This window comes from Zosterops lateralis (assembly GCF_965231275.1).
Source record: "Zosterops lateralis genome assembly, chromosome: 1".
In the NCBI taxonomy this organism is placed as follows: domain Eukaryota; kingdom Metazoa; phylum Chordata; class Aves; order Passeriformes; family Zosteropidae; genus Zosterops; species Zosterops lateralis.
The window spans coordinates 37431566-37503654 of NC_139762.1; the positions used below are offsets into that span (position 1 = coordinate 37431566).

General features: G+C 38.5%; 1 protein-coding gene and 2 long non-coding RNA genes across 6 annotated transcripts in view; 1 reads left to right on the forward strand and 2 right to left on the reverse strand.

Annotated features, from left to right (window-relative positions):
- TBC1D5 (TBC1 domain family member 5) overlaps positions 1–1376 on the reverse strand; it is a 315300-nt gene extending 313924 nt beyond the window's left edge. Inside the window, exon 1 of one of the 2 annotated variants that reach the window (XM_083858412.1) lies at positions 1223–1376. The gene's annotated coding sequence lies outside the window, so the exon portion shown is untranslated. The remainder of the gene's footprint in view (positions 1–1222) is intronic. The other variant, XM_083858415.1, reaches the window with a different exon arrangement.
- A 25736-nt stretch (positions 1377–27112) lies between these two features.
- Positions 27113–48470, reverse strand: LOC310910239. 3 transcript variants are annotated; one of them, XR_014590262.1, is made up of 5 exons: positions 47909–48470; positions 47717–47835; positions 46580–46641; positions 37268–37375; positions 27113–28022 (listed from the first exon to the last, which is right to left on the reverse strand). It is a non-coding gene; the product is annotated as an uncharacterized lncRNA (long non-coding RNA). The 3 variants fall into 3 exon arrangements; XR_014590261.1 differs by lacking the exon at positions 37268–37375; XR_014590263.1 differs by lacking the exons at positions 27113–28022; positions 37268–37375 and adding an exon at positions 42129–42220.
- Positions 46007–51429, forward strand: LOC310910233. The gene is made up of 4 exons (XR_014590258.1): positions 46007–46436; positions 48630–48732; positions 49583–49739; positions 50084–51429. It is a non-coding gene; the product is annotated as an uncharacterized lncRNA (long non-coding RNA).
- The last annotated feature ends 20660 nt before the right edge of the window (positions 51430–72089 follow it).

Genomic DNA, 72089 nt, shown 5'->3' on the forward strand with positions numbered 1-72089 from the left:
CATGAACTTCAAATTCTTAAAAACATTTTCGGTAACAACAATCAGCCCACATATAACTGGAATGTATTTTCGTATCTTTCATTTCCACAGAGTAAGTATTATCAGTAAATAGCCGAACTAATGTGTGACAAGTAACAGAACTGACATAACAACTTTAATGAAGTTTCTTTAGTCTGAAAAGAGACTTATGTGGTGCTTTTTAACCAAGTTTCAGAGCTTTGTAAGGGAAGGTAACCAGAATTACTGAGAGTCAAGTGGAGAATGAATACTGTGTAGCCGAGTTACAGAGCAAGAAGTGTATTCTTTTCTCCCAAGTGCCATCCCAGTACATTTTGTACATGATTCTTTCACATGTATACCTCTTTCATGAGTACACCACCAAAGCGATGCTATGCCAGCATGATGGAACAACTGTTTCTTAAAAGCAAACCATAAAGCCTCCAGGATGTGTAATACCACAGGGCATGTAGCTAGACTGAACTACTGATGGGTACAGTACATCAATCTCACTGTATGAAACTCTCAAACAGTGTCAATTGCAGCCCGTACACAGAAATGCAAACTTGTACACCACTTGAACTGCTGTATCCCAAAGAAAAACGTGTGATGGTCAAACATCTACCACTGATGGCAATGTACAGCTAGCACTGACTGAGCCAGGTAGGTGAGAACAGGGAGGCAGAGAGGCTCTGGGGCAGGAAAACTGAAGGGAAGGCAAGCTGCTTCTAAAATTTCTTTTTTGAAGGCCTGGAGGGAAAAGAAAAAAATAACCATGAAGACCTTCAACTTCCCTCTTCAGCCATCGGAATCACCAACAACATTAAAAAAAAAAAAAAAAAAAAAAAAAAAAAAAAAAAAAAGGCCAACCCAGAGGGGGAAACCTTGTGACAAATCTGCCTCCTCCTCCCTCCCTGCTCTCACCTCCCGGCAGCGAGGCTCTGGCTGCACAACTCCCAGCCGGGGAGCACCTGCCCCCGGCGCGCCCCGGGCCGGCGCCGCTCCCGGCGGGACCCCGCGGGGGAGGGCGGGAGAGGCCGAGGAGCGGCGGCGGCGCGGGGCGCGCAGGCCTCGGCGCCCCCCCGGCCCCGCTGCTGCCCCCGAGGGCCGGGGAAGGGGCTCGGCGGGCTCCGGGGCGAGGGGCGGCGCACTACGGCTGCGGGGCGGCCGGCGGGGAGGGGGGCAAGCGGGTGAAGGGGAGCAGATGCTCTGGGGCTGGTTTTACCTGCTGCTGCTGCTGCCTGCAGTGGCATGAAGATCTGGCTCAGCCTCTCTCTCTCTCTCTCTCCCTCCCCGCCTCCCTCCTTCCTCCCCTCCTTCCCTCCCTCCCTCCCTGCGGCTCGGCTCGGCTCGGCGCGGCGCACAGACCCCCGTGCCGGCCCGACGCCCTGGCAGGGACGCGGGGCAGGGGGAGGCGGCGGGGGAGGCCCGGGGAAGGCAGGGGAAGGCAGGGGAAGGGGAAGGGCTCCCTGCCCGCCCGCGGGGACGCGCCGGCACCGCCCCGCTCCCGCCGCGCAGGCGCCCAGCCCGCGGCCGCCCGGCGCCTGCTCCTTGCTCCTCTCCGGGCTCCCGGTGCCCGCTCCCGCTGCCCGAGCCGGCCGGGTGTGGGGCCCCGGGGGACGGAAAGGGCCGGCTTGGGGCTGCCCTCGCGGCTCGGCCGGCGCCCGCCTCTCGCCGCCCGCGCTGAGGGCGCCGGGGTTGTTTGAAATCGGGAGGGTTTGCGTCTCTCCGGGGCCTTTCGGCCTCTTGAGGAAGCCCGGTCTGTTTGTATTTACATGAAGCGCGCGTGGAGTGTAGATACCAGTCACGCAACGCGTGGTGAGGGGTGGGGAGAAGGGGTTTAAAATGAAGGTAATTCAAAGTGAGTCCGTAGCCCGGCCGGGTTGAGAGCCTGGTGGGAGGAGTGGAGTGCCCGGCTGGGAGCTCTGGGCGGCCCGAGGTGGTGCTGCCCCCGGGCCCCTCCAGCCCCAGCAGTGGGTCACAGTATGGCCCCGCAGCCCGGCTCAACTCCTTGGGACAAACGCGGCCGGCGGTGGGTGCTGCCCCCGGCCCTGCCAGCCCCAGCCGTGGGTCACAGCACGGCCCCGCAGCCCGGCTCAGCTCCCTGGGACAAACCCGGCCCGAGGTGGTGCTGCCCCCGGCCCCTCCAGCCCCAGCCGTGGGTCACAGCACGGCCCCGCAGCCCGGCTCAGCTCCCTGGGACAAACCCGGCCCTTCCCCAGGCACACTTGGATCGCTGACACGCGATTGAGATCTGTCGAAAAGAATTCTTACTGAAGTTTTGGAAAAGCCGGTAAAACTGCCGTTTGCTTGGCATCAGCCCTTCATTAAAATTCATGAAGGAATGCGATCAGAGGAGCCCCAAGTATTGAAGAGTTCGTTTTTCTTGCAGAAACAGCCTGCAAGGGGTGCATTTCTGCAGGCTTGGAAGGTGTCATGAAGCACCTTGTAACAGGTTGCTCCTTGTGACCATTTTACAGTTTCTCATTATGTGTGGCGATGCACTAGGCAGCCAAGCTTTGGAGACGCCAGTACAAGACAGAAAGGGGAAGCTAGAGACATACTACATTATAGATGGTAACTGAAAGCAGAAATATTTGATCCTGAGTCTTGGAAAAATAAGCCTAAAACTGGCATTGTAGAACATGCTTCAAGATAACATAGGATGAACGATGATCAATCTGAGGTACATCTAGAAATGAAACAGGAATAAAACTTTTTAAATTCAATAACAATTGCATGGTGAATGTGTGGTATCTAATCTCTGGGGCTATTTCGTGTAATTCCCTTGATTCCCAGAAAGGAATTTTTTTGCTTTTTGGGTGATTTCAGGGCAAGATAATCAGCCTATCTATGTGGTTTTACCAAAGACACTTAGAGAGGAAATCTTAACTCCATGTCAGTCTACAGATGTTTTTGATTCCCAGATGTTTGATTAAGAAAAGAGAGACCAAAGTAGGTTCCGGCCTGCTGATGATAGTGTTTTACAGCCATACATTTACATTTTTTGCTACATCAGATTGTTTGAAGTAGAAGGAGACGTTTAAAGTTAAATTGTTGGTAGATTTGAAATTATAAAACTCAGGACAAAAAACAAATGAAGACATGAGAATTTCCTTGCATGTCTGTATATTCATTAATTTCAATCACATAGTTTCATTGCAATAAGGATTTTCTGTTTGTCTCTCCTTAGATTCATTTTGTGTTAGAACAGATCTTGATATTAAAAAAGCCAAGCAGTCAAGCATATAGGTTTTTTTCTAGTAATACAGTGTTTTGAATACCTTGAACAGCTCAGTGATGAAAATACAATTTTGTTCGACACAGGGCATAGCATTTGATTTAGAAATAATACAGCCATCTACAGTCAGCCTTTATATATCACAGTGACCTGTCCACTATGAATACATGGAACTTCCTATTTTCTGCTTTTGCAATACAGTGCATTTTAGATAAGAACATAGGCAAAAGTAGCATATGTTTGGGAGATGAAATGGCAATGTGAAGAGTTATATATCACATTATGTGTTGAAGATACGGGTATATAAATGGGGCTCATTAGGTAAAATTTGTATTGAAAGCATCAAGACCTTTTCTTTATAAGCTTGCAGATTAGTGCTACTGTTTAAAAAAGGGGAAGTGTGCACCTGCCTTTGGCACATATTCCCACTGAGTCGTCAAGTCAGGCAATTGCGAGTTGTCTAAATAACTACGGGAATAATTATATGAGGATAGGATATCTAATTGTGTGTGCTCTTAGGGGATGTCTTAAAAGATTTGGCCCTCTCAGTATTCTCAATATGAAAATTTTCCCATGGAAAATAAAAGCTGGAACAAAAGCCAGCAGGAAAAACAACAGCAGAATCTGCCAAAAGTAGTTATTCTTGTTTCATTGGCAATCAATTGTTAGGCTAATCTAACATTTAGAATGCCATTTTAAGCAAGAACGGAGGTTCTAGCCCTAAATTAAAACATTGTAAAGAAATTAATCCCTTCTACTTATGCACCAATAAAGAGCAAAATAAATTCCAAATATTACTAACTTCTGTATTTTCAGTATTATGGAAGGTTAAGGTCAATCTGCTTAGTTTATGTCCACAATACATCCTACTGCAGAGTCACAAATAGAGGTGTGTAAGCTTCATATAGGTGTAGAAAATAATGTTTCTTCTATTAGGTGTTGACTGAAATATTCTTGAGGTTATAAATATTTTTAAAATTTTACTTGGCTGTGCATTACAATTACGAAAAATCTTTGTTTATATTTAGTTATGTTTTCAGTTCTTCATTAAATAGTCTGGTCTGTAATTGGCTATATTTTATATACACATCTCAGGTGTAAGAAATGGCAAAAAATGCATATGTTGCTTGCTAGTATTTTAGTTTCCAGTCCTTGGGAGGGAAGAAGGTAGCCCAGCTTCATCATCAGCTATAGAATAAAGTCATTACATAGATATGAACTAGTTAGGGGGATTTAATATAGTTTGAAAAAGTATAATGTAGGTTTGCCAATTGAATACAATACAAAGCAAAATTTCTTGACTTTTGCTCGTAGTTAACTCATGCAAACAAAATAAAATTTCCCACAGATTTTTAATATGTATTTATGTGAAGTATATACAAAGGATTTTATTGAATGTATGCATGCATGATTGTGTGCATATACAAACACATAAATATATATACACACATTACTTGTATTTCAAATTGTGATAGCATCTTGTTTGTATATCATATTTGATCTGTAATCCAGGAAATTTTGAAATCTCAGGAATCTTAAGAAAACCTCAAGGAAGTTTTTATGACTGCAGCTTCTCCCATGAGTCAAATAATATTACACTCCTCTATCAATTGAATTCCCATAGAGAAACTTGGAAATATTTGTGGAGCACTTCTGTCATTTCTAGACCCTACAATGAGATATATTCTATACACAGCTGATAAGAATAAAGTTGTATTGATGTGTATTGATGTTGTATTGATGAATTTTCTTCCAGTAGGATCTGCTTGCCATCATTGTCAGCTTGCAGTTTCCATTGTAACTATCACTTAATCACTCTCAAGTTCTACTTTTGTACATTGTGTAAAAATATTTACCAATCATAAGGAGAATAATTATTTACAAGTTTTAGTCTGTCCTTTTCATTCTCCACCTGAGCCTTCTTGTGCAAAGAAGCAACCTAATTTTTCCTCTGAATTGTAAAAAGATTTGGCCATAGACATTTACTCCATGACTTAAATGGGTCTTAAGTAATTTTAAAATACTTGGGTTTAGTTAAGCTCTCTGTGAACCCGTATGCCAAGTGATACGGTTTAATATAATTCTCCTATTATTAATTACACATCCCAAATACCTATTACAACATGCTGTGTCTTCTTCCAGTAGAGAACCAAACATCTCATGCTTTCTCAGTAAAATGCATAGCTTGACATACTGACAGTTATGTCAAACATGATGAAATGCATCATGTAAGTCTGACAAAGAGGCATGACTTAATGTGTTCTGAAAAAAAAAATAAAGGAATCAAGGAAAATTGAGTGAGCAAGAGCAAAAAAGACTGATAAACTACTGTTGGAAAAAATGAAAGGAATCATGTACTCCAGACTAGCTCAATTAAAATTTGACACATGGAAGACTTCCTCTGAAACATGTCAAGAAACTAACCTGATATTGTAACACACAGTGCACCAGCACAGAATCATATCAGCATAATGTGGTGTACCATGTAGCTGTTGGGCCAGCGCACCGAGAGGTGGAGAAACTGGATAGAGCAGAGCAAGCCTATATGCAGATTTAATGGGGAAGGGCAAAAAGAAAATAAACTGGATATCATAAAAAGTTCTTTGTAAGAACACCCCAAAATAAGCCACAATTCCTGTGAATATGAGTGACCAGGGCAACATTTTTGCATGTGGTGCCTTTGGTCCCAATTCAGGTAAAACCATCCATTGACACTTAAGTTCCATTGATTTCAGCTGAGCTTAAGTGCTTTCCTGAATCGAGGCTAATTAAGTGCATCACATACAAATACTTGTGTGCATAAATTGTTTACAGGATTGGGGCTTTAGGGCTTGTCTAAACAGAGACACTCAGGAAAATTAATCCAAATTAACTAAAGGTATGAATTTAAAGTGGATTAGTTAAACCACATTAAACCCCAGTGTGGACTGGGGTTTAATGTGGTTTAACTAATCCACTTTAAATTCACTGTTTTAATTATTTTGGATTAACTTTCCTGAGTGTCCCTGTTTAGGCAAACCCTTGGTGTATTGAATAAAGTCCCCAAATGAGTAAAAATTGAAGTAGACCCCCATCTATATAAATAACAATTCTTCATTGGCAAGGGATGAAATCTTCCATTTTTACAATTCCATTGACTCCGTACCACCAGTGTGCTGAGGAACAGCAGCAATGAGATCAAGTATCAGTCTGTGAACATGGCAGTGGAGCTAAGCCATGAAACTCCAAGCTGTGTAGGAAGGGCTGGTCTGAGAAAAAAATCATAATAAAAACCAAATTTTCAAATCAGTCTTGTGTATTTCAGCAATATTAAATTGCAATTTAAAAATAAAGATGAGATTTATTTCCACTTAAGTTGGCAAGACCAGTGAAGGTACTGTGGCTGCCAATACAGTCTGTGATGGCTAGCAGGGAACCCAAAGCTGGCAAAAAAATTAAGACAAGCCTTATTTATGTAAATAAGAAACCATTTGTATTTAATAATAAGCTATTACTTCTGATTAGCCACTTACATATGATATATAAATAAAGCACTCAAATAGCAGTTGATAGTATTATTTTGATAAATTAACATTTGTGTTCTTTTGAAAACTACAGACTGGTTCCCAGGATAGCATTTGTTTAGAGTTCTGCTGGAAGTGGTGAGACTTCATTAGACTTTGAATTGGGGGTCAGTAGAGCAACCATATTCTTCAGGTGCATTAAAAATTAAATGAGGAGGAAAACATGGAAGTGCAGCTATGCAAATTAACTGAGTGTGGAGAGAATTTTTTTTAGTAAGTAGGCAAATAAATAAATAATAAACCATTGATAACTACTCAATTTGGCATGAAATATCAGATATTCATGGCCAGACACCCAGCTGGTGTAAGTGGGCAGATGGTCCTATCTTTACTTGGAAATTATAAGTTTGGGGAAAATTTTGTTTGATTTTTTTTTTTAATTTAAGCAAAATCTGTTCCTCCGCTGAAAGTGACAATTCTTTAAATAAAAATATTGTTGAAAAAGGTTAGTCTTTTTGTATTCAAGTTGTGCAATTCAATTTTGATATTTAAAACTTGAAACTTGCTATGAGGCTAATACTATTTTACTTTGCCCTGATCCAGCCCTAAGATACACTTGCATGAGGCTGTCACAGCCACGCTTCCATAAAATAAAAAATTGCCTATGATCTAAAGAACCTTTACCCCTTATAGTAATATGTGTTCAGTGCTTGGTAACCAGTGATGCTCACTCAAAGAGCAATTTTTAAGAATTGTCTCTTTTGCCCGTTGATTTGAAAATGCTGCAAAGCAGTTTGATTGTGGCAGGGACCATGTGGTTCTGGTAGACATCTCCTGCTGCCCCCACTCCCTGCAGAGCTTCACGGCCCTCTCTGATCACAGCCTTCTGCAGTGGGACTGGTCTCCTCTCTAGCTGCTAACACTTGGTAAAGGGAAGGGGCTGAACCCAGTGAATTGGAGAAAGAAGCAGAGCAAGATGGGGGAGAAAGGAAACTGCACTGAAGGCTGAATGGGTGGATGAGAGTCAGTAGAGTGCCTACCTATCTCCAAAAACTGAGAAGAGTGGCAAATTGCAAGTTTGAGTTACTGTATATCAGTCAGCTTTTTTATTCTTGTTCTGCTGACCAAGTGCTTCTGTAATTTTTCCTTCTCTGCATCTAGCTTTTTCCTCAGTCGCTTCCCATGTATAACTTGTTAATATTTTTTTCCCTAAAATTAGCCCTGCACCTTAAAGCTGTTGTTCTTAAACAGTAATGTGCTGTGCCAAAAATTATTTTATACTCTCCTTTCGCTAGCCTAGAACATAATTAAGCATGTTCCCAGCTGTTCAGTTCTTGATGCAGAAGATTCCCTCAGCTTGCATTGATCAGAATAATGGGCTGTGAAACTGTTGCTTTTGTGCAGGTACAGTATAGGTAGAAATTAGAAGGAAGGTTACAGAAAAAAAAAAGAAGAGAGTGTTCATTTTCACTTTGATCTTTATATTTCCAGAATTTATTTAATAAAAGAATATCCCCATGGACAGGTGAAAAAACGCACATTGATTTTGTTTATGCTGGAAATGATTGCTCCCTTGGTAAGTAGAAAAGGTAGTTCTAATCCATGCCCTATTTTGGAGAACTCTAATTTAGTGCCTGAAGGAGTTTTAGGGCAGGAGCACCTCTTTCATTACACTGACTCCCACTTGTTTTTTGCAACAATTAAGTGTAAGCCCTACAGCAGCACAACTGTTAAGATTTTTATGGCTCTTAAAAGGGACACTAACAATATGAAATGAGTAAAATATCATACACTCAATAGTACCAATTGTTTATGGCATTCTTTTTCCCATCTTATAGCATTGAAAATGTGGTTTAAATTTTGGATTTTTCCTGATACAGTGTTTGTGTGGGCCCAACAGTAGAGTAATTCCCCCTAGCTCTGCAAAATGTACACAGGATCCTCTGTGCTTGAGCACATTCTCTTCTTCTCTGGTGATCTGATGTAGCAGCATGCTTCTTCACCAGAGGGGTGTCCTAGAAAAAGAAGGAACTCCCTCTCTGAGGTGTTTTCAAAATAATATTACTTTTTATTGCCACAGTTTTTATTCAAGGATTTCACTAAAGCTTTAAATGTGTCAATGAATATTCAGATTAGCCCTAAAAAATATTTGTCAATCATAGAGTAAAGTGTGGGAAGGATGAATTTAGGAGTTCACAGCCACAAAGTCAATCAAAAACAAAGAACGCTTCTGCTGAATTTATCATATCCGTTAACCTCATTATGATAGTGATTGTCTGGGGTGCACTTCAGTGTAATAACCAGTGAGAGATTGGGAGGGGATGAAGCAACTGTTTCCTCTAGAACACTTTATGCAATGCTGCCAAGGGAAGACTGTCTTATTTCTGTCCTCTCTGTAATTCTTCTTTTCCCTCAGAGTGAACCGAGGCAACTGGCCCTATTCCTCTCTGAGTAAACATTTGTAGTGTTTAAGTGAGCCAGAGAAAACAGCTAAAAAAATTCACCTTGCCAGTATGAAGGGAACTGAAGACAATTCCTCTCTATACTTCTACTCTTTTACAACAGCTTTTTATATTTCCTGTTCATCTTAGGTAGTTTCCACAGGAGTGAAACTACACAGAAAATCTTAGCAGCACTTTTCTACACATGTGGAAGGCAGGACAAAAACAAGGAATAAACTGGAGAATATAAACCTGGTTGTACTCCTTTTTGCCTTGGCTCTAAATGGTAACAATTTTGAAGTAGTGAATTAAAATGCTAATATCTTTCCCAAGTCTGATAGATAAAAAGCCCTTCAGGATCTAGAATTCTTAACACAATTAATTTTTTGTTATTTCTTTTTTTTTTTTTTTCACTATTTAGAAGGGTGAATGTCTGAGGACTTGCAAGGATCTGTGGTGAAGAACAGAAAAGGAAAGACAGCTTCTGGATATTTTAGGAAAATTAATGATCTATAAATTTGCTAGGGGTTCTCTACAATTTTGGTCACGAGAACACTTGATCTCTAGAACCATCTCTGAACAAGGAGAATGCTGAAACTTTAGCAATGGTATATTTTGTCTCAAGAGTTATTTGAGCTATGGTTTTGATCAATACTGATGAGAACAAACCTAAAACAGTCCTCCAATTTTGTATTTAGTCTCTCTGCGGATTGTGAAAAGGAAAATGGCTTTCAGTTACCATTTTGTCCTCTAAAATCAGGAATCAGCTGAAGGACATCATATGAATCATATGAAGGACAACTTCTCTTTCAAAAAGTGTGCTTTATTTTTCCTTTAATTCTTTTCCTTCCCTTCTCTCTGCCCAAAATACCAGGTTGGTGTAGATTCCTCATACTTCAGTATGACTGAATTCTTTCATGAAAAGATGTTGGTGTGCACAGTCTGTGTGAAAAAATCACATCTTTTTCTCAGCCTTCAGGTAGCTAGTCTCTTGATTCGCGTAACATTGTCAGTCACTTCCCCATCATCACAAAACCATCCAAATTTTATGGATCATAAATTGTACTATAAAAGATGCCCAGGTAAATGAAATATATCCCCTGAGCACGTACACACATGATTTTCTTTTTAAAAAAATCTATTTTTTAAAAAATAAAAGTATAAAGAAGACAAGTCTATTTTTTGCTCTGCTATTCATTTCTGAATGCGCTTGTTCGTTAAAACCATTTAAAATGAAAATTTTTTTGAGATCACAAGAAGTTAAACCATTAAGCATTTTTGAAATGTCTCCTGGTAAGAAAAATTTTCTTGTGCCCTTAGTTAAACACTGACTTCAAAACCATGATTTCTGCATTGAGTTTTATTAGCAATCGGTAAGCAAATTTGAAGGGCCTGATCCTGCATTGCTGACACCATGCTGCATGAAGCAGAAATAAAACAGCACACTGGAAATCAGATTAAAGGCCAAGTCTGCAACTGTTATTGAAATCCAATAATTCCAACTGCAGTCTTACGAGCAGTTAGTAGAGTCCCCATGGTGCTAAATTATCATAAATCTTGAGGGTGTCTATTATTGTGCCAACTGTCCAATGAGATGAAGCTATCCCTGCTGCAAGAGTTGGAAACCAAAAGCCATTCTCTCATCAGAGGGCAGCCTTTCTTCAGGAGGGACTGAGACCCAGATAAAGAACTGGTAATGTCTTCTGTGACCTCCTGTAATCCCTTTCCCTATCTTTACCAAGTCTACACAAAAAAAACCAAAACAAAAACCAAACCAAACCAACCAACTAACCAAAACAAAACAAAGCAACAAAACAACAACAAAAACCAAACCAAACCAAACCAACTACAACAACAACATTAACAAAAAAAACCCACAAAACCCCAACCCCCCCCCCCCCCCAAAAAAAAAAAAACCAAAAAAACACAGCAACAAAAAAACCAACACCCCACAAAGACTAAGAAAGGACGGTCAGTTTCTCATGAAAAAAATACAACAATACAAGTATCAATCTGTAACAGCAAAGTCAGATAGTTCAAAGACCACACAAAGTACTTTTTTTTGGCTAAACAAGTGTAAATACAGGCATTTTAGTTACAACCCTTCTCCATATAATGTGTTTCTATCCTAATCTTGAACACTATTGCTTTTGACTTGCCCAGGCACAAGTTTTTTTCAAGGAAAATAGAAAAAGAAAGAACTCAAAAGTTTTAAATTCATACAATTTGCTCGATTCTCCTTGTCTATCAATTTTATCCTAAGCAGAAGAGCATGGGTCAATTGGAGTGAGTTGTGTATGAGATCAAGAGTCATGCAGAGACCAAATGTCCTGTTCTCATCATAAATCTTTATATGAGCTGAAAAAAAAAAAAAAATTTAAAATACCATGAGTGAGAGGTAGGCAAGTTAAAAGGAAAGCACCTGAAATCAGTATTCCTGCAATGTCACTGTTTCTGAATAGCACATACTAAGTGAACAAACAACTTACTCACCAAGTCTGTTCTTTCTAACAAAAGATTGAGTCAGAACAGTATGAAAATAACCAAATTAAGTTAGTCTTTGTAGGACCAACCCATCTTTTGACTGGTGTCAGGCAGAGGAGACATGAATAAAACTGAATCTTCATTTAGGTCACTGTAGGATTGGCTACTGAACTGACTAGAGGTGGTTTCACTCATAAACAAGGACAAATTCTTTGTGAGAGCTCTGAGGAAGCTATGCCATCTGATAAATGTTTCTTTGAAACAAAGATTGACTTTGAAGACTCAATTCAAATTGAGGTTTTGGTCTCAAGAACTGCCTTTTCAAGACACTGTTTCAAACAAATCTATATACCGTTGACAATTTTGCTGGTCATATGGTATTTCAGTAGCTACTGCAGTCACCAGTTAGGGGAGCAGAAAATGTTAAATACGCTATTAGTGTTCCATGGTAGGAGCCTTTTTTTATTGAAGCCATCAGATCTTCCTGAGTATTTTCTTGCTACCTTTCTTTTTCTGGTGACTAAACATTTTGATATTGTCACAAATGAGACAAAAAAGATTTACAACTGAACAATCTCAAAGACCTTGTTTCCTGTTTCAAAATAGGAATTATTTTTGGTAATGTCATAGGGACTATTTAGCTTCGTTTGAAAGAAAATTAGAAGATCTGTGGCTTGAAGACCCCTGGTACTTCAAATAGAGCTTTAAAAAAATTTAATGGGCAGCCGTGTTTGCCTAGTGTCACCAAGGCCTAACTGTTCCCAATATCTTTTGGACTATAGCCAACGTCTTTTTTCCTGTGTTAAGGAAAAGATAGATAACATTCAATTTCTTCATTTTCAGTCTCTAATTTTGGATATCATCTTCAGAAGTTTCAGATTTATGTAGTCTCATAACGTGCCCTGGAGATATCACGTACCTAATTCTTCTTTTCATTATCACCCCTTGTTTTGTATAAATTGCTGTTATGTTGAGATTTCTCTTCCCCTTTTATTAAGGCAGTTAACCATTTACCAGTTTTATATGAATTATCATAGAAAAATTTATTTGGTCTATAAAAATAATTGGCTTCTTTAACAGCAATATTATTCAATAGTGCCTTAATCTGTAGCAATTCTATATAAGCTTTTTACTATGGGATTTTTGATGTTCTAATTTTTTATTGTTATCTTTGCTAATAGCTCCAATTATTCTTGCCTTTGGCATTTCCTGATTTCATGACATACACCTAAAATCCAGCTTCTAAGAATTACTTTGAAAGCCTTCAGTAGACTATGATATGAAGCAGAGACCAAATTAAAATTTATGTATTCCTTGATTTTCCTTTTAATGGCTATTAGAAATTCTTTATCCTTAAGTAATAGAGTATTGAATCTCCAATGCAAACCACTTTTATTCTCCTCTGTTTGAATTATCTCTATTATTTCAATGCTATGTGATCAGATGAAAAGAATCCATGCTCTTTAATTCTCAATTTACTCCCAAACAGCATTTTTTTCCCTGAAAAAAAATGCCATATCTGCATTTTTACCTGAAAAAAAAATGCCATGCAAGACTGATTTTCCACAGAAAAGGAGTCTGAACTTGCTTCACTGGGGTCAGTAGAGCTACACAAAGGTTTAGAAAATAAAGCTGGTTATCTTTGTGTTTATAAATTTGAGTCTTAAAATAATCTTTAATTTATATTTTTAACTACGAAGTACCCAACCTTCTGTTCAACAACTTTCAGATGAACTTAATTTTTCTTGCTGATTTACTTTTACACACGCATAGGACAAACTGTCAGCTTTTTTTTTTGTATTGAAATGCAAGCAGAAGAACTTCAGAAGTACACTATTTCTGAAAGCACACTGAAGCCATGAAGCTTAGGTCTCATGATGACAGCAACCTCCTGAGATAACTAGAGTTCTTCAATTTGTCTCCAAATGAAGTACATTATAACTGGAATTTACTCTGTTTTTAGAAGAAATGTTGTGCTTGTCCATTTATTTGTGTTTTAAATAAAGGAAATGAGAGTCTACCCCAGTGTTGTATGAAATAGATTTGTGCAATGAGTGCACTTATAATCAGTTGCAGATGCGTACGATGTTTCTCTCTCTATATAAAGCACCTCTGTGAAATTTAGCTAGGGTGAAATGTAAACGAGATCGTATTTTCTCATTTCATTTGGTATTTTTACCAAACAGTTTTGCTGTTTGAATTATTAGTATAGAAACTTTGTTCTCTTACTCTTTTGATGGCAGAATTAGGTTCATAGTAAGGATCCATATTATTACCAATATCAAAGCAGAGTGAGATGAACAAGGACAAGTAAGCTGTGTATGATAAAATATAGCCACTCGAAGATTAAGGTATTATTCATTTCAAAGGCTGCTTTGTAATATAGGACTTGGCCATTCTGATATAAGTTTCACATTTAAAGGTAAACTAACCAAGTGTTTGTTTTAAGCAGCCTGTCCTGTGTAATCTGGTGGAAAAATAAACATCAGTGAAAAGGCTATCAGTCTGACAAAATGACTTACCTTAAATGTTGATTTGAAAAAATCCCACTTCTTTCATTGTCATTGGTTTGATTGAACTGATGTTTCTCAGAGCAACTAAGAAGGAAGTTTTCCCAGTCTGTTTCAAGCTCTCTTGCCTTGTATCTTTTTTTTTTTTTTTCCCAGGGGTTTTTGTTTTGCTTTTGTGGAGTTTTTGTTGTTGGTTCATTTGCTTGTTTGCTTGTTTGTTTGTTGAGGTTTTTTTCTGGTGTTTACTGTCTCTCAACAGTGTCTTTGAGGAGGACAGCAGTTATAATGATATGATACAGATATTTTTCCACAAGAGACCTGCTTGATTCTTGGATATTGTTTTGAAATTTCTGGGATAAATGTGTCATCCTCCTCTTTCCAATAGCCATCATTGACAGAGAAGGAGAAGAAACTTTATGGGTATTTTTGCTGTAGTGATACAGTGCTATGTGGGGCTGCTTTGTGATCTAGTAAGGCTTCTAGTCTTTTTGTGCTTTGTGCAGTATTTAAGGCTCCTTTCTCTGGAGTTTTATACAGACTATAATGTATACAGGAATTTAGAAAATAGTAATGAGTTAAAGGAAACTAAACTCTGCAGGAATTATTATACTGCTCTCAGCTTCTGCAGTTGTATTATTCAGCTGTATTATTACATGCTGCCTTAGAGCTCTGCTTGTGGAATGGGAACACTTTATGCTGGAGTGAAAATAAGAGGGAAGATAAAAAATACAGGATAAAGAAGAATGCCACAAAATTACAATTGAGTGCTTGTGCCAGTTGAGTGGTGGTATGTACAGGTTTCTACATGCTTTGTTTTGGACAAAGTCAGAAAAAGAAATGTAAAGCATTTTGATAACTTTGGGGGAATCTGGTTCCAGCTCTCTTTGAGGAAATCCAGGTACAGCCTCTTGTAAAGTTTTGAAAGCCATGGTCTTTCTGCTTTCTTCATTGTCTAGAATCAATGCAAAGTAATAATATGTGTAAAAAATAAAGTGAATGAACAGTGATAGGGATGACAATAAAATGTTCACTGCCATTACTGCATCTGCAAGCACACCCATTTGTGATAGCAGTGTAGGGTGACTACCCTGGAGTGAGCACAGTGTATATAGAGTAGATTTTTTCATACTTAAAAGTACATTTATTCGAGGTTGTCTTTTTGTGGCTAGGTGCTATTCCATAGACTATCTTCAGCTGTTAAGTGCTGGTGCACTGTCTGTGATTTATTATTCTCATAATCAGTAATATGTCCCTTATGTATATGCTTTCTTTTTCTTAGCTATTGTCTCTGATGGTCATATTAAAAAAAAAAAAATCTTTCCATGGTCTTGTAGCTTGTGCAGCAAGTCTGTATTTTACTTTTTTTATACTCAAAATATTACCCTCTGCAATTTTCTTAAAACTTGGAATTGAGCTCCATGAGAGGTAGAATGATATAAAAAAATCATAGCATCTACTGAAATGCCTAGAGGTCAGTGAGTGGAGAGAGAGCAGGGAAAGCTAATTTGCTGGTGTGGGTCTCCCATACTTGTTGAAAGTTACTAGTCAATGTGTGGCTAGCAGCTCATGAGCCTTTCCTCTCCAGGCAGCGTCTCTTTTCCCATTGAACCATTATGGCTTTTTTTCAGTTATGTGTGTTCACCATGTTTGAAGAGTATCTCCTGCCTCATTTACTAAACATAAGAAACCTCTCACTGTACATCCATTTGCTGTCTTGCAGTCAGGTGGCCACAGAGTTTAACTGGAGGATCTTCAGAGCTGAGCCACAGTACTGAGTTGTTTGTGAAGGTTTTCCTCCATTCTGGTATGCAGCTCAATAAACCAGTAAGTCTGGTGTGCAGAGTTTTTCCCTTCACAAAATGTGGCTGTAAGTAAATAGCTGCATATTGGTTATCTGGAAGGCATAAATGCCATTGCTTTTACTGCATGGAGGTAAAGGCTCCCCTTCCAAGGCTGCAGATTCTTCACTCACTGCAACACCAATTGATTTCTGTTTGCAGAACAAACTCAGTGCTGATGGGGATATTGGGTGGAGTTCATGCTGCTCTATTTTAGAAGAGATTTTTTGGTGCATTTTTTCATTCTCCTCCTATTGACACTGTGAGGGATGGTATGGCTCAGCATGTTCACTATCTGCCCAGTTTCCCTCTCTTCCATGCACTGTGGTGTGTAATTAACAAGCAACAGGCCTTTCATACAAAGGAAAAGCAATAGGTGGACTACATGGCAATTTTCTAGTATGCAACTGTGTTTCCAGAGCTGTGCACATTGCTGCTGACACCTTTACAAATATAATAGTATGAATTTAACACATCAACAGCAATGCAAGGAAAAGGCAAAACCATGCTGGCTTCTACTGTGCTAGAAAAACAACAAATTAAAATGTTTGGCAAACAGAGTACAAAATTCATAGGGAAAACATTTGTACTTCCAAGCTTCTCAGGGTACATCAAGCAATAAAGTTTTAGAATTTGTTACAACTTTGTGTACTCATTGTTATTTTTATCCTTCTGTCTTCTTCCCCATCTCACTCCATTAAGCTTGCTTATAAAGTTATCAATAAAAGGTACTCCATGTATGAGGAATGGTAACAGAGTGTTCCTTTTGTGTCCAAAACATGTTGCTTAATTGCATAAAATCACATAAAGTTACTGGAAACTTTAATAAGGTCTTCAAGCTGTCTTGCAAAAACATTTCTCTGAGAGTGGTCAAGTTGACCTATGAGCTATAGTGTTTAAAGGGCAAAGTTGAAATTCTCTGAGTAGGTACATAAATTTGAATTTTAGAAATTATGAATTCATTACTCATGAAAATAAGCAATGATTAGGATGATTAAGCATCAGGTACAAGCATTAGGTACAAGTTGCCTATTTTGGCAGCATGGAACCACATGTTTTCTTAAACTCGCTGGAACAAAGGTAGCAAATTTTCTGTTTATTTATGAACAGGGCAAAATATTCACTAGAAATGGAAGATCAGACCAATCCATTTATTTGTATCATGGGATTAATGAGCTAGGAAACCACTTCCCACTGCCAACTAGATGGCATTAGTACAACGGTAGGTAGACAATAGAGTAAGACTCCCCAAAAGATACAGTCTCTTCAAGTAAACCATAATAATATTTAGCTTTTCTCTTTACTCATATGAGTAGTTGCACTGATTATTGGCATGAGGAAGATGGTCTGGGTTTGGCCCAATTAAGAGATGTTGTTTCTTAAAATTCCAACAATAACATTCCTACACATTATTCTACAGAGCTCTTGCCTCAGGGTCCAATCTTGTCATCCTTCCACACACAGCATTTCCATTGAAGTCAGGATCAAGAAAATTATAAACCATACAGCATAAAAAGATATGCTTGGTTTATTTGGCACTGGAAAGCTCTATGTACAGACTTTTGGGTGCCATTCCATGATTTTGACAGAAACAAAATGAGAAGCTGGGGAAGGTTAATGTATGAGTATTATCAAAATTTTTATTTTAATAGCATAATTTTTATTTTAATTCTAATAACATAAATGCATAGTTCTTGTAGGAGTCAACCAGCATTGACCTGCAAGTATTGGAATGCACCCTCTGAAATGAAACTGTTCTTTGAAGATTAATACTGATTCTTTTCTCATGACCTTATCCTCACCTCTTCGAGCCTGGCCAAGTAGTGTGGATGGGCAAGGAGCAGTGGATGTTTACAATCAACAGCATTTTACGTGAAAGAAGTGTGCTAGTGATTCTTTTGTAAGTGTCCCCAGCCACGGTTTCTTGAACTTTTGTTATCTTTGAGTTGCACTTGCAGAACATGCTCCAGATGAAGCTGCCCTGAAAACCTTTAGCTTAAATGTGACTAGATTCTGTGTCTGCGTTGCATAAAACTACTTTATGTTTAATCTCATGATATGTTACCAGATATCTGGATGAAGAAGAGATTGGCCTTTACCTACAGGCCTTCAGTGGCCATGAATGTTCTGAGAAATTCTCTTTCCCTATCTGAGCTTCTCTGAGTTGTCATGTGTGCCAGCAACCTACTTGCAAGGATGTACCACTTTGATTTTTCCAAGTCCAGGTTCAGAAATTGTCAAATCAAATGCAGTATGGATATTTCTTCCAGCATTTTCTTGGAGTATGCAGCCTGAGGAAAAGGACAGGTGAAATTGAAGGATGAGAAATCACTTCATAACAGTTTTGAATTATTTCTCTGAGGACCAAAAAAATTCTAGGCATTTACATATGCTAAAAAATCTTACAAGTGTCTAAATAGTCAGTTTTGGTTTCCCTATTCTCTCAGTGGTTAAAAGTTTTTGAAATTCCTTTTTAGTTTCATTGTCATTAGCTCTTCTGTTTTATTTTTATTTTACATGTTAAGAAAAAATGTATGGCAAACAATGCCTCAAGCATTGCAGCACGATTAGGAACCAGGTTTCTAAATGCCCCAGTTAATATAATGTATAATGTTGCATTCAGCAGCAACTCATCTGATTGAAATAATTTGACTGGAATTAAACTATTGCTACTAAAATTTATGTTAAACTAATGAAAAATTTATTGGTTTATAAAATCCTTGCTTTTATCCAGGACTAACAATTCCTATGCAACACTAGTGATCCTCCCACAAATAGTTGAGAGAAAATAAAATATAAGGGAGTTCATCAGTTCATATTCCCTGAGATCCTCACAGTTACTCTTCTTTGTGATCCAGTCTTTTAACTTTTTCATTACTTTAATCTTAAAAAATAGATTTTTAATTAAATTCAGAGCTATTATTCCCCTTTAGGGGAGGTGGGAAAAACAAATGCAACTCTGCTGAAGGACCTCTGAGCATAACACTTTCCCTCTCTTTACAGTTCATTTTGGCATTTTTATATATCTTCTGCTAATAAAATGTAATGATTTTCATCTTTTACTTTGACATCTGAGTCTGTATCTTTTATCTGTTGTTTACAGTGTTTCAGCCCATAAATAAATCATATGACAAAATAAATTACTTAATCTTGTGTTTTATTTGGAAACACATTAAAGCCTAGCTTTGGTGGGGAAAAAATCATTTTACACCTTACAATTGCTTATATACTTTTATGACTTTTGTGTCACGTTCAAATACTATCAAGGTGTCATATCAATACCAATTGTTCACAAGAGCCACATTTTAAACCTTTCAAGTTTTCTGATAGAGTTTGATAGGAATACTTTGAAATGAAAGTACATCTGTCTTTGACAAATGGCATTTTCAGTTCTCAGTGGTGGGTTTTTTTAATATGTTGTTATAGTGCATTACAAAAGCAATATTAATCCCCAGAACTTTCTTCAAATCAGTATACATGTGATTATAATGAAGTCCGTTTATCCAGTCCCCTGCATCCAAGGCTGTTTGTTGTCAGCATCTGTTTTTTCCATCCACTATAATTTCACTTGTTCTGCAGATTCCCAAAGTTATTCTTTTGTATTTTTGACATCTGTGTAACTAGTAAAATAAATGGTACTGTACTGAATTTCAGGCTGTATTTTTATTCTCAGTTTCTTTTAGACACATTTTGTTTCCGCAATGAGAAATAAATGATAAATATTTTCTCCATTGTTGTGAAAGAGAAAAAAAACTTTGTAACCTCAGTGCATTTATCAAGTTTTTACCTGGTCAAAGAAAATTAAATCAAATTCTAAATAGTTGCTTGCATCTCTTCTAGAAGCTTCTTTTCTTCACAAATGCCTCCCACAAAACTATCTTTCACATAGACAGTGTGCCCTCTTTTCTTAGGTTAATTACTGAATATGATGTGGTTTGGTTTCATTCTTAGTAATTTCCGGATTCTATTCCAGGACATTTGGGATAGAGCCCAAGAGCTTAGCATGTTTTCCTTTTTTCATGGTAAAATTGTGCAAATATGCATTAGAGTGTGAAAACAAACAGTCTAATACATTTTTGCAAAGCTCTTTATGTTTACTGTTTATTGCAGATACCAGATACTAATTAAAATGCGCTAACAAAAGCCAAGATATAAAGAACAAAGATATAACGAAGCTTCATCTTTTAAAAATACTTGTGATTAATCCTAGAGGACATTGTGTCATACGTCATTATTATAAAATCCAAGAAAGTTAGCTACATCTTTGGAAAAGATATAGTGCCTAACGCTGTATCCAATCCATGGAAAAATAATCATATTATGGTCATGTTTTCTAAGGAATAATCTTTTCAGATCCCATAATGGCATCCAGCTACAGCCCCTCTTGTTTATGGTTCCTTGCGCTTCTCCGTGAAAACTTCTTGAATAGATTTTTAAACATGTTGAAATGCTTCTTCCTCTGACTGACATTTGCCTGTAAATAGATCTCTGTCATTATTAAAAAGGGGTGATTTAAATTTGATCCCAGAAGACATTGTTAAACAAGAAATTAGCTTAATATGCTTGTTATTTTTAATGTGTGGAAACAAGTTACTGCTTGATTTTAATTCTGTTCAAGCAAAGATCAAGCTTTTAGAGATCACATTTTGAATTCGCTTCAGGTGAAATAAACTGCTGGTCCAGTAACTGATGCTTACAACAAGGTAGAATTTCTGTGGTCCTGTTACACTCTGGATCTGGAGATTAGGGCATTCATGCAAAGTAATTCTGTTTTCCTGTACACCGAGGTACTGAAGCATAGAAACTGGGAACATTCAGGGATTAGGTATATTAACAAACAGAAACTGATCAATCTGTTCACAAACTGAATTCACCATCCAGAAACTCAAGTAGATGTCAGCCACCCACACAATGGTCTGCAGTGGTGTTGTAGCATCTGAACAACTCTTTACTAAATAACTGGCACCGCTGTCTCTCCTAGGTATCCCTAGGTGGTGTTACTTCCTGTGTAAATAGAGCACTGGGGATTTGGTAAAGAGGTTGTTCTCTAAATTTGTCAGGCCTATAAGAGGTGATGAACTCAGCAAATGCTGAAGATCCCTCTTCATCTGGTGGAAGGCAGAGGGTAGCGCTGGTGGAGGAAGAGAGTTCCCTGTGTTTAGGAAGGGGATGTTATACCTCCTCTTCATATTTCCCTGGAACAGGGCAGAGGGAAAGATACAGAGGTCAACAATGGGAAATTAGCTTTGAAAAAAAGACTTAATTCATTACTGCTGGATCAGAGGTCAGCACAAAACCCCTCTGTGGAACTCTGTTCTTGGTTAGGCTGGTTGCCTAGTCATTGTCCAAAAGCTTTCACGTGATTTTGTTTCTTCAGAAAATTTGAAGGTTACTGGGATGTCATTTTGCAGCTCAGAATAACACAGATGATGCTGGCTGGTCTTCTGGATCTTCTCTGTGTCTGGATGTTTTAGTTTTCTCAGATTTTACTCTTCCTACTTTTCATTCCAGAACCTCAAGAAAAAAAAAATTAACATGCTATTTTGAAAATATTTTAGGCATTATTGTTCTTTTCTCATCCGTATATCAAATTCTTCTGGTACATGGGATTGTTTCTTTCATACAGCAGCTGGTATCAATTAACAAAAAGTTATTTTGAAATCCTGAAAATGTTGTACCACAAACTTTGCTTGGTTTGTGTTTAGAGTGTTTCGTAATTAAAAAATATGTAACCTTCTGAAAATGGGATTCTAACCTAAATGGGCACATTTTCGTACCCCATTTTGCTTTGTTTTCATAAGAAGCTAATATCCCATTATTTTATTACATAAAATATGTATTTGAAAAAAATTAATTCATATTTCTGTCATTCCCAAACAACCTCAAACAACCACAAACCCTTCAGGTGTTGCATGGAAAGGACCACCCTTTCCAAGAATAACATCATCCAGTCTCTTCAGATTCCCTCCAGGGACCACAAAGAGGGAGGCTCTCTAGGGCCAGGAAACTGCTGAATTAACTCTGTAGGGAAGTGATTTTGCACCCATTAACTATAAAGGCAGTTTAGGCAAATTTGACTCACTAGTTAAAATTAACCCTTGAGAATGCTTCTTTCTGCTATGTTAGTCTAAGGAGAAATTTATTTGTTCTTTAGGTAAGCAACTTGTAAAATCTGTAGGACTACTTCTGAATGAAACAGAATATTTTATATTGTAAAATTAATTTCTGTAACAGGGAGTGTATATGAGAAATATTTGCTAGTATTGGTAGACTAGCATTAAACTCCTCAGCTGAAGTTATGACGAGATTAAGAATATATTTAGGCAACAAAAGATTTGTCAGCTTTACTTCAACAGTACTGAAACATCCTAGAAATCAATTTGATTGCTCATCAGCCAGGGGACATCCAGACACCTCATGTCTGAGAAGGGTTCAAGTGGTGCTCTTTTATTTGAACTACTTTCCCTCTAATAGAGGCTTCTGCAAACTCCTATTGTCATTTCTGTATCTCAAAGGCACAGATCAGCAGCCTGAGCCTATCCCTGGCCTTGCAGCAGACATCTTCCCTTTTAATGCAGTGTAGTTTGTCAAATAAACTATGTATGGTGTCTTCCTGTAATGGGAATGTGTAGCACATTCTTTTCCTACCCCAGATACATCCATTTCTGTATTTGTAGGAAGAAGAACAGGTACAACCAGCAAACTGAAATAAAAGAAAGGTTTTAATTCTTTATTGTTCACCAGGTGCAACTGAATTTAGAGTATGAAAAAAGAGATTAATTTTTTCTCTGTTTAAGAAAGCCTCAGATGTGATTATTTTTTCTCCTATTTGCTTGTATCTCAAAACTTCTGGAATAAAGTAAAAGAGATATGGAACTTGCAAATTTTTTTTTCTTGATGAAAATCATTGGGTAAAAAAGGAGTGAGGGCTTTTAAATTCTAGTATAGATGCAAAGAGTTCATACCTCCTCCTCACTCTCTCTTCTCACTTCCCATTTACAGGTACACTTTGGACCTGAAGAATTAACACCTTTATTTTTTGCTACTGAACATTGCCTTCTTTCTGAACTTGGTGGCTACTCACCCGAAGTGTGGACATAAACAGGAGGCTGCTATTTGACACAGTATGTAACTATGCCATGGTAACAGAGCTGTATTGTTATATTTGAAATGTGGGCTAGCATTCCATTGGTGGTATTTGTCATGTGAAAAGCCATACTGTGTTCCACTAATGGCTCCTGAACACAACTGTTATTTGGCAATAAGGGTGTACAGGGGATGCTGCTCTTGTGGCTTGAAACTCTGAGTAGCAAATTCTGTCAGAAGAAGTCAGCACCTTGTGAGAGTGTAAAGCCCTGGAAAGAGCTTGGCATTCAAGTGCTGTTGAATAGTCTGTTGGTGGGAACACACCAACAGTTTAATTTGGACCTGATAAAATCCTACCAAGTTTGTGTTTTTGTCTTCTCTTGTATGTGCCCTTTTTGATCTTGCTAATAAAAATAAGAAAAGAAAACTGTAAAGAAAAAAGTACCTTACAAAAGTACGTGCTTGGACTGACTCAGACACAATTAAGCTAGAACACGCCAGTCTTAACCTACTGAGCTGTGTGTGGGTGTAACAGCATGAACAGAATTTGACACTCTCTACTGCCCGATACCACTGAAATATCTATGCAGAGTGATAAGCAGATAACAGATTGTCAGCCTTTTAGCTGAATTTCCTATTTTTGTTGGTATAAATCAGACTCTTGCCTTCCCCCCCCTCCCTTCTTGTTCTTCACCCTTTCCCTTTCCTTTGAGATATCCTAAATCCTTGCTGGAACCCTGCCAAATCCTTCGCCGCCTGTGTCATTCATCTCTTTACATCCTTTCATTTTTTAGGTTTTGTCTCATGCCATCCTCCTCACCAGAGATCCAGCTTCTTCCTTGCATGCAGGGATCACTTAGGGCATACATCCCTTCTTTCTCTCAGCTTTCCTGGGAGCTCAACACATTGCCTCTGCGACACTTGCATCCTATGCTAGTCTGGGAAAAGAGACTCCAGATTGAGACCACCCCCATGTCAGGTGCCCAGCTAATGCTCTGCATAATGTGTTCTGCATTCACTTACGGGATGCTGATGGAGAGTTAAGTAGCCTTCAAAAATGCTTAGGAGATGTAACATTTCACATGGACCTTGCTTAAAACATATGGGCCTTGCCTTAGGGCCAACTAAGAAAGACACAAGATTACTAATTTGTTTACATCTATCTACTCACATTTTTGGCTTCATTGGACAAATTAATACTCTTATGAAGAGACATAAAAAGATACTGAAGAGGACTAAATTGTCCCTTTGTGTACATACAGAATAGCCCTGGAAGTTGGCTAAGTTGAAGGTTACAGATATCTGTTCTAGAACAGAATTTAGCCTGCCCAATGCTGGGATGGTAATTTGCAACTTTAACCAGTTTGGAGAGCAACAAAATTTGAAAACTATGTTAAGGGCCAGATAAACTTTTCCATTTCCAAAAAGGGACAAATAAGAAGAAATGTTCTTTCCCTAATGCATAATTTCTCCTTTTCTAGTGTAAAATATAGTAAATTACTCCAAACACAAACTAATCATCAAGAAGGCAACAATACTGTTAATGGTTTAAGCATAGTACTCAGTCTGAGTTTACTCTGCCTTATGGAAATATCAAAGTCATTTTGATTATGCTCAGAGGTTTAATATAGCTATTAGAACAACAGCTACTCTATTGGTGTTACACCACTAGATTTGCTAAGTTGATTCAGCACTAGAACTATGACTCTTATTCTTCCAGTTGCATTTGTGAATTTGTTTTTGTTTAAGTTTGAGTAATTGAAGTCTTGTGGGAAGTAAAGTCATTGTTCATCTGCTTATTTCAATCTGTGCTGGGAAAGCCAATTTTCTCTTGTTAAATTATATTTCTAATGTTCAACAGGGATAGTTGCAGATACTTGCTGTCATGCCTTGCTTTCTCTGAAATACATCTTAGCTGACTCTCCAAGCTGTCTTATCACCCCCTGATGTTTCAGCAGCAAGATGATTCATTCAAAATGGTCTTACCCCATTTCTGACATCTCAAATCTGTGAACTGAGATCATCTGAGAGGGATCTGAAAATGGTATTCTGTAATGTGGCTAATGCAGAACTATTATCTAAACACAGCAATGAGGCCAGGCCAGATTTTTATTTTTTAATGAGCTTTCTGCTTTGAAGCTGCCATCCCACATCCATATCTCCACATCCATATCTCCACTTCCACTATGTTTTCCACACCTGTGTTGCTCGTGGCTCCTCAGATGCCTTTGCAGATTAAGCATAACCCTTGACTATAATGGTGAGAAGGGCAAATCTTGATGTAAGTATTCTGTTAGAATAAATGACACTTCCTGCTTGCCATGTTGACAAGAAGGGAAAAAAAGGAAACAAAAATATTCTGCAAACCAGAACACCCTTTCTTTAACAGAACACTGCAGCTTGCAGTACTTGAGAGCTGTTTAAAAAATAGTTTTTGAGGATCTGATCATTTTTCTTAAGCGCATCATCGAGGCCAGAGTCTTTTGGAAACATTTTATCAACTATCATATAAATGCAACCACTTGAAAAATAGGCAAAGGCAATGTAATTGTTGAGTATCATACCATAAACCAATACAAATTTTTTCTCTTCTGAACAGAAAACCAATCTTTGGTCCACATTTAATGAAAGAATAGAGCAGCTTTAATGAATGATGAAAAGTTGATCTAAGTCCTGCTGAAGTAAATGAATGGCTTTTTATGAGGCTTCAAATGCACATAATAAAGCAACTGTCTTTGTTACTTTTTGAAAGTGCTAAAAATGCTTTGCACATTTTGAAAATGTGAATTGTTGAGTTTCATCATAGCTTTAGAGCTGATCTTAAGTGTTAATAAGCTTTCCTTCAGAACATCTTTGAATGGAAAATAGCCAATCGTGCAATGAAGCCAAGTGAATATTTGGGGTTAGAATGAGAGAATGTGCTTAGCTTACTGTTGTTCTTTGGTTACTTGCTTTTTTTTTTTCTTTCTTTTTTTCTTTTTTTTTTTTTTTTTCTTTTTTTTTTTTTTACGATAAACATTTAAGGCATATGGGATGGCATAGGCATTCTCTTAAGACATTTAAGGAGATATCATCTGAATCCCTTATTTTCTCAGAGTACTGAAGGAGAAAGTATTGATTAGTATATATGCTAGAATTCACATCCTATTGTAGAGAGCTAATAAAAAAATAAAAAGATTGTGGTCCCAGTAGAGTTTTAGCAAAAGTAATGGTAACAATAATGACTTTCCTACAAATGCTTTCACATGTTTGGGAAATTTTCTGTTCTCTTCAAATAGCTATTAGGCTTGTTACGCTGAAGTGTATAGACTTAAAGGAAATTAAAATGAGAATATGTACACTGTTGAACTATTGTTATATTATTTCTAGTGTTTCTTTATCTAGATTAACACACTGTCTTAATGTTTAGTTGTCTGCTCATGCCTGCATTGGTCAGCTGGAGACAGTATCACAAATTCAGCCTCTCAAACTGACAAAAAATATTAAGAGGAATGTAGCTTTTTGAAGACAAGTAGCCAGTAGCCACGAGGTTTGCTGTGTAAAGAGCGATTAGAAGATCTGTCTGCAGCAAAAGCCCTTGAACATATCTCAGAGAGATTTTGAACAAATCTTCTGCTGCCTGGGAATAAATTTCGAATACCCAAGGAAAAATATTTCTCAATACTACTCATCATAGGTCACATTGTTTTGTCTGTTTAACTGCTGTAAGACAAAGACTCTGTTTCCTCCTTTTCAAGATTATGTGAATTATATTATTATTTTCTGAGTGAAACACTTCAGATCTATCATCAAATACATTTATTTCATGCTGAGGAAGGCAAGAAAATGTATTGTGAAGAGATAAATTAATTTGCCATTTCTATTCCAAAGAGTAATTCTACCAGGACACTCTCAGTACCTGTTCTTGCAAAGGCTGGTTTCTGAGCTTGCATCAAAAAACCTAGTCATTCACCTAGCTTGCTATAATGCATATATATATATATATTAATGCTTCAATTAATAATTCAGATTAATTCATAATGGGACTAAATATTAAGGAAAATATTATAAAAATCAATATCAATAATTCCTGATGTCTTTTTGGCTAGAAAGGTAATTTCTAGGAGATTATTAGGAATGAAATCATTTACACAACCCTATATCTTTACAATCTTACACCGACATAGTAATTATTATCACTCAGATTGGCATGAGAACAATCATTAAATAGGTATTTAGTTACAGGCAGATGTCTTGAAAGTTTAATAATCTGTTGGATCAGTATCAGGTGTGTTGTCCCATTTGATATAAATATCCCTATTTATAACTGGGAACCAAGCAAAATTTTTCCTAGTTATAATAAATGTAGGTATGTATGTATACGTACTCATATACAAACACATGTATATGTACACACACACACACTTGTGCTCTTTAATTAGTCATTGTTCAGTAGGAAACATGACAGATGCAAAAACTGAATTGCAGAGTTCATAATGGTTGGTGTTGTCAGGGACTTTTGGAGATCACCTGGTCCAACCCTCCTGCTCAAGCAGGGCCAGCCAGAGCAGGCTGCCCAGAATTGTGTCCAGATGGCTCCATCCTAGGATGGAGACTCCGCAAAATCTCTGAGCAGCCTGTGTCAGACACTGAAAAAGTTTTTCCTGTGTTTATGTTTGTGCCCATTGCCTCACTGAGCACCACTAAGAGCCTGGCTCGGTCCTCTTAGCACCCACCCATTAGGTATTTCTTCTTTGGGGTTATAAATCCCAGTTCTCCCAGCCTTTGCTTGCAGGCACAATGCTTCAGTTCCTTCATCACTTGGTGGCCCTTTGCTGGACTCTTTTTGGCTCAGTGAGCTATGGAGGGCTCTCAGCTGTGGAGCTCAGAAGTGGACACCTTAGTCCAGCTGTGGCCTCACAAGTGCTAAATAGATGCAAACACTGGGAAAAGTAGAGAGTACAGGTGAGTTGAGTAGATTCAGGTCAAGCTGAATCAAGAAAAACACTGAACAATGGAGTTTGCACTGAGCAGAAACATTTCTTTTACATCTAGAATGAGTAATTTCACAAATGGGGTACTGGTGGTTCACATGTTATAGCTAACCTTTTTCTACCCGAAGCAAAAGAATTTTTTTTTTTTTTATTTTTTTAACAGAGAAGAAAAGTAAATAGATAAGGTACTAAATGCTGAACACTTATGTGTGTTACTGTTGTATTATGTGTTTGTGAAAGGTGCATATGTATTTCAATAGATGTATCTTGAGGGAAGACTGACACCCAGAATTTGAAATAAACTAAACAGCATTGTTTAGTTTTCACTTCTTGTTAACTGCAAGGTCTCCTTTAAGTTATTTTCTTCCAGTGGATTCAGTGTTGACAAGTGCAAAGGGTTACAGTCCTCTGCCTCCTGCTGGATATTTTGTTCACTGGCATCTGAGAACCGTCTGCAATGTGAAGGAATTGAAGCGCATACATAGATAATCTTTCCTATAGTATGTTTATGGTGACAGATTGAGAGGTCCCTGTTGCTCTGCTGCTACTCCCAGTAACTCATAATACTAAAGACATCTGCAACTTCTTTCTTCAGTTGTCTCTTTTCTGAAGAGTTCTTATCCACTTAGCACACTTCCCATGGAAGCTATTGCAAACTTGCTATTATTGTTGTTGTGCTTCTTTGACTATTTGTTGATCTTTCATCCTTTTGTAAATATGGGGCGGGGGTGGGGGGGGCATATCAGTACATGGTAATTAAAATGAGACAGACTCTAGATTTATAATATGGTACAGTAATATATCTGAATATTCAATTTATTTTTAATAACTAATAGCCATTAAAATACGTTCTTGTAAACTGGTTAGAATCCTCGCTCACCAGTAGCAATAATGGTTTTAGATATATAAAATTCCACGTTTCCCCACATTTTTGTAGCTCTTATTTCAATCTGCCATTTCAATATCCAGATGTTGACTTTTGCAGTGCTGCAGTCAGTTCTATGACTGGCTCATCATGCTCAACAGACATTGTCACCTTACTTCTCCCTTCCCGTTCCATATCCCTCAGGAATATGTAGCCTCTGTAATGCTCTGCTGGCAGTGGCCCTCTGCATTAAAAGTGCATTGTTTATTTCCTTCACCCAGCATTTTGTCCTCCAAAGTTATTCTTTTATATTTTTATCCCTGAGAGGATCTTCAACTTAAGATCCTTTCTTGAGGGACCTTAATTTAAAAGAATTAAGCAGTATAATAAGTTCAGAGAGTACCTCCTAGCATGAAATTGGATTTCAAGTGAAAGTTTAAGCACTCATCACTCAAAAACTCTTAACTTCCCCAAATCAGCTATTTTATAAGGTTAATGCAATATTAACATCAATGCAATCTTATTTTTTTTTCAGCCAATCACAAATATTTTGCTCATGTTCATCATTAACCTGGCATTAGCTAAGTATAGCTTATCTTATGCTATGGTCAAATTCTCTTGTGATTCAACATGCATCCAGTTCTTTTTCTGGGCAAATAAGAAAAGCAGTTAATTAAGTTCAAAAAGAGAAAATGCCATAATCTTACTTCTTTGGGGTTTTTTGTCCTGCTGAATTTTACAGCTTCTTGTTGGTTATTTGATGTAGGACTGAAGTAGTCACATTTTTGTCAGGGAAAACCACACCAAACTTGTGATTTGGGGGCTGCAGCACTGATGGTTCAGCTGAGGCCCAGCAGAGGCCAGGAGGAGCCCTGCCCTCCATGCAGCATCAGGAGAACCATCTGTCTCTGTACTCCTAATGCTGTGAGCAAGTACACAGCCTCCTTCTGCGGGCTGTCTTTAGCAAAGTACCACTTCACCACTTTTCAGAGAGGCTTGGTAGGATGACCTCCTTCTGGATGCCATAATTGTATTTATTACCCCATAGCAGAACAGTTATATACAAATGGTTTTTTTTATTTTTTGGAGGTCTCTGCAATAGAAAGTTATGGCCCTCTTTTCAAATAACTTCTCAAATAAAGTGAGAAAAAGATGGGTAAGATTGTGAAGATGATACACTAGGAATAGATAACTGAGAGGAGACCAAAAAAATCTTGAACAAAGTAAGGAAATTGAGAGGGAAGGGTGTGAAAGTTGATGCAGGCACTATAAGACAAACAACATGAATAATTCTGGTGAGGCATGTTTTTGTATCTCTGCTTATTTTTGCAGCATGCCTAATGTGCTGTTGTTGTTCAGGAGAAAAATATAATGTCTTGTGAAGTAGGATCACTGGGCAATATAGTCTATTCACCTCTGAAGCTTTTAGAGTTACTAACACATAAAATATTTTCTGCAAGCCTCTTTTCGTTATTATCCACTTACATAGATTATTCCTGTTATTCAGATCCTTGTTGCTTACTAGGATACTAAAAAAGCTTGAAGGAAACTTATAAATGCTGCCAGTTTAGCTACATCGCATAGAAGTAACTAGAAGAATAGTAAATATCTAGCAATTAAAATTTGGAAACTTTCTGTGGTTACCTTATTGGAATTTATTTTACACCCCAAAGAGATTGCCAGGTTTTGTGTTACTTTCTTTTCAAACAAAGATCTCATATATCACCCCTACACTTCCTCATTTTTGCTGTTAGTTGTGCATGCTGCATAGTAATTTTCAGTTGTTTTTTCAGCTTTAGCCACAGCATAAACATCTTTACCATCAATGTACAGTAATTGCAATGAGGTGAGTACAGTTTTGCTAAAATATCCTTAAGTGGAGAGATTCTGGCAGTGTTTTGTAAAGAAAAGAAACTGTGGTGTATTCTACAGCTACTTATTGTTTAAATATCACCTTTTCATATTTTCCGATTGTTGTTGCTTATTTTTAGCATTTTCTTTCAAGATGTTCAAAATCATAGCTTTGATATTATCTCACACTTTTCAATTCTGTTCTGCTCTCAGATACATGGAATAGTACTCCAAATATCTGGATTTTTTGGGTATTTGAGACATAGATTAGTTCAGCATATTTCAATCTTTCTTTCAGAAAAGAACTTCTGTGATTCTAAGATTAATTCTATGGTTAAGAATTTTTCAATGATTACATCCATGTTCAAAAAGACAATGTAGTTTGCCATTTGTTCTACTTGTCTCTTCTATCAAGCCATTGTAGAAGGTCATGAGGCTGGTCAGGTAGAACTTGCCCTTGAAGAAGCTGTTCTGGCTGTCTCAAATCACTTCCGTGTTATCCGTGTACCTTAGCAGAGCTTCAAGGAGGATCTGTTTCATGACCTTCCCAGGCACAGAGGTGAAGCTAATTCCCAAGGTCCTTCATTCTACTCTTTTGATAGATGGATACAATATTTCCCTTTCTCCAGTCACCTGGAACTTCACCTGACTGCTAGGACTTTACACATCTCATGTAGAGTGGTTTGGCAACTACCTCAGCCAATTCTTTCAGGCCTCTGTGATGCATCTCTTTGGCTCCTATAGACTTGTGTACACTCAGGTTCCTCAGGTGATCATGGACCTGGGAAGTATTTTGCACCTCCAGTCCACATCCATTTGAGAGAAGAAGGATTGCCACTGAAGACGGAGGCCTGTTACTGAGTGGAAAGGGGACCCTGGTTACAAAGGACATGGGGAAGACAGTCTTCACTGGCAGGACCACCCCTTGGGAATCTCTGACCCAAGAGACCAGGGTAAAGGAATATTGGGAGGGAGGCTTTCCACTGGTCAAGAAGGATTGGGTTAGAGAACAACTAGGTATATCTGACATCCGCAAGTCCAATAGTCCTGATGGGATTCATCCAGGAGTGCTGAGAGAGCTGGAGAACACCACAGCTAGGTGGCTCATGGCCATCTCTGAAAGGTCATGACCATCATGGGAGCTGCCTGAGGGCTGGAAGAAAGCATATGTCAGTCTGGTCTTCAAAAAGAGGAAGAAGGAGGACACAGGGAACTACTGGCCAGTCAACCTCACCTCAATCCCTGGGAAAATGATAGAGCACCTCATTCTGGAGGCCATCTCTATCCACATGGATGACAAGAAGCTGATCAGGAGCAGTCAGTATGGATTCACTGAAGGTAAATCATGCTTTACCAACCTGACTGCCTTCTATGGTGAAACAGCTACCTGGGTGAGTGAGGGGAGAGCAGTGGGTATTGTCTACCTCGACCTCAGCAAGGCTTTTGACACCATCTCTCACAATATCCTTGTAGGCAAACACAGGAATTGTGGACTGGATGAGTGGACAGTAGGGTGGATTGAGAATTGGCTAAACTAGAGGGTCATATTCAGTGGGACAGGGTCTGACTGGAGGCCTGTCACTAATGGTGCTCCCCAAGGTTCAATACTGGGCCCAGTACTGTCTAACTTGCTCATCAGTGATGTGGATGAAGGGGCAGATGCCTTCTCAGTAAATTCACTGATGTCATAAAGCTGGGAGAGCAGACAATACTCTGGAGTGCTGTACAGCCCTTCAGAAGGACCTCACCAGGCTGGAGAGATGGGCAGAGAAAAACTTTCCAGAATTGAAGAAAGGCAAATGCAGGTTCTTGCACCTGGGGAGGAATAACCAGCACAAGCTGTGGGCCAACCACCTGGAAAGCAGCTCTGCAGAGGAGGACCTGGAGGGATCCTGGAGGGCAACGAGCTGTCCATGAGCCAACAGTGCCCTTATGGCCAAGAAGACCAATGGGGTGCATTAGGAAAACCATTGCCAGTAAAACAGGGGAAGTGATCCTGTCCCTCTACTCAGCCCTGGTGTGGCCATATTTGGAATGCTGTGCCCAGTACAAGAGAGACATGGAGCTCCTGAAGCAGGTCCAGCAGAAGGTATCTAAAATGACTGGGGGACTGGAGAATCTCTCTTTTAAGGAAAGGCTGAGAGAATTGGGCCTGTTCAATCTTGAGGAGAGATTGCTGAGAGGAAACCTCACCATGTATAAGTGTCTGAAGAGAGAGTGTCAAGAAGATGGAACCAGGCTCTGCTCAGGGGTGCTGAGCAATAAGACAAGAGGCAATAGGCAGAAGCTGATTCACAAGAAGTTCCGCCTGAATATGAGGAAGAAATTCTTTACTGTGCAAGTGACTGGGTACCAGAATGGATTGCCCAGAAAAGGTATGGGGTCTCTCTCACTGGAGATATTCAAGAACTGTCTGGACACAATCTTGTGCCATATGTTCCAGGATGACTCTAGTTGAGCAGGAAGGTTGGGCTAGAGGACCCACTGTGGTCTCTTCCAACCTCACCCACACTGTTATTCTTTTATTCTATTATTCTGTTATTTTGTTATTTCGTTATTCTGTTAATCTGTGATTCTATGATTCTGTGAAAACTGTTGTTGGGTATCTCAGCCTTCTCCTCAGCTATTGTTACTAGTTTCAAGCACTGTTTCTCAGTGTGGTAGGCATTTTTTGGCCTTCCTTTTCTGGTTAACATACATATATAAGCTCTTCTTGTTATTATTGGTGTCCCTTGCCAAACTGAGTTCCAGCTTCACCATGGCTTTGGCCTTCCTCACTCTGTTCCTACACAACCATACTTCATCTCTATACTCTTTGCAGGTTACCTGTCCTTGTTTGCATTGCCTGTGCTTTTGTTTCTTTTCCTATACCTTGACCAGTAATTCCCTAATCAGTATGCTAGTGTCTTGCCTTTCTTGTCTTGCTGTCTCACAGTCATCTGCTTTTACAATCCAAGTTTCCTGCCCCTTTACTGACTGTTCCCTGTCCTGAGTTCTCTTTGCTTTACTGTATCCATTGGTAATTTTTTGCCAATCGTATTTTTGCCTAACTCTCTATGCACGAGTATCTCTCCATATATACTGGCAGTCCTGGCTCTTTCTCCACAAGGTCTTTTCTGCCTCTTCTTATCCCTAATACTTGACCCAGATAATTTTCTGGTGTCTGTCTGCCTTCCATGTCTTCTTCCTATTTCCCCACTGTCTTCCATTATCTTCCACTTCAGTTTTCTTCCTGTTCATAGGCCTCTTGATCATGTATTTAAAGTATAAAGTATTTCAATAATGTGAATGCTGAACTTTCAAAATGTGACTAAAGGGTTTTTAAATTATATTTTCAATTATTTGTGTGTGTGTCTCTGTGTTCATACTTCAGAGTATATCTTGTTCATGGGCTAGAGCTTTTCTTCTCTTACAGAGTGCTAGAAGTGTGCACGCTTAGAAAATGGAAGCAGATGTTCTCATACAATATCTTGATTCCAGCAGCTGAGGTTTCAGAAAGACTATCAAATGTTTCTAACTCTCACAATAAATTATGTAACTTGGCACTAGTATGCTGATAGTATGCTGTCGCTAGTGCAGATCTAACAACTCTGAATTATTCTCACTCTTTAGGGCAGACGTACTGAGGTGTGGGTTCCTTTGCATCATGCATTTAGGAACTGAAAACAGAACAGCATGGTTGTGATGTCTGTATTAAATAATGAGGCAGAACATAGTCCTCTAGAGCAATAGGTTTCCCACTGTGTTGAGTCACTAAGCAAGCTGTCACTGTTGATGATGTACTCTTATTTTTAGAAATCCTTCAATGAAAGTCAAGCTGAACCCTACGATGCCATATTTTACATTGCTTAAGTTGTTGTGATGCCAGTTTTCATTATTATTGATGTTAAACACTTAAAGAATATTTCTGGGTTAAGCAAAAGGTCTTCACGCATTTCAATGATTTATGAAGCAAATAAGCTTGCTAGATAGATATCTGTGAAGTGCCACTGATGGATTCAGTGAATGCAGCAGTAAACACCCATTACAGCACCTAGAACATAGTTTCTAACTGGTTTTTGTCCCATTTACAAGTTATGAAAGAGACTTCATGATGCTTTTAGCTGAGAAATATTTTAGAATGTAATGTGTTTTTTGAAGAATAATTCTATCTGAAACAGTGTGGAAAATGACAAACAGCATTAAGAAGGAAGAAAATGCATTGTGTTACTGTTCTGTGAACCCTGGCTGTGTCATGCAGCCTCTTAGGATAGTAATATGATGTCTCAAGATAACCTCCCAGAATCTTCTACCCATACACTCCGTAGAGAGGGTTTTGTTTCTACCAGCCTAACTTTAACTATGGAGATAACTTGTTACTGTCATTCCTCGACACCCACTTTTTCCCTGCCTCTAGATTACGGTTTTCATCTTAATTATCTTTACTGATCAAAAAGTGAGATACCTAAGTGTCATCCATGATTGATGAAAAGAGTTTTCCAAGGGAGAAAAGAGAATTTCCAAGGGAAGTTAGTGCCAAGTATGTTGGTGATAACCAATAGAAAAGTTTTTATTGTTCTTTTCATGTTTAAAGCTATGAAAAGGAAGAGACACTACAAAATCCTAACAAGGCTGAACCCTGTTTTTCTTGCCATCTTCGGTGGTTTTTAGGATGATTAAAAGTAGGTTATTCCTTACATTGTTTTTTGCTCAAATGCAGACATGTTATTGTTAAAACAGTTATAAGAGCTTCAGCATCCACAGATTGCTTCAGAAAGCTGAAATGTTTGACTGACAAAGCAAGAAAAGAGACAAAGCAATCTCCTCCTACTTAGTCCTTCCATAAAACTCTTCAAACCTACAAATAGAAATCCAACTATCTAAATAAAACATCAGCCACAAAATCTTTTTCTACAGCACAGTTATCAGAAGATCGTATCACCTATTATAAAAACATCTATACACTTTTTCCCTTGTCCTGGGTTGCAGTGTAGGATGTACACAAAGTATTTATTCTATCACCATCTTCATGAACTGTTGAAACCAGGTGGGCTAGTGTTTTCCCAAGCCCCCTGCCTTTTCTGCTAATGGTCTTTGGGGTGTCTTCTGCTAATGGCCCATTAATGCCTTTTGGGGTGTCTTCTGCTAATGACTTTTTGGGTGTCTTCTGCTAATGGCCCATGAGTCACAGGTAACTCCCTCCAGGGGTTATCTCTGTTAATGGGCCATCAAGGACCCATTTCACACTTCTCATGCTATTGTGAGGTGCTCTACCCAGGGGGAGGAGCCAAGCATTCTCGCCTGGATATAAGCTGGTATGTGGGACAGTGCAAGGGCACTTATCCACTGGATTCCCAGAGGACCAGAGCTCCCAGACCTTTCTACAGGATCACTGCTTCAGGAAGAGCACCTTACCTGGACTGTTTCCATCATCCTGCTCAGGTTGTATTCTGACTCTGTCAGTGTTCCTTCGTGTTATTGCATTTATTTTATTTTACTTTTACCTTTTTACCATTCTTCTTATTAAATTATATCTCTGACTTGGAGCCTCTCATTCGTTTTGCTTTCAAACCACAACCCCCTACATATTAAGGAGGACCAAGAAAATATTTCAATATGGAAGGAACCACTGCTTTGAGTAAATTGGTAGGCCTAATTTGGCACACTTGAAAATGGAGTATGTACAATCATGGCTAGTCAGTAAGGCTAATTCAAATCAGTTGTGCCCTCAAATTTGATATTCTCTTTCATAAAAGATGCAAAAAACTGAATAGTTAAATGGAAAACAATCCTCAGACAGCGACTGCAGAGTAAAAATTGAATTCAAAGACTTCAGATTTTGTTATACTCATGTGCCATACTTTATAGACTGTAAACTTGTTTAACTCTGACATGTTGTGCTTCATGTTGGAGTCTTTAAAATACATGGAAGATGGTAAAATCCGCATAGATTAAAAAAAAAAAAAAAAAAAAAAAAAAAGGAAAAAAAGAGGAAGGGTCCTGAGGTCTTCTTATTGTCATCCTGTTTCCCAGAACAATTAAGAGAATGTGGTGTCTCAGATCAATCCTAAAGTGTGTGTATTTTCTTCCTCCTGTGTAGCAGTGGAGTTATATTACACTGCAGAGTTAAACTTAGGGTAAACCCACACTGATGTTTAAAAGAATGCAGGGTGTGATTAAGTACTGGGTAAGTGCCTTATGTTTTCTGGGTATTGAATCCCAAAGTAAAATGAGATTGAATGTGTTTTTTCCAGTCCTGTAAAACTTCTTTAGGCCTAATTCCCACTGGCTTGGCTACTAGGTGAGGCCAAAATCATACAGAGTTTTAAAAGATAATAACCAGAATACCTAATAACCTGATTATTAAAGTGCTGAGCTTGGATACAAGAGGAAGCCAAAATCATACGGTTTTAAGAGACTACAAGCAGAATAGCTAATAACCTGATTATTAAGGTATTGAGATAAAAAGGGGTGCAAGTCATAGACAGAAGTCAGTCACCTGAGCTAATGCAGCAACAAGCTGAAGCAGGAGGTCTCCTACCTGCAGTTTCTTGCATTTTGGCAACTTTTTTTTCCGTTGATTTGGAATTTTTCACAATTTTGTGTTCTAGGGGAAGAAGAAGAGAAAACAGAGGAAATGTTTTTAGTTCTGTTTTTAAACTGAAAGCAAGAGAAGAACAAATTAATGGGAGTCATTCAGATGTCAAGCAAGAAAATCCACTGAAAACATTTAAATCAGTATATTGACAATAGGAATTTAAAACCTGTCATTTCATAAATAGCATCTAAACCATTTTTAACTTAATACTCTGAATAGGTGGCAATGGTGATGCATGTAGCATGTACATCTGTAACTTTGGTCAATAACTAGTGCAAATACTGTAAAATACCATTAGAGGTGATGAGATACACAGTGTTCTAACTGTGAATCTGTATCATTCTCCTTTCTCATTTCAGTACATGTAGGTATGAATATAAATATACATATATATGCATATTTATCCACAATAGTGAGTGCTTTTTTTGTAATTCTTGCTTTAGAAATGCTTTCATAACTCCTGATACTTTTGTCCCTTTTAACTTCATGTCTAAAAATGTATAAGAAGTTCAGTTGATCACCTGTCTCTCTCTCTCTCTCCCTTTCTCTTTTGAAAGCTTGCCAAAAATCTAGCCACCACCTAGGCTATTAGTGCATTACTCCATATTCCTCTACCCCCATGCCAATTTTAAAATCCTTTTCATTTGCACCTTTTATAACTAATGGATGATACTTTGGGGAAAATTACAGTGACATTTGCAAAATGATACTACTTTAAAAGACAGTGTTATTCTTCAAGTGAACATAGTGCAAAAATAAGCAATATATTTACAGGAGGAAAAAAAAGAAGGCTAATGTATGCTCAGCTTAACTTCATCAGAGGCACAAGATGACATAAGATGATGTGTTTCATTCGTTTCAGGGTAGTAGAACTTTTACCAGGTTTCAAAGAGATCAACCTGGACTCAGGCTGCTGGTACTAAAAGCTGATTCATCAAGCAATCATGACTGAGAAAAACACTTGGCAGTTTATTGACTTGAGTGGGTTGTTACATCCTGATGACTTTAATGAAACTTGGTCACCTGTTTACAGCCTGTGCATGAAACGTTTTCTGAACTACAATTTTATAATTGTATTGAGAGGCTCTTTGTAGTTGTTCAGTTCAAAGGAGATATGTGGGTAGGAAAGTAATTGAATCTACCAGTAGAAGTTTGCTGTTGCCTTTAATTTCTACCTTTCCTCCCTGTCATTCACTGATACAAAAAGGGTATCTGTGGTGGACAGACATTTAAAGGCACATGTTTGGCAATCCTGTTTTGGTTTAAATACCTGTGAAGAGACATTTGCAAACTGTGATTAAACCAATATTTAAAAAATATATTAATCTTTGATTTTTGAAAGTACTTCAAAAGTTACTGAAGTGTGGGAAGATTCTTCGATGTTGCGTTGTATTTCTTCCTCACTGAATTCAAAGGAAACCTGTAATGCAGCTGGAGTTGGTATGGACAAAGTCTCTACACAGGAAGGGACTGGCAGGAGCCATCTATTCAAGGCCTTGTAGTGCAGGACCTTGCACCATTTGTGGTCCAAGTCAGTGGCAATTTAGAAATTAATTTTCTAAGCCTTTCACCAACCATTTTAGTACATCAGGGTTTTCAATTGGTTCATAAGACATTGGACTCAAGGATAGCAAACTTTAGAAAAGCTTTAATTCTGGCTTTCTCAATGGTCTATAATCTGGTGAATGTGAAGATTTATGCCCTTCCTGTGAAAAAGACCACTGGAAAATGTTTTGTTTAAATTCAGATGGAGCTGCAGAGAACTTTGGGGTTTGAAAGATTAGGTAATGAATAAGACAAATAGATGCAGATGACATATGATTTCCTATGCATGGTGTATTTCAGGGAATCATTAATCCATCTGAATATGACCATGAGTTATGTTCGCAGTATTGCACTAGAATGTCTCAAAAAGGGTATTTAGATGTACTCGTGAAGTTAAATATGGTAAGACTATAAAATATTGGTTATTTAGCACACATAATAGCATTAGACTATCCAGACCTTATTTTCCATGAGGAAGACAATGCAGTTGTTAATCTTTCTATAGCTTGGCTTTATTTCTGTTTATGTACTTTTAGGGCAGGAACATAAAAATACTTTCATTTAGAGTTAATTCACAGTGACAACTGAACTATAAATGTTTAGTTTGTACAAATGTCTTTCTACCACCATGTTGAAAACAGGCCATGTTTCCTTCTTTCTTTTTGATAATAAGGAACAAAAATTGGTAGTGAAGTAGCACTTGGGTTTTAAAATTCAGTGACTAATTTTAGAATTCTGACCTTCTGAATTGCACTTACTGCTCACCAATGCTTATGTCATTAGGAATTAATTAGGCGGTCAATGAGGTGGATCTTCAATTTAAAGCTTGCACTCTAGATTTTTTAATATTTTCTTTTGCTTTTAAAATTACAGAGGCAGTTAAATGGTTATACTGTTAGCTCATTGAGGGTTTGCCACCACAAAAAGCAAAAAGTGTTCTTACTGCCATCACATTCATAGTTTATGCACTTTTAGAGAAAAAATACTCTATTATGTCAAAAATTGCTGCACCAGACATGAACATAAGACCATTATCTTGCTCTTCAAATGCAGAAGGACAGCATGCATGGTACATCACTGTTGCCCTGATTTTTTTCAGCCTTCTGATGTTTGCATTTTTGTAGAGGAGTTTCTCCCAGACTTTTAGGTAAACAAAAGTGATGTTTACATACCTCTCTCTAGGAGGGACAATTGATGGACTTCTAGTTTGACCAGTGGAGTCGGAGAGGTGGCAACCTCATTGTCCAATCCCTGGTCATTGTCCAGAATCTATATAAATCAAGGTCAAGAAAAAAACGCCCTCTTTTTGCTCTGACAACTTGACTGCGTGAGTGTTGTTCTTTTCGCGTCCTCTAGCGACACATCACCAACAGAACTGAGCTAAATTCCCTACACATATATTCCAGATAGTCTAGGGAGGAGTAGTTCAGAAAATTGGCACACCTAGGAGAGTGGAAGTATGTACCAAATGCAGGTCTTTTTACTGTTGAAGTACCCACATTTAGTAGCACAGTGTACTTTGAGTATGGAGTGGATACATCTGTGATAATTCACATGTATGAGTGCGTGGCTAGAAAATGTTTTATTTCTTAGTGCTTGATGTTTTGGGTAGAATTTCACGTGTTCAACTATTAACACAAATCATATTGACTTGGGAGCTGAAGACCTGGAGATAATTCCCAGCATCTCTTTCTGTGTGGAGCAGTTCCACCTTCTCAGGCCTTAGCTTTCCTGAAAAAACAGGTTCAGACTAGTTTTCAGGCAACAGGGTTAAAGCAGAGCCAGGCTGTCCAGGTCTACCTGGACTATCTTCATATCCCTTTATTTAAGTCTTTTGACATTTTTAACATTATAGAGTTTTTTTGGTTTTTTTTAATACCTGGCTTGAATGTCCCTTGTTTCATTTTAATCCTGTTATTTTGCATCAGTACACTTTATTTTATTCCTGTTTACAGTAGCTTTTTATACCTGAAGATTCTTATTATTGCCTGCATCTGTTTATTTTCTTACATAAATAAATTATCCCAGTTCTTGCAGTCTCTCTTAAAGGAGTAAGTTTTCACTTTGTTGTTGTTGGAGGAAGTATATCTCACATCTTTCTTGAAGTATGTTTTGCAAAACTGAGATCTCATTGGTATCAGAGCTGACTTCTACCTGCAGTCTTAAGACATCAGTAAGGCATCAGTAGAGCACAAGGGCTGCATCAAGGCACGTGTTGACATGTAGATATCTGTTTCCATTTATACATGCCAGTTAATTTCTTGACTTTTTCACAACAGCACAGAATTTCTGGCTTGCGTTTACCATGTGAAATAACTTCTGAACCCTTCTCTGAAAAGCTGCTCTCATCTGTCTCTTCTCCCCTTCTGGATGCAGATGATTGTCTTCTTGTGTGTCTTTGTCTTGATTTCTCTTACAAAATTTCTGCAGCTTCTAAAGGAAGTTTTGAATTCCAGTGCTGTCTTTTAATGTGCTTACTAGTGCTGTAAGGTTGTTACCACCAGCAGGTCACAAAAGCATTCAGGTTCCAAAACATTACTGGAAGTAGGAAATCATATTGGGTTCAGAAAAGCTCCCTGTGAGATCCCATTCCTCCACTATGGGAATAAAGGAAGTTATAATTCTCCTCAGTGCATTTTTTTTTAAACAATTTTGTAACCACTTAACAGTAATTTTGCAATGTGTCTTTCCTGAATTTGTCTATGCGGAAGGCAAATTAAAGTTTGTCAAATACTTATTAAAATCAATATACAGACCTTTGACTACTTTTCCTTATCCATGCGCAGTGTTTTCCTTTCACAGAAGGAAATTGGTCTGGTCTGACATGATTTATTCTTAATAAATCGATTCTGGCTGTTAATTATTTCCTTTTTACTTTCCACATAGTTTACTTGATTATTAATTCTGAGTTTTTTCTGCAGTTAAATTATCTGTACATTCTTGTCTTTTCATGGACAGTGTTGTGGAACTGCATAATTCTGATATAAGTAGTAAGATATATATGGATGATGATATTTTGCGTGGGACTACAGCTGGATCTGCCATCCAGCCCTGGCAGATGTTGGCATTGCTGCCTTCAGCCCTTCAATAAAGACATTGCAACTGCACCAGCTGACTCATATCCCATCGATACATGCCTGTTGTATTTAAAGGATCTGTATTCTATGGGAAAGATACTTCAGAAACATTATTTTACAGTGGAAGGGAAAGACCCAGATTTTAAAGGTGTGTTTTATTTCAGGTTTATTTCTTCTATAGCCTGGGAACAGTGTATAGCAGTGTGTTGGAGACAGGGCAGAACAGGAACATCTAGATGTTAAGAAGCAGAGAAAAAACTTTTTAGGACTTTTCATGATTCTCCATGCCTTGAAAAAAAGCCAGAACTGACTTGTTTTAAGGGAAGTATCAGACTAAAGCAGATTTTTTTTTTTTTTATTGTGGAGAGTTCAAAAACGTGGTTATTTCAATGCTATCTTTGCCCCCACACCACTGAGTGTCAAGAAGGGAGTAGAGGCAGGTGTAATCCTTCTATATTTTGTGAGCAGGTTCAAAAGAGAAGACAAGTAACAGCAATTTCCTCTGTCTTCTGCTCTTATCTCCTTTCTTTTTCTCTTCTACCAGGCAAACACTATTGACACATTTGTGGAAGCTTTTAAACTTTTTTGGGCCAGCTCCAGTCATGACCTGCTGTAGATTAGCAGTGGCACATTCCATTAACTGTTCATGTGCAGCCTGAAAGCTGAGAGCTCTTTCACCATATCCAGCTGGGATCTCAGAGCTTGGAATTGTAAGCTCTTTATTGGCTCCTACATCATCTCCCTGTATTTGGACAATGTCATGCCTACTCACAAATTGGGAAGCTATTTGACTTGGATGGGATTGAGTAGTTACGTATTACTATGAAGATTATTGTATTTTCTTCAGGAAAAAAGTCTTCTGTTAGCTCTCTTCACCCGCTATCATCATTTGCTGTGGTGCCTATGCTTTGTAGTAACAATAAAGAAGACTTATAAAAAAGGTAAACTGGAAAAAGAAGAGAGCTTTAGTCTGTGAACAGCTAAGGTGGACAAGCTTCTTCTAGTGTGACAGATATAGGGATACTCTTCAGGGTTACTTGGGATGTCATCAGATGTTTGTAATAACAATGTCAGAGAAATAGGCTTTTGTGCATCAATGACAGTCTCTATCGTATGGCACATTTTACACCACCAAGAAAAGATCAGAGTTTCCAAAGTGTGGGGCTCTAATTCACCGTGACATCCAATTCAACCTGACCTACCTAGAGCGGCTGCAACTGACAAAAATGTGTCACTGCCTAGAAATTCCTTTAAATCTGTGCCTTAGCATGCCTGTTGGGATATTAGCAGGTATCTTTAGACAACCTTTGAAATCATTCTTTGATGGGTCAGTACCTGTACAATGTTATCTGCATGAGACATCTGTCCTGTGTGGGCCTGAAATAAGATATTCTGGTATTTCCTGTACTGCCCTGATGTTAATTCTTGCTCCAGTCTAATAATTCCCAGAGATGCTATGCAAATGATTGCCCATTTCTGCAGTCCTGACATTTTCCTGAATAGCACTTTAAATGATTTGATCTCGGAAAGCATACCTAACTCATTCAAATACATGTGTGAACTCTTTGACAGAAAATAATTTTGCATCCATTGCCATTTCTGTTTTTCTTTTCCTTTGTTGCTTGCCTCTTTGGAGCTTGCTGGAAAGCAATTGAGTCTCACTGATTCTGAAACCTATTGATCAGATTTGAAGAGTATGAAGGGGAAAGATGTAACATTGATAAAAAGTAGGGCAAAAGATTAACACCAATACTAGTTTGTAAGTGGGAAAGTCAGGAAGGTGCAGCAGAAGCCATGCGCGTTCTCTTGTTCCAAGGTGATAACAGAGCTAGTAAAGATAAACATTTGGGGTGAGGAAGGAATATTTCCTCTGATTACTGCTGCCAGGTGGAAAAAAGAGCAAAACTGTGAGTTATGCTGTCAACACCAGGTCACCAACAGCCACCAATGTTATTTAGAGCCTGTGGATATGGTTATGTATGTTCATAGAAAAAAAGCAGGAGGAGCAAAATGAAAAGATAGAGATGACAAGGAGATACCAGAAGTAGGAAGAAGATGACAACAGCTATTTAAGATAAGGATGGTTAACAAGTGCAATGAGGATTGGGAATGTGTGAAGTGGGACATTTAAGTGGAGCATGAGGACTGCAAATCTTTTAATCTGACCAGTGAAGATATAGCAGACTGGTTGGCAGGTCAGTCCAAGTGAAGATATTACTCTGTGTTTTGTGAAGAGAGTGGAGCTGTAGACTCAGGATAGTCTCTCAATGCTTATCAGGTCAAGTACAGAACAAACTCCAGTGTTCAGTGTTTAGACATTTTAATTACCAGAAAATATGTTAGTCTGTTTCTTGAATTCCAGTAAACACCCATTGACTCCATTTTTATTCATACCGAGTCTTTGGAACCAAAACCAGTCCTGGGGCCATTTTATGAACTTTGGCAGTTTTGTCACAGATTAGGCATGGGTTTGTTTTTTGGTTTTGTTGGTCTTTGCTGGTTTTTTTTTTTTTTTTTTTTTTTTTTTTTTTTTTTTTTTCTTTGGTTTGTTTTGTCTTGTTTTAATGGGATATATGTTGGTACTCTCATTTTAACACCCAATCCCTGATTCTGCAGCAAATTCACATGCAGAGGTGGATAACACTGGACATCAGGTATGTTCCAAGCATTGTGAAGCTTTCTTAGAAAAGACTGTATGGGGTTTTCTTTCCCAATAAGCAAAATTCTTTTTAATAATCATCTAAACAGAGGTGTCATTCATTTCACATTTCTGCAGGAAAGTGTTAACATAGTAATGCTTTGTGATCATGTGTTAGTTATTAGGTTCATAATGAGTATAATACTGTCTTAGTTGTAATGTCCATTAATACAGCAGAAAAATACAGTATGTTAATGTGTGTTCCTTCAAGATTAGCTATGGAAAGTGAAAGTGCATTTCTGTGCTAATACCGTAAAAATCTATTAAACCTGTAACATCTGAGCATAGAAAAAGAATTATTTTAACAGGTTTGTTCCATTAATGGTTATTTGTTTAAGAGGGCTTCTTAGTATCATACATTTTCTGACTACATACTCAGAATTTTTTTTCCTGTGGACACATCTCTTTCCTTGATAGGTTGTATTATTCTAAGTTATAGGAATTCTGGCATTATCTTGAGGATTTTTTACAAATTATACATGCAGAGTGTTTTGAATATATGATGGAATTTCACACCATATACAAATTTGATGGTGTACCACAACAGTTCAGTCCAGGTCACGGTCCAGATTCTCTTTTCCTTCTTAAAAGTTACATTGCCACAACAGAAGAAAAGGTATTGCTGATATTGCTTCTCCTGCACCCTATTTTTCTCTCAGCAGTGTGCTCCTGTTACCTTCATCTCTCTCTCTATTTGTTGGACTAGTTATAGAAGCAAGAGCTGTTTCAAGCTTTCTCTTTCCAGCTTGGTCCATTTTTCTGCTACACTGACTCCCCCTTTAGAGGTGCTGCTTTCTGTTACTGCAGCCCTGGGTAGACATTTGAGCTGAAGTGGTGCATAATACTATGGAAAGATATTATTTTGGTGTAGTGTTTTAAAACTGCACTAGCTGGAGGAAAAGGAGGAAAAGGGTGCAAACCCATTTGATTCCCTGCATTTCCTCTGATGCAGCAGAGCAGGATTCCCTTTGCTGAGAAGGCAGAGGAAGGGGTTAAGCTGCCAGAGAAGTAAGCCTAGTTCCTGTATCTTCAAGCACTGAGAAGAGAGGAGAGAACTGAAGTTGATGTCTTTTAGGGGTCACATATGGTTCCCACTGATGAAGCTGTTTGGTATATTTTTTTGATCCCTGTCAATAAGAGCCATAGAATCTGATGTTTCTTGTTATTTCCTCTTGGAAACTGTGTATGTGAGAAGTTCATACTCTTTGCCACATCCTGTAGTAAATGTTCATATCAGTTCTTTCCAAAAGATTGATTCCTAGCTTGCTGCAGCACAGTTCATCAAATCCTTAATACAGAGGTGAATGGATGGTAGTCTCTTTTTCATCCAAACAATTGTAAGCCTGCATTTGGCTAGCAGTTATGCTTGTTGGATGAAGCATGACTGCTCAGTATTCGGTTTGCTTGCTATTGCCAGCAAACAATACGCTGGCAAGAGTTTACACTTTCTTTCTCCTGCCTTTTTTTTTTTTTTTGTGTGCTATACAAAACCAAGCATGGGTAATGAGTGTCCAGAGTGTGTATGCTAATTCCTGTAGAGACCTAGATGTTAAAGTTTAAATGGATAGCGAGTCATTTGAGGTCATGCTGTTATCATGTGTTGCATTCTCTGCACTAGTTAGATTTTGCTTACATTGTTTTAAGTTACTGAAGGACATTTGCAGCTGACTCCTTCCTTTTGCATCTCCCCCTTTTGTTTTCCCATTTACATTCGTCTATCTCTCTGGTGACGTTAAAGGGAAATAACCAGGTAGGCATAATTTTCTGGCACAAAAAAGTAGTAAAGAGCCTGAGAATGCAACGGGATTTGGCTTCTGAGCACATTCCTTAGTTCCTTTGTAAGCCTCTGTCTATATTAATGTATTGCTGCACTTTGCAGAATAATATACTCACACGGGCTTTACAGTCATCTTTCTCTCTTCATTCTGAGGACCAACATGTTAGTTTTTCAACAGCTGTAATCAGGAAAATAAGAGCTTTAGAGTTTGCTTCAAACCCTGTATCTCTAAGCAATCTGCTGCTAGAAAGCTACTCACAGAGTTAGCATGAAACTATTCTAATTCTGTATTAATTGCTGTAATTAGGTTTTTTGCGTCATGATCAGATCAAGGAAGCCTAGAGAGAGAAAAAAAAAGAACGCTCTTTATCCACAACACTCCTAAAATGAGGCTCAGTATTGCCATCAAAGGCAAAGGCAATTTAAGTCAGACTTTCCCAGCTGGGCAAAAGCCCTCATCTTCAGGGATGTCAGGGGCAGTTGCTTCCAGTAGAACTGGAGTCATCCTCAACATGCTGTCCTGCATGCAGACCTTCTGATTATTTTTGCCCCAATGAGAGCTGTTTGGTATTCCTGGTTTGTTTAGATCTCTCAATTTTGGAGGCTTTTTTGTCTTTGCTACTTGCAGGCAGACTCGTGATTTCCTTATATGATCCCATGCATGCACAAGGTCCATATATATTAACAGTAGCACCCCTCAGGTTTCTCCTGACCAGTTTTGAATTGCAAACTGACTGTTCACAAAAGCACCTGGTTGCAATCTGGGGGAATTTCCCAGTCTGAGTCTTAGGCTTCTATCATTCCCTGTGATGCAGGATGAGCATTCATTTATACTGCTCTTTCCCTTTACACAGCTGTTGTTTGCTATTTCCCTGTTATTAAATACTTGCACAAGGAAAGAAATATAAAAATGCTGATACTTGCCATTAACTATTTTTGATGCAACAACTAAGTCTGCCAACTGCATGAAGTGAATGCATTTTGTTAAGCACATCAAAAATGCACTTGTAAGAAAAGGCTCAGTGGGTCAGATAAGAAGGACACAGAGTACAGTGGTAGCAAAGTACCTTGGTTTCCCATCCACAAATTGCATTTTTCTTCCTTTGGTCCTCTGTGCACTTGAATTTTTTAGACTGTAAACTTTTTATGATGTGAACTGCCTCTTAATGACAACCTGTTTATGCAATGGCCACACATCAGCCAACCAATATCAGAGAATTTTTTCCCACCCACTCATTAGTCTTGTAGCTCACCCCATCCTTAGCATATATTCTCATTGAAATTTGGAGTCTTCTACATGACAGCCTTTCTGCATCCTGTTCCTTTCCATTCTTTCTCTCTCCTCTTTCATGACTGCCTCCAAATGGTACATCTGTAGGAAAAGGAATGGATTTAGAAATAGTTGGTTTTCTTTCAATGGGAATTAAACTGCATTAGCTTCTCACCAGTACTTTATTTTGGGAGCAGGCTAATCTGCTAGACCTGGGCAAGAAACCATGTTTCCATTCAACAAGAACTTTGGAAATGTAAACATTTTCTTGACTTGGATGAAATGTTAACACCTCAGGAATGTTTTCGAAGTCCAAATCCAAGGAGCTGTGAGCCGTGGAGGGCAGGGTGGAATTACACTAAGTCAACAAAACATGCTTTTAAGATGGTCAAAATGCTTCTGCTTCCTAGATTCCTGGTGGTTTTTTTATTTTATTTTATTTTAATTTTTTTTTGTTTGTTTGTTTTTTGGTTTGATTTGGTTTGGTTTGTTTTTTTAAAATAAAATTAAACAAATTCAGTTTCTTTCCCCTAGTTTGCCTTGGTATTCTTATAAAGTGAAACATTTTCATCAGAAAAGGCTTGAAGAAGCAAGGTGAATTTGACTGAGCATCCATATTTTGGTTGAACAGGTCCAGATCCTCTTATCCTTTTATATACTCTTGATTAGCACTACCCCTGTATGTCCAGGAGAGTTGAGGTGGGACATGAAGGAAGAAAATGAAGCTGTGTCCTGGTCACCATTCCATTCACCTTGTCCTGTAAAATCTCAGATTTTCACTCTAATTTCAGGAAAAAAGGGAAGAGTGGGCAATATAGCTCCATCCAGGTTTAATTTTCCATAAAGCTACAGGTCTCCCAGGTGCAAAAAAAGAATTAATATTATTGGTGGTACAGGCAACAGAGCAGAAAATGAAGCTTGACGTGTCATGATGTACTTGTTTCAGCATGTCTGGAAGGAGCACCACTGTCAAGAAGTCTCAAATTTTCCTTTTCTCAAGTAAGTGACGATCTTTCACAGCAGCTGAAAGGGTTATTTTTCATTGTTCTTAAATATATGTTGAATTTTTTTCTATATAACTGGACATGTTATGGACCTCTATGGGAAATTTACTTGAGCAAGAACTATGGGATTGAGTTATCAAATATTAATAAGCAATGAATTTCAGAACACCCAAATTATAAAAATACCATTCCCAGCCATGTGACAGTCACTTATCTCTTGCTCTGCATTTTTGGAAGATGAGGAATATGATCTTTTTCATGTTAATTTGTGATGATAGCATCAGTTATTCTTTGAATGGTAAATTTTATTACTTAGGTTTCTGCATTAGATGAGCACAGTTTGTCTGTTGGTTTTCCCGTACCATAGGATTTGTGGTGCAGTGTGAATCCATTGGATTTATTTTATCATCTAGTACAATATGTGTAGGAGGTATAGCTCCTAAAAATGTGTTTCACAGATCACTCATGTATGGAGACACTAGGAAACTCAAACATTGTTTTATCTGAAATTTCCCTTGCTCTCCCCTTAAAAAAAATCTAAGCAATGATGCAAATAAGTTTTCAAAAAGATTGTTTTATGAATACATGTGCTATACTCAGTCTTTTTAAAGAGTAGAAATCACATAAATGACAGTTCCAGAAACTGTAGATTTATGACTTTTTTTAACTTTCCGATTATGCTGGCAATGACTAAAAAAATAAAATTTTGTAATTTTGAGGAGAGAATAATGTACTTTTTTATTAAAATAGAAATGACACACTGCTGCATATCTAACTTGATTTAGTGTTTTTATTAGTTATAGAACTGTTTTAATACCTCACTAACTATTGCTTTCTCCCTCAAGGTTTTCATTGTTCTCATACCCTAGAAACAAATTGATAATTCTGAAAAAAATAAAGTATTTCTTAGTTGTTTGCTAACAGCAGAATAGCAATCAGTCACCACAGGGTTACTACAATGGGCATCATTATATCTGGATCCTTATCAATTTCACTATATGGGTAAGTATTATTGCTGCATACCGGAACTCCTTTGGTGTTATTGCTTAATTTTAATTGTGATTGTAAAATGTGAAAAATGTGGATATTTAAACCACAATTAAACACCTGCTATACTTGTTGTGCATTGGCATTTAAAGATATATTGAGTATTTAAAATCTGCTGAATCAGATATTATTTTGAGGGGGGAAATAAAAAATAAAAAATCTGGGATTGGTTTGAAAGCAAATGTTTGCTTAAGGAAACAGTTGCCGGGAAATTTAATTTAGCCAAATACGTGATGCAACATCTGAACCTTAAAACATTTTGAAGAGTAAATTTTGACATCGTGCTGTTTCTCATGCAGCTTCAGAGGCTGCCAGTCCCTTCCAGCTTCCAAGAATCCCACTGTCCTATGTGTGTCCCTCTGACATCCTGCAAATGGAAAATCCTGCACTGGAAAACACCTGCCCAGCATTAACGAGATGTAAATGGCAGAAACAGCAGAATGTCAAGTTGTAGAGACACAAAGAAATGAAGGTTTTTTAGAAAAAGCCTCTGCTGACTACTCCCAAATTCTTAATTTCATTCGAGAGTGAAAACATTTCTAAATTGCTTCTGGTTCTGTGGTGAGAAGCACAGAAAAACACATGAGCACATGATTTTTGTTAGGCGTGAGTAATCTGAATGAGTTAGAGCTCAGCACATGTTGATGTGCTTTGCTGCCTTGGATCTGTTAGTGGTGTAAGGTGGTTTAAATCTAGCAGACATAAAGAGAGGCAGCAGCTCTCAGTACAATTAAATCTGCAAGCAGCCTCTACTGCACAGCCTGGCTCATGCACCTTTCCATTTCCCATCTCTTTCTCTTTCCTTAAAAATAGGTTGAAAAAATTGTTTGGTCTGAAAAATGACAGATTTATTCTCTCAGTAAAGTCTGTTTTTCTGATATTAGAGGGAAAGTTTGCTTACAGGCATTAAAAATTAATGGTATTTTAAGTCTTACTTTTTATCAATTGTTTTGTGTTTAGCCACTTGCACTCAGAAGAAAAAATAAATCATTGTATCAACCCTCCCATCTTTGCATGTATGGTGGAAAGATTTTTCTGACCCTTCAGCTAGTTCTTGCCCATTCTGGAAGAGTGTTTGAGGGATCTTTTGCGTCATGATTTATAATCTAATCAGATACGGACCTAGAACTAAATCCCTCCCCTTTGCCAAACCAGCAGCTCTGGAAGAAAAACTGTTCCTCTCTTTAGAAGAGGTAACACCAGTATTTTTCTTCAGCTGTAGAAGAGAGCTTGATGTTTTTTAATGGTCTGCTGATAGGCATCCTTGGTTGTGCATTGATTTAGGTTTTATTTCCTGCAATCTAGACTCCTGGGAGGATTCCTTGGCTTCTTGCCTCTGTACTTCTGTTGAGTTTGCATTGAACTTTGAAATGTCAGCCTCCTACTACACACTGTGTGGTCAAAATAACTCACTTCTCCTTCCTGGGAGAGTAGGGTTCCCAAGGGCACTTTGTGGTCCTTCTCTTTCCTACTTGCTAGTTTGAAGCCAGTGATATCTGGCCAATAATTGTGAAAAAGCAAATACTGTCTTGATAATTAACGTGTGCAATAAATTAGTAAGTTTTGTATTTCAGTTTTTTCCCCAAATTGTTGCCTCAGTTTGGAGGTAGAGTATGCCACTCCTTTCTGTACTGGCCAAACTGCTTCTCAAATGCCTTACCACAAATAAATCATTCAAGTATCTTCTTCATGTCTTAGAGCATGTCTTGGCTACCAGCACACTTTCCTGTCAATCTTCAGTAATGGTTTGTGTCAGGTGGAACCTCCTGGGAAAGAAATGGGTTTATTTTAAAAAGTTTATGAAAGCATCTCCTATATCTTCAATGTGTGTCATAGAGAGGGATTATTAAATATAGAATAAATAACAGACAACTGTATTCCAAGGCTTTAATTCCATTGAGGGGTTCCATTTTTCAAAAGTGGATTTAGTGCCCATGAAAGCTGTCAGGTTGCGGTCCTTGGAAGCCAAAGTGGTCTTTTTATACCGTAGATCAGGTGTGGTATTGGCAAAAAACATGCAGGCTCTCCCACACTGTCCTGACCTGCAGCACTTGTATTTGTGCTTTACCTATCCATGCAAAGCAAGTAGAAGGGCAGGTCCAGAAGGTGCAGTGAAGTTTTGTGTAATCTAAAATGAGCTCTGAAAGGGCTGGTACCTCCACACATGTTGGTGGTGTGTACAGAGGCATTAGGCAGGGTCCCAAAGCATGGTGAGCCACTGGAGCTGTGCTGGTGGGTGCACACAAGCTCTCAGTGAGGACTACACCACAGGTGAATAAACCCAGTGCAGGGAAGTCTCCAAACCGCACAGGAAAAATGGTCTGACTCACAGGACTTCTATAATTTCTGTGATAAGCTCACCCATAGGGAGCCTCACATTCCTCAGGCTCGGCAGGATGTGTGGCATATTGAGGTTTACATTTTAAACCCACACCTTTACAGCACAAGGCCCATCAATTAATTTACCTACTCTTGTGTCAACTTTGGCAGCTTTATAAATTGGAAAAAGAGATTCATGATCTAAATCCAGCCCCTCACTCTGCAATGCATTGATGCCTATAATTCCTCATAGAAAATATCTTTCCTGAAGTCTGCAATGTGTTATAATCTCTAATTATGAATATGTTCACAGAATTTGTTCATCTCAAGATGCACTTGTGCATCTGTTATTTATGCACTATACATTAAACTTTACATATAGCTTTAGAAATATTTCTGCAGATGTGCACTTGTGCTTAAAAGACCATAGAAAAGGATATGTTAAACTGTGTGATGAGGTCCTTGGGTATGGATTATAAAGTAAGGGAAAGAGCATCATCCTTTCCTCATGATGGGGTTGTAGCTAGAGGTAGACAACCCTCTGCTGAAATTTTGGGGCAGAAGGGCATCCTCAGAGTCATGGCTACAGGTGATGTTGCAGCCCATCTCTCAGTCTCCTTGCAGGCAGCCTGTGGGCTCTGTTTCTGCTACTAGGCTCTGTGGGGTGGGGGGGGGGAGGGCGTTTGCCTGCCCTGGAGCCCAGGGACAGACAGTGTTTACTGTCTGGGTCTTCATGGCAGACAAGCCTGGCATTAAGGGCATCCTCAGGTCATCCTTTGAAGATGATATAGCAAGAAGCCACTGTGTTTGTGAGGGCAGGAAAGTCTGGCACTGAGTAAGAGAGACTGTAAACTTATTAGAGAGGCTGAACTTTATGTTTAAATAGCACATAATGCAGTGGGGACTGGTCCCTGCCTGGCACTTTTAATTGCTGCTGTAATAATAATACAAGAAACAGAGCCACTGTTCTGTACACAGCCATACAAAAAATGATAAATTGTTATTCTACTTGTTTTCCTATTGTAAAGTAACGCTGTCAGTATGGAATTCATTTAACTGGAAGACAAGTCCTCAAATGATTATCTTAGAATCTGAAGGGGGAAAACATACAATTCAGCACTAGCCACTAGAAGAAAATTGGAATTAATGATAAAATAGCTTCCAATCAAAAAAAATATCAGAGAGCAGATAAATACATGATATACAAAACTAAACTTATCTTTTAGCACACCCCAAGGTCTTCTCTGGGCCCTGGTTCCAATCAGCCCCAGAAGAACATGAAAGCCACCTTAGAGCTGTGACTTCTTCAGGACCAAATGCTTTTCTAATAGTGTGCTACTATGAAGGAAGCATTAACTAATAGGTTTTGATAGGGAGATGCCACCAGATTTTTTTATATGCTAGCCTTCCTTGTGTAAGCTGGCTAAATGTGCACATGGTTTGTGGAGATGAACCCTGAGAGACTGTGTTTTTGAAAGGTACCGAAGTTCCTTCATTTCCACTGCAAGTTAAGCAGGACTCTGTGACAGAAGAGAATACAAATATGTCATGTTGGCTTGGTTTTGTTTTCGTTTTCTTTCTCTTTTTTCCTATGTGTTTGGATTTCTGTGCGTCACAAACAAAAGCTTTTCCTCCATGAAGAGAAAACATCAACATATCTGTATAGCATGCCCCAGCATCTCCTCAAAAAGACATTTGGTTGTTAATCTAGAAAGTAACAGTGTATGCAATTGAGTGCTCTGTGTTTTCTTTTCACCCTACAACACAATTTTGCTTTTCATGCTCTTATGTTATGCTTAATAATAGAAGTACCTGAAATATTTGACGATTGATGGAAAAAAGTATTCCTTGCTTTGCCGTGAAGCACCATATCTATATGGAATCATAGAAGCTGGAGATTATAAAGGCCTTTTGGTCATTGGAGCCACCCACGTGCCAACACTGGATTGACACTCTTTTCTTTTCCTGTGAAAGCTGCTTGTGATATGGTGGTGCAAAGAAATTTGCACTTTAATAGGATGCATTTTCATAAAAGCTCAACTTGATTTTGTCTCTGTTTATGGTCCAGATATATACAGTGCTATACAGGCCATATGAAATTACAGCAAGAAGTTGTGAATGATGTAGGAAATGAAAAATTTGTCACAAAGAGCAAGGAGGTGGCAAGCTGTGCTGCACTCTACCTTTTGATATTAAACTCAGATATAAGCCAGACAAGGAAACTGGACTCAAAAGGTCTCAAGCAAATATAACCCCTATAGAATAGAACAGAGAAAAATAAAAAGGCTAATTAAAAAAAAAAAGTTTTAGCATAGCTCGAAAGCATTTACTCTCTTCTATTGAAAAGAAACCCAAACACTTCCCAGCTGAAGAGAGTATTTCTAAATGTGGCTTTATCCCAAATGAAGACAAGCAGAAAGGGCTTCTGACTATTCAGAAGTGATAGAGTATTCATACCAGAGGAAGCTGTTTATTTTTATTGAATTTTTAGTTCGATTGTTTGGGGTTTTTTTTTTTTCTGCAAAGGGGCTGGAATTACTCATTCTAGGGCTCGTAAGTAGAGCATACAGAATTTAATAGTAGCACATATAATAAAAAGGAATCTTCTTACTTACAGATGGCCTCTCAAAATAAAATCAGGTAAAAGACAGGTAATGCTTAGCACATTGTTACTGCAGGTATTCTGACCTGGTTTACTTTCACCCCATTGTGTAAGGAATCTATACCACACCCTTTTGGGAGAATAACAAATATTTCTATATTTGTTTCTATAATGTGCTATTCAATCCTTCTACCTTCGATTTGTGCACACAGATTTCTTAATCACTTGCAGAACCCTTAAAATTATTTTTCTGATGATCAGGAATGCATAGACTCCTCCTCAGGTAAAGTCCATGCAGCACATAAGGAGGTGCATGTCTCTCACTGCTTAAAGCCAGGTATGTTCTTCAATACCTTGCTGAATTAGATCCTTAATCATCATCACCATCAATAGCTACTGCTTGCTGGCTCTCCCTGCAAAATGTGACTTTTTAAACATGCAGCCCTGGGACTTTGTGCTGGTCAGCAGAGCAACCACACTGGGTGATGTTCCCTGCTTTGTGCATACACATGGCTTAAAATTACTGCAGCAGCTCCAGTATTTAATTCTTTTGCCAGTGAGCACCTGCATCGTACATGTGGGATTCTAATCTTCACATGCGAGATGGTCTCGAATAATTTCTGTGGTTTTTATAGGCAATTCTGTGGTGATCAAACTACCGTAAAGAGAGACCTGTATCCACCCATAATTCCCCCCCCCCCCTTCTTTCAAACATATAATCTAAGGTTTCCGTTGTGGGTGGCCCTTCTTTCTTTTGTGCCATGGTAATTTCTTCATAGGTGGTACCTGACAAGTCCTTTTTTACCCTCAGAGTTTTTTGTTCAGATTCCATTCACTTCAAAATATCATTACCATTGCAAACAAGGAAAATGTGTTTATCAGAAACTGCAAACTCCTTTAGGGCCTCATAGGATTAATCACGGTTATAAAGTTTTATTAAACACAATTTTTGTTTAATGACAAGCTCCACCAGTCCTTCCCATTCCAAACCAATCCTGTCCTTAGGGTGTATCTAGCACAGCAGATTGTTTTCAACAGACTCTCAAGACAATCCCTATTACTTTGTCATGCACAGAGATATTTTTCTTCCTGGATAATTTGAACTTCCTTAAAAATCACATCTGTTTCATACTTTATTTATTTGTAATTTAAATCCTTAAATTGAATCTTTCATTACTAACATCTGGGCTTGAAATGCAGCCCACTTGAAAAAATACAAATTTTATTTTATTTGTAGTTACCCCCCTTCACTCAGTAGCATTGGTACAAACATTCCCTGGCCAGAGGCAAAACAGCCGGGTATCTTAAAGCTGTGATGCCGTACCACGTGTAATATGGCTCACTTGAATGTCCCTGAAGTGACTGGCAATTTGCCCAGAATTAGACTGAATGCAAGTAATAAGCTGTAGAAATTCCACAATATTGACAATTAGATATCTCTATACAGCAGCAGCTGTGTATTGTTCTCATGGTATATTCCTCTCAAAGCACCTCCTAAAAAAGGGGGAAAAAAAAACCTGGCAGAAGGTTGCAGGCAGCAGAAAGGTAATACACATTGTATGAAATATCTCAAATTCAGATTAATAGGAATGTTTCTACTAGCACAGTTTTCTACATCAGGAATAATGGCTAAGGCAAAATGCTGAGGAATTTTCAATTTATAATACCACACCTGTACTGTTAAATCGCTATATTTTAATTTTTTTTTCTGAGAAAAATACTTATCCACTCTTTCATCATGAAAAGGAGGAGATCTGAATATGGGCTTGCCTTTGGTTGCTCCTTGATTGCCCCCCAAACAGAGAAAGACATTAGTGTCCTGCACAATGGGGTGTCCTCAAGATGTAGCTAGATGGCCCAGAACAGAAAAGTGGGCTTAGAAGAAAATGTTTATTTTTTTTTTTACCTGATTTGAGAAAATTCAGATAGCTTTGAGGGACTTGCTGGAATAAATACATTTATTTCCTATTAATTCTCAATTCCCTCATCTTTCAAAGTTTATTTGTCAGTCTTTCTACAGAAAATGTGGAAAATTAGTTCATTGAACATTTATTTTATTTTACTCACAAGAAGCAGCTGCCCACAGTGAATGGATTCAAATTTTATTTTTTAAACTATACTTTTGAAGTTTGCATTATGAGCTATTCATCTTTGATATTTTGCCCAGTGAATATCAGTGGAGCTTGTTTCTGTCAGCTACTAAGCTTGTCAAACCTTGGTTTTGGTATCACTCTTTATTGCAAAAGAAATGATTATTTTTTAAAATAAGCTGCTGTTTGGTTGGCTTGTTTTTTGTTTATTTTTTTTCCCAAAGTACCATAAAACTGAAGGAAACAATAAGATGTCAAGTTTTATATTGCAGATGCTAATTTATCAAGCTAATTACCAACAAAATGCAACTAAATTGCTGATAATCTTGAGACTGATTAATTCAGCAACAGAGATATTGATGAGTATTTAAAGGTTAGGAATAGGAGCGTTATGATGCAGGAGCCCCTTCCTAGTTCGGTGCTTACCACAGAAGAATTATCTCAGCACCGCATGGCATACACAACATTTTGACAGATACGTGTGCTGTATGCCAAACAAATTGCTGGAGAAAGGAAAGGCCAGTTTGTGCATTTCTCTGCCTGGCGTGACCACACTCAATATTGCTAAAATAGAGGGAAAGGTTCTGCATGGCACTGTCCTGATGTCTGTTACCCCAGATCCTGCCATTTTCCTTTCCTCTTCTATATTGCCTGCTTTTGTGCAACTTCCCTGCCTTTCTCCCTCTCTCCCCTGGAAAAAAAGCCAAACCACCCCACAAATGCAATCACAATAAGAAATTGTGACTCATAGCCTTTTCCAGCTGCAGGGGAAGTGAAGGTGATGCCTGAATCCATCAGTCCTTTGGTCAGAGATAACTTTTCCTCCCTGGACAGTGGAAAAAGTGTTTCTTCAGGCCTTATCTGAGTGCTGTTTCCTCTCCTCTGAGTGCTGAGGCTGCTGAGTCAGTGGCGACTGAGGTCAATCGTGATGCCCATTTCTGGGAACTGGACACCGGCCTGAAACGTCCTGAAATGGCATTCCTTGGGCTCTTTTCCTGCCAGCAGCACAACATTGGGTGCCTTTGGTGCCGAATGTACTCCAATAAAGGAGGTTAAAAAGCCTGTTCATTAATTGACTCCAGCACTGAGTGAGTCCCTTTTATAACCTGTGTTATCAGCAGAAGTACAAGCATGGTGTGGTAAGGAATGTGATTATGGACGAGATTTCCTGGGAGAGGAATTAGCTGGCTCTGGTGGTGATCTCTGTTATAATGAGCACACTGCCATCTTTATGAATGCAGTTATAGATGTACTCCCACAGCCCTGAAAAATGCCGAGCTCCTCTGCCTCGCTGAGTAGCACCAGCCAGGCTCTCAAAGGGTTAATATGCAGTTTACCATTGAATAACATAAAATGAGCTGTAAATAATGTAATGATATGTATTGTTAAGCTACATATACTGTACCAGGTGCAAGTACTCCCACTCCTCACTTAGATATAATCTGGGGCAGTCAACAAACACAGATGTATTTTAACAAAAAAGAAAGAGAGAGGAAAAAAAGATGAGGAAAGTATGAACAAAAAAAATATTAAAACATATGTAAGATAATTTAACTGAGATAACGATCCAGGTAAAACCTGGCCTATTTTTCAGAGTCACTTTAACTGTGCTGTGTAAAATACAATGGCATTTTGACTTGTTTTTGGAGCATGCATGAGCCAAACACGTGTGGAAACACCTTGACAGGCCTTTTGTATAACTACAAGAAAACTGATAATCCTGAATCAATTACATGGGGGAAAATATGAATCTTTGAATACTAGTAATTATAATGGTTATTTTTCACTTTTGTAGCACCTGCAAATGATGCACTGTATATATAACAATGATTCCAAAAGCTCTAATTAACTGTTTATTTTTTTCTTCTTGTTTGCTGGCTGTAACCAGTCCACATTAATTGACAATTTATACGTGTGTGTGTGTGTGTGTGTGTGTGTGTGTGTGTGTGTGTAGATATGGATGTATATTTTTTCCCCCAGCCCACAACCCCCCTGCTCAGTATTTTCTATTACTTACGACTGTCTGGAAATCACAATTACTGAATTTGCCTCTTATAGGTTGGTTCTTAAAGCTTCATGAGAGACTTTTTGCTGAACTTCCACTAATACTCAAGGGATGGAAAAATATGGTAGAATATGCTGGGCTGATCCTACCTAGTGGGGACAACTGCAGTCCCTTCTGTAGCGTGATGACATGGCTCCCGACTAATAGTGCCAGTCAGAATTCCTAACTGCTCCTACCAAATGTGAAAGAGCTGATTTTGGAAGACCTCCAGCCACAGCTTTCCACTGCTGATAGATTACTCTGGGCTATTCATGGAGCAAGATTAGCCTGACCACCATGAAGAAAACTCTTTGTTCCGTGTCATTACCTAGGACGGGTTGAACCGTGTTAAGGCAAAGCTGCATTGGTGAGCTAAATTCATACAGAAATTGGATCAGTGGTTATTTTGAAATTATGCTATTATGGTTGAAGGGAGTGGGGGTGGTGGATTTGTCGGGGTTCTAGGTAGGGAATGTGAAACACAGCAAAACTCAGCGTGGAGAGAGGGGGGACAGCTTGCAGTAGGCACCGTTAGGATTTTTAATGTGGGTGCGAGCATGCAGTTGCCATAAAAGCAAAGCACAGTGGAGCTTTGCATTGAAATGAAAATACAACTGTGCCTAGGCAGCAGCCAAAGGGTGCCGAGCCTTGGGTAGGCACCGCACACTGCGGCAGCTCCAAAGGCACCGGAGCGAGAGGGCCGACACCGGCGAGGAGGCACGACAGCGCCGCGCACCGCGAGCGCAAGATGGCTGCTGGAACCATCTGCAGGACATCAAAGTCTGCTGCCTGATGGCAAGTGGGCTGCCAAAGCTTCTAAAGGCTTTGGCGCCTGCATGTAAATCGGATGCAAACTGTCCATCTGCTGCATGGCACAAGTGACAGCTGATTCTTTTTGCAGTCCGTAAGATGAACTAGACCTAAGCCAATCCGTCCCTGTTCCTAATCACACAAGGTTTGTCCTACCAGTTTCATTAGCCAGACACACGAGATACAGTATGTGGTTTTTCATTTTGCTCTGTACGTGACACTATAAAAAACAATGCCGGGGATGGGCTGTGAAACCAAAGGGGACACACTGCTGCTACTGCAGAGAAAGCATATTGGCAATGTTCAAAGCATATTGGGGCATAACAGTAGTCTAAAAACCCCAATATGGATTAGGACAGCTGACCAGATGTCTTGACTGACATTTTTTAACACGATTCAAGGGTGTCCCTACAGTACATAAATGCAAACTATACATCTGTGTACTTTTTTTTTCCACTGGAAATACCATACATGGATGCTTTGATTGTAGCTGACAGCTCCAGTGTGAGGAGAGAGCCATTCAATGCTGCAGCTCTGGCCTTCTCCTCTGAGAAGCTTGCTGGAAAAAGTTTGACTTGGGTTCCAGTGCAAACAGGCAAGAGAGATGTTGTCTTCAGCAAAAAGTTACCTACCTCCTTTCCTTATCAGATGGGTAGTGGGAACTTGCTGGAATGCTGTGTTGAAAGTGGGGGATGAGATGTGATATACTGTTATAATAAGGGAATGTTGTTCTTTTCTAGACTGATCTCAAATTTAGAAAGTTGGATTACTATCAAAACGCGATTACTCAGCTGTGCAATTGTTTGTGAGAAGGAAAAATCAGGAATGGTCGAGGAGGGGAAAGCACTGCAGGTATACTGAGAAGCAAAGAACAGAGGGGATGAAAGAACAAAGAAAATTCTAATTTCTCACTTTGTAGTTTTTAGAGCAGAGGTCACATATGAACCATAGACCCTCTTCCCTCCCCAGCCTCCTCATCTAATTAGACATGAGAGGTGGCAATGGTCAGTTTGAAGCAGCACACTGAGTCTGGCCCACTAGTGTGAGCACAGTCGGCATCGCTCCCTCAGATTGCAACAAATACTTTATGTGCACACTTCCACCCTTCCATAAACATGCATCAGTACTTTCCCCCCTTCTGTCTTCTGTACATTGCTGGTATAGGATTAGGAACTCTGCTTGTAGGAAGCCAGTTTTCCCACCTGCCTGTCCAGAAGCAACTTGAAGTATGGCAAACACTTTTCTCAGTAACTAGAGTTTATTCCAAAATACTGTTCTTTGCTGCTGCCCCAGCCTCAAAGTATGAGGGAAAACTGATTATCTTGCCTTCTTCAAACAGGGAACTGTGTTATAAGCTAATCACAGACTCTTCCTCTGTCCCTGCTGGGCTTCAGCATAGAATTTGGTCTCCTCCATTGAGGCTCCTCGTTAGTGTCTGAGGAGCAGATTGATAGTGTTTGCACATTTATAACCAAATAGATTAGTTGGTTTTAGTGTGTTCTCTCTAGTTTCCAGGTAAATGTAAGTGGTGCTTAAATTTATGTTTCCAATTTTTTCCTTCATAAGTCTTTCTCTTTCCCAGCAACTGGCTCCAAGCTTCATGGAGAAACAAAAGGTGTCCTTAAAAACAAAAGGTCCTGTAGTATCAGTGAGGCTGCAGAAAAAGTTATATCCAGCATCTGTATGTACATTTTCTATGGTGCCAGCTGCTTGGTTCTACACTTTATGGATGCACAATTCTTACTTAACACTTTTGATAACAAAAAGCTTGTGCCTTTCAGTGGTAAATCTTACTGGCACTTAAGTTCGGCTTTTATGTATATCTTCAGATTTGTAGCATATCCTTAAAAAAGCCTTTGTCCTGTGACATCAACTACCTCTGTCCCTATTCAGATACTATATATTTACCCCAAATCTAAGCCTGGTGTTGTAGGTGAGTATTTGAGTCTAGGGATGAGTTTCTCTGAGGAACTACTGAACGATAAAAACTCTGCTCCAGCAGGTCCCAGGGACTGGAGGATCCCTGACTTGACATCAACTCCTCCTTGCTGCTGCAGTGGTGCCATCAGACAACCTCACACTGGCAGAAAAACCCTAGAGTCCCTCCCACTCACGTCCCTGCCTGCAGGTGTTCTGTGTGTGGCCCTGGAAGGTTCCCCAGTGAGCAGGATGTTGGTGCTGCTCTCATGGCCAGCATCCTCCCAGTCTGATCAACCCCAGGGCAGAGGGGCTGCAGGTATCTCCAGCTGTGCATAGCCTGCCTGCTGCTGGCCAGGAAAGGCTGCACTCTTCCATGGAAAGGATTTTCTGGCTGTGCAGGTGAATGTTTGGATGAGTGCCAGAGCAAATAGCCTGTGTGTGCTCAATCTCGTTCAGGAATCAAATGATGGCTACTAAGTCGGTCACCTGCATTAGAAGGGTGGAAAGAATGAAAGATGAGGTATATGGGGTTTAGACAAGGCAGTACAAGCCTAAGAAACACAGCTCTCTATGTTTCTGTGAATGGCAATACAGAGAAAACTCTATTCTTGAACACAGAAAAGAACTAGGCCTGTGTGGTGAAAAGCACCTCTGTCCCCAAACATTAAATACCATTGGCAAATGACTGATAATGTGCTAAACATAACTTTTAGGCTTACATTGTTAACTATGAAACTGATGATACAAACTAGAACATCCTAGTAACGTAACATTGAACTGTGTTCAGTGTTAGGTGGTGGAGGTACACCACAATTAATTTATCTTTCCCAAAATGACCTTCCTCTTTGCTGACTGATGGAAAATCACAAAAGAAAATGTCCTGGATGAAACTGATGGGGATTTTCCTTCTCTTTGGTCCTGTGCATGTGCTGTGACTTTCAGAGAGCACCAGAGATTGCAGGGTTTTACTGCTAAGATTGTGGGTTCTGCTGTAAATCTGCACTAAACAGACACGTGTATAAATTGCTATCATGCTGTCGCATCAGTAGATCAGCTTACAGTCCATTTTAGATTCTCTTTGTCTTGTTATTTTCATTCTATTCAGGAACTGAGCATCAAGATGGATATTTAAAATACAGGTTTCGATTTACTGATCTACAAATACACTTCTGACCTCCACATGTAGGCTATTAAAACCCACTGATTTGTCTTCCTGGACTTTTCTTCTTCTTATTTCCATGAAAAAAACTATTCCTGAAGACTGGATGGGGATTTTGAGCCAAAAAATTCTCTGACCTGGGAATGTGCCTGTCACCAACGGTTATTGGAATACACACTTGTTCACACTAGACTTCCAGCTCAGCAGCTCTGCAAAATAGAACACATCACAACATCTACTTCAAAGCAATTCTGAGAGTGTCTGAAAAGTACAGTTTCCCTCGTGCCTGAAAAAAAGAATTAACACTATATCTCAAAATTAAATTCAGAAGCATAAATAACCTGTTTGCTAAGAATGCTCCATTTGTTCCCCATGCCACAAGTCTTACTAACAGCATGAAGAAGGGAAATGGAAGTCACTTACCTCTACCAGTGAATAATATAAAATGAGGGTACGATATTGAATAAGCATGTGACCCACCACAATGTGATACAAGGCCTGGGTGGAAACAATGGGAGGCAGAGGTACATGTTCCTGGTTGAGTGCAGATCTCATTGCAGACTTTCCTTGAATCCATGCCAACCATGTTTGAACAGAGGGTCCACTAAGCATTTTTCTCCCTTTTATTGCAATGAGGCTTAATGCAAAAATGGGGGAAATGGCTTTTAACAATGTAAAGGCAGCATTTTCCCTTTTCTTTGATCTCAGTTCAGATCTATTCTGTCATTCTTTTTGCTGACAAATGAAAGAATTCAGTCATTGATGCTCTGCCATGACAGAGAAGGTACTTTCTGCTTTTCTTAGTCCAGTAGTTAAGCATGATATAATAAATACAGAGAGGCAACACCAAGCACTTAATCAATATGTAGTGAGATGTATATATTTGTTAAAGCCTAAGTATAATGTGGTATCTTAAACTAAATCCTCTATATCTATCTATCCGTCCATCCATCCATCCATCCATCCATCCATCCATCCATCCATCCATCCATAAGATTATCTCTGGTAGTACACGGTCTTTAAATTCTGCAGACCATCTCTCTGTCACCTAAATAAAGGGCCAAATTCTATTGTCTTCACTTGGTTTCATTCATACAACCTCCCTCTCTGTGCCACCTCCACAACTTGCTAGAGATGCAGTGCAGTCTGCATGCTGGCCCCAAGCTAGAACACATTATTGCTCAGGCTGTGGAAAGGCTGATTTGGATCCATTCTTTGCACTGCGGCAGTCCTGTGTGATCCTTGCCTGGCATGAGCTTCCCATCTCATACCAGCTCCTCTTTTTCAGGAGTTTTTGTGCAGTGTTAACATAGCAAAAATTTGGGGTTTTTAAATGTTTTTTTCTTGTGGAAACAAAGTGACTCCTGACAAGATCAGGGAAAGCATTTGGGACACTGCTCATTGACATTTTACCTGAGGAAAAAGAAGATTGCAGCATACTCAAAGTAAATCACACAGCAAAGGGAATGTCCTCATTTTAGACTGCAGAGCAGAGAGCCCGTGTGCTGCAATTGCTAAGGTAATGGTTGCTGCCGCTCAACTGTTTCCTCGAAATGCAGCCACTCTCCCTTTTTATTTTTGGGCACTTTTGCATGCATAATGATGGCCATCCATTTAAAGGCAAATGTCCTCTTAGTTTTAATGGGCTTCTGTTCATGGAACATTGTCAGATACTGTCTTTACTTTAGTGTTGGTTTTTTTTTTCTTTCTTTTCATAATTTGGAGATAGCTGCTGCTTTGTCATGACTCTCCTGGAAGCGCAGGGTACCTATGCCCTTCAAGCAGCTGCTGAGCCTCTTCCAGAACAGGGCTGCTCTATGTACATTGTGGAAAGATATAAATTTTTATGGTGTAAGTGTTTTTACAATGGATTTATCACATAAATAAGGAATGGAAGAGACCTTGCTGGTCTGTTAATTTACCTCCCTGTAATATTAGATTATTCTCCAGAGTGCATTTTCTAGATCCATGGACAGTCCGATTTTAAATGTCGCAAATGATGGGGTTTGCATGGCTTCTTGCAGGTGAATTCATAGCCTGTATGGCCTCACTCACCTTTCAAGTATTTACATGTCCTTTTCTTCTTTACTTATTTTTTTCTGAGTTGACATGATGCATACATGCATTTTATTTTACACTTTCATTTACAATCTATTGTCTCCCTGCCTAAGAACATTTACAGGCCTTTCCAAATTCTCCTCCTTCTTACCACTATAATTTCCTATTAATTTGTTCTCTCATATCACATTCTTTGTATTTTTAAGATACTCTTTTTTCTCTACTATCAAACTCAGCTCAATCAAGCACTGCCTAATGTTGCCTCTGCAGCAATGCAAAGGGTGAGAAGGCATATCTGTAATTTTAAAAGGACTGAATACTTGCCAGGTGCCCATTTTACATACATAACATTGTTTCTGGGGAAAAAAATGCATTGGAGAAAACACAATTCTGAGAAACAAAGTTTCAAGTAATTGTTAAACAGATTTAGTAACTTTCTTTAATTTTTTTCTAAATTAAAACAAGACCTTGCTTTTCTCTTCATTCACTGTGAATATATCTGCTCTCCATAGCTCCCAATTAAACATCATGTGTGAATTTACCACCTTCTTTAGATCATTAATAAATTTTACTGAGTTAGATTCCAAACAGGCTTTTAGGGTATATGATAATTGTAATACTTTATGTTATGGTGCATCTTCAAAGCTGGATTTAATGAGTCACAGAGCCTACCTGTAAAATTGTGTCTGGAATGAGTTGAAAGGGGAATCATTTTTTTTTAAACGAAAATATTTTTTGCAGAAGCTCTGAGTAAAAAAAAAAAGGCAATATTTCTTAAATCTAGCTATCTCCCAGCTCTGCTTTTTTGCATTAATTTTTTATTTAAAAGTTTTTCATTCCAGTTGGCTTGCAAACCTTGTAATAAAGTGCTTCTAGGATCAAAGGAAGTTATTTTTATAGTATTACCTCATTTTCTTTTATTAAAATAGAGAACAGCTGTAAGTTATACACATATTTGGTCAAAATGATAGAAGCTCTAACCATACTTTCCATTTTTTTTCTAAGGCACAAAAGATAGTCTAAGTTTTGGGTGACAGTCATTTAGCGGGGCACAAGACCTCATCTGGAAAAAAACAATGCTATTCTTCTGTGCAGTGTCAGAAACTCTCCATGGCATTTTCAGAAATCCCATCTCTTAAGCAAGAGCAATATTTTCATAGATGTAATTCCAAAATAAAGGCCTTTTCTTTCATTTTGTTCATTGCAGTGGAGTTTAGGGTGCTTAGGAAATGAAGGCCAGGGCCCTAGGTAATAGTCTATTCAGGTCAGGAAGGCTAATTAATATGCAGACACTAGCTATGTTTCCAGTGTTGTGTTAGAAGACTTGGTTTATTTGGCCAATGACAAGTACAGTGTGATGGAAAGCAATCAGCCTTTGGAATTGCAATATTTACTTCCAGGTATGCATGCTAGAGGGTGAAAATTGTGTCCTCTGTACATTTAAGGATAATGCAAGTTTTTAGAAGGGCTATAGTTGAAAGAGAAACAATCCATATTATGTGCTAGCCTAAAAGAAGAAGAAGAGAGATGTGAAATTTATTCCATCATTCCTTTACAGATTTCCCATTAGATTTGAATAAGACATGTAACCCTTACAAGTCACACTCTTCTGTAAAAGGTGCATCACAGCAAACTCTATTGCAATATGCGTGTGTTTAATGAAATGAATTCAATGAGAAAGGGCTATAGCAATGTGTATCAGAGACTTCCTCTCATTTACTCCTTTTAGAAACAAAAAATTAAAAGTCATACAAGCCTTGTTGGGCTCAGAAGACAACCTCGGGTGCAATGTACCATGATGCACCGGTCTTAGATAATACAGTAAGATATGGGGAGGGTCTTTGTGATCAATATAGTTCTTGATCATAAAAGTTACGCCAGTAGACACAAGTTCATTCAGGGATTTACAGCCTGGATTTTCCTACTACTCATGCTATTTATGTGCAGGGGTGCACCCAGTGCCACTGCAGGGCAAAGTCAGAAGCACATGTGAGTAGGAACACTTCAGCCTGAATACTGCACTGAGCACTTCATCTCAGCTTGGGTTCACACTCTTTGTGGATTTGGGTTGGACACAAACCAAGATAATACGTTGAAGCCCAATTTGTCAGGAATCTGCCAAGACTGGCTTTTCCTCAGCACAGGGAATGATTTGAACCTTAGTTATAGCTAAGCTAGTAGTCCATGATTTTGGTGCGGAACACATGGATGGATTGTGGACCCGGCACAGTTAAGTCTGATCCCTGGTCTATGCTTCTGTTAACATCACAGAGCTCATAACTGCTGAGAACAATAGCAAATATATGTACCCCTCTATTTAAATGAATAGTAGGTGCAGGTCTGGCCCAAAGACAGATGTTGCAAAATTAAAAAGGAACCTGGAAAACAATTCTGATACATTAATGGGTAATCCACCTTGCTTATAGAGTTAAATCTACCAAAAGCAGCATCGATTGCAGGGTAATGCCATAAGTGTCTCCAGCAATCTATTTCTGGAAGCCACATCACTGCAAACCATTTGTATGTTGGACTCATCAAGCTACTTGTGGATTTATAAGATGTTATTCTCATTAATTATATATAACTAACGTGAGTCAAGGCAATGCTTGTCACTTTAATAGAAGTCAGTGGTTTGTCTGAGAGATGTTGTCTTCAGACTGCATACAAGAAAGTACAGTGTGAAACAAAAAGGATCAGTGAGTTTTGACCATTTCAGACGTGGATTTACAGATAGCCTTTTGTTTTAAAAAGAAATCAAAGATGAGATAAATAATAGATAAAAGTACCAAATATTTTACTTTTTCTTACCATTCTAAAATCCAGCAATGGAATAACAGCCTGGGATAAAACAGGTAACAGGCGGACCAAGGGCTCCTAAGCATCAGTGGAAATGCTTCTATTGACCTCACTGCAGCTTGGATTGGTCCCCAAATTATTTTCATTTTTTCAGTTTAAAACTGCAGTCAAGCTGATTCCTGGACCATATGTTTCACCAGAAACAAAAGAATTGTAGTGACTGTGGGTATGAAAATTCAGTATTTTCTTAGAAAACAAATAAATAGTACATACGTGTTGTGTCATTAATTTAAAATTCTTATATGATTAAACATTGATGCCTCCTCTAATTTTTATACTGGTTTGGGTTTTTGCTTTTTCATCTAGAGGTAATAACAGGGCAATAAATAGCTCTCAATTCAGTGCATGTATAAACCAGATTGTTATAAAAATGTCTTTAATTTCGGTTTATGTACCCTATTTTAAATGTAGAAGTAATTTATAGTTACATACATTTTAGAATTAAGACTACTGTATCCTCCTAAGGAAAAACATTTCTATTTTTTCTATTGTTTGAGCAGGTTTCTTTTTCTGCCCTTCTTTAACATTTCAGAATATAAATTGATTAGGAATGCTCAATGAATTGATGGAGATTTTCTGTTTTACTCTTAAAATTTAGCTTTTAAAGTATATTTTCCTCTACAAGCTTTTGATAGATATGAGGCTGTTGCTGCTGTTAATATAAATAATGTCTGGCCACTGGGAAGACATATATATATTTACAATAAAAACTGACGTATTAATTATTTCATTCAGTAGACAAGTATCATCATAAAGACTGGGCTTATACAACATAGCAAGCATCACAGTAGAAATCATAAATACTGTACTTCTGTTTAGCTTGACAATGGCAGGTAATAGACTATCATTTCTGTTCCCTTAGCTACTGTATCCTTTTCTATCCATCATTCTTTATTGTTATTATCACACTTATTTCAGCACTCTTATATCAGCAGCATTTAGTGATATTGCGAAAACATGGTTCAGAAAGGCTGAACTTTTAATTGTTATGAGAAATAAGTTAGCTTAATTATTCTATGTAAGTAGAAAAGATGTGGTTTGTTCTTCTTCCTAAGTCCTTCCTTCCTAATCGCAATTCAACACCCTTTTTAAGCATTGCTATGTATGAACTTCATGCTGCTAGACAAATAAATTCTTTGGAAAAATGCACATTTTTATTTGGAAATAATGCCATCTCTTTGTTAGATTTGCAGCAATCCTATTTTGCCTCTACTGTTTTTAAGTCGAAAATGAAAAATTATTTAGAAGATGTTTGTGCATCATATTGTGCTGAATGGTATGTAGGTCAGCATGCTGCACCATAGCAGATAAGGCACAGTGAACAAGTGTTCTATGTACTTACAAGCAAATATCAGTCATAATAGAAGTAGACAGATCTACAAGAGCGTTTTGGCTTAGGAAATGTTTCTTGTCATTAGCATTTAAAAAAAGCTATGAGATTCAGGCCTATCAGCACCGATTCACAGCAAAGCCTGGCTTGCACAGGTTGTTATCTGTTCAGTACAGAGGTGCAGCTGGTTAGCAAATGGATTTGCAGATTTTTTTTTTTTTTTAGCAGGGATGAGTAAAAAGGCAAAGAATCAGGTACTTACAACCCATTCAGAATGTAACAATTTTGTTTGTGTTATAAACCAAACCTTCTGTTTTTTGCAAACTGCATTATTTTTAGAAACAGAACCAAGAAAAAACGGCTGATTTAAAAAAAATCTTTATTCATATTCCAGTTTCCCTAAGGGCTCCAATATCCATGAAGTAATACCAGCAAAGGGAGCAATGAAGACTGCAGACTTCCATGATTCAGTTTACGATGCTGCTTTATTGTGTTAGCAGTCAAGTCAAAAGGCAATATCTAATATTTTTAATTTTTTATTTCTTCCTCTATGTGTTCTCAGAAATACGAAGGGGAAAATGTGACTGATTCACTCCCTAATACTGTGGCTGAAGGTTAGGGTCATTTTTATTTTATGTGGAAGTGGAATCATTCCTCATGGAGATAATAATCAGGGCTGATACTGAAAGTAGCTCAGTCATGCCTGAGTTGTAGGGTGCTGCTCTGCACAGCTATTTGCAAGGTGGAAGGGATGGATTTCCTTTCTAAGGAAAAATGCTGTGCATGAGCAAATGGGACTACTTATCAGGTATGTGAATGCTGTCCTTTTCTGTATGGCAGAGAAAAAAAGCCATAAAGTGCATGGAAAAGGTCCTCTCAGAAGGTTTCCTCGGCTAAGGAGGGGATGGTGAAAGGGCTGTGTAGGTGCATGTTCTCCTGCCAGGCCTGCATGTAAAGGGGGCGACCAATGCAGTGACCCGGTGAGGAAGACCATAGCTTCAGCCTGAGCTTCCATATGAGTTTCAAAGGACTGGGGGATGATTTTGAGCCTGTCTCTGGTACTTGCTAGCTGAAAAACAGCTCCATAAGTGTATGAACTTAAGGAAAACAGGTATATAGGTACATAGGAAAAAATACATGGTTACAGCCAGCATCTTTCCATCATAGAATCATACAGTCTCAGAATCATAGATTCGTAGAATATGCTACATTAAAAGGGACCCATCAGAGTCATCAAGCCCAATCCCTGGCTCTGCAGAGGACACATCAAGCATCACACCGTGAGCCTAAGAGTGTTGTCCAAATGGCTCTTGAACTCAGACAGACTTGGTACTGTGACCACTTCCGTGGAAAAACTGTTCCACAATTTTAAATTAGGCTGCTGGACTTACTTGGAAGAGCTCAAACATCACAAAGAGTAAACACCAATGGGGCTAGTAAGTCACAGATGCTCCTCAACTTGGTTTTATCAAATGATAAAATTGCTCCACATTTTAGACCAGTGTTAAAGGTATTTCTCCTAAATCTGAACCAAACATTAACAGTACATGAATACCAGCCTTGGACGGTGTCCAAACAGGAGGGTACTAGAAATGTGTACCTTAAGGAGTGCATTGTTGAGTCCCTGCAGGCAGAGAACCAAAGCTTAGAATGAAAGGAATAAATTCTAGTGAACAAGTATGAATGAAAGGATTTGATTGAATATGGTAAGGACTATACAAGTCCTAAAACTGTGAGGTGAAATATACAGTAAATATTTGTATTGTTGACTTGAAAAAGGGAAAGAAGAGATATTTATGGTTGGGCAAGTGAGAACAGAAAGGAATCATAAGTAAAGTGCCATGGAGAGTAGTGCAGCTTAATATTTAGGCTTTGATTTTGCACAGAGAAATGCTAAAACCAGACATATAAAAGCATCATGCTAATATAATTAATAATGAAGTATGTTATTGCAGTTCTGCTTTTTAGGGTACTTCTGCCTTATTCAATGTATTTTAGATGTTAATCTGATGATTCACAAAGTTCGAATCTCTTGACAGCACTTTCAGGTGAAACTAGAAACAAGAGAAGAGCCTCCTCAAACTAAGTTACTAAGCTATGGTGTCTGCTAGTCTACTGTAAAATTAGCTCAATTTTACCAATGTGATGTTCTGTTTTTCCTGGTCTAAATTCAGGTCACTGAATTTAATGGACATTCTATGGATGCAACAGCGAGCAACATTTGGCTCAGAAGCTACAAAGAGAAACATCTCCAATATGATTTTATTATATTGGTATCTTACATAGAGAATCTTACTGTTGATTGTAGTAGCAGGTCTCTGCTTATGCACACTTGCCATTGTCTGATAAGAGACATTTATAAGCTATAGCATTGATAAGATTCTCACACTTGCTCATAAAAGATGAGCAAGATTCCCTTACTTTTATGCATGTTGAATAAAAATACATGATCTGTTGGATAGAAGGAGGTAAAGAAAGTCCTATGGAGATTTTTTTTTTAAATGAGTATCCTATAGTATAACCATTTTTAATGCATAACCATATGGGAGTGTCTGTACCATGAATTTAAAATTCACTTTGTTCTTAGTTTAATGTAAATTTTTCAATTAAGTATTTATATCTCTTTAGATTTTTTAATTGTTAATTTACTGCCTGCCTTAACAAAGTTTATCTACTGATGGAAAGCAGATTTCTTACCCTGAAAAAGCCAAAGTAGGAAGCTATGGTTTTCCCACACTAGCTGAAGTTCATATATTAAACTTAAGGGTGGCAAACATATTAAACCATCTCAACAGAGATGTGAAGACTTAGTGCAAGTGACCTGGACATATATGTGAACTTCAAAATGGGTCCTGATCTATAAATAAGGTGTATCCTGCATGTGCTTTTCCTTCACCACCACGTTTTCCTTTGCCATTGCCTACCTAAGCAAGTGACAGTATTTAAAAGCCTAGGGTTGGGCTGGACTTTGCATACAGAAATCCAGGGTCTCACACACATAGAGGGAACCTTGTTCAACAGAAATGTATTTATATGAAATCACCAAATTATGAAGTGTTATTCTGTCATAAAGCACAATTTAAAAGTATACACTAAGAAATGTAACCTTCCTCAGGG